The sequence below is a fragment of the Lactuca virosa genome, chromosome 1, assembly GCF_052849685.1.
Source record: "Lactuca virosa cultivar CGN04683 chromosome 1, Lactuca_virosa_CGN04683_v6, whole genome shotgun sequence".
NCBI classification, from domain to species: Eukaryota; Viridiplantae; Streptophyta; class Magnoliopsida; order Asterales; family Asteraceae; genus Lactuca; species Lactuca virosa.
Genome location: NC_136426.1, coordinates 108,617,926 through 108,690,014, shown reverse-complemented (window position 1 = coordinate 108,690,014; position 72,089 = coordinate 108,617,926). Strand labels below are relative to the sequence as shown.

General features: G+C 37.6%; 2 protein-coding genes across 4 annotated transcripts; both read right to left on the bottom strand.

The window, feature by feature from the left end:
* Positions 1 to 6,218: 6,218 nt before the first annotated feature.
* On the bottom strand, positions 6,219 to 8,283 carry LOC145156160 (myb-related protein 1-like). 3 transcript variants are annotated; one of them, XM_079075660.1, is made up of 8 exons: positions 8,138 to 8,283; positions 7,843 to 8,041; positions 7,674 to 7,750; positions 7,511 to 7,571; positions 7,337 to 7,421; positions 7,181 to 7,250; positions 6,922 to 7,105; positions 6,219 to 6,846 (listed from the first exon to the last, which is right to left on the bottom strand). In XM_079075660.1, exons 1-8 carry the CDS (start codon positions 8,141 to 8,143, stop codon positions 6,464 to 6,466), a joined length of 1,065 nt encoding a protein of 354 aa, XP_078931786.1. In that variant the 5' UTR covers positions 8,144 to 8,283; the 3' UTR covers positions 6,219 to 6,463. The 3 variants fall into 3 exon arrangements, with proteins under 3 accessions (XP_078931786.1, XP_078931784.1, XP_078931785.1); XM_079075658.1 differs by having other exon boundaries at positions 6,219 to 7,105; positions 8,138 to 8,282; XM_079075659.1 differs by having other exon boundaries at positions 6,219 to 7,105; positions 8,146 to 8,282.
* A 44,047-nt stretch (positions 8,284 to 52,330) lies between these two features.
* Positions 52,331 to 54,910, bottom strand: LOC145156190 (myb-related protein 1-like). Its single transcript, XM_079075665.1, has 7 exons — positions 54,542 to 54,910; positions 54,242 to 54,443; positions 54,083 to 54,159; positions 53,931 to 53,991; positions 53,757 to 53,841; positions 53,453 to 53,522; positions 52,331 to 53,358 (listed from the first exon to the last, which is right to left on the bottom strand). Exons 2-7 carry the CDS (start codon positions 54,441 to 54,443, stop codon positions 52,717 to 52,719), a joined length of 1,137 nt encoding a protein of 378 aa, XP_078931791.1. The 5' UTR covers positions 54,542 to 54,910; the 3' UTR covers positions 52,331 to 52,716.
* Positions 54,911 to 72,089: the final 17,179 nt, after the last annotated feature.

Sequence of the window (72,089 nt, the reverse complement as noted above, 5' to 3'; positions counted from 1 at the left end):
AAGAAGGTAAAGGGGAAGCCAAGTCAAGAGGAAGTAAGGGCATTAACCGACGACACTTACGCTGCTGACCGAAATCATTTAATGAGGACGATGCATCTGAGTTGAAAGTGGAACGCTTTCTGTGCTGCCCACTCATGACGGACCGGCAACCGTAGTACAAAATCCAAAATAACGAAACTGAAAATTATGAGTAGACAGAAGGAACAAAAGTTATTACGAAGGAGGAAGACAAACATGCGAGGGAAATCGGTGACGAAGGCAGGAAGGGATGAACGGAGGGTACGAAAGACGTCCAGCAACAGAAATCGAGGAGTAATAAGCAAACATATGTATTGATATTGGCCAAGAAATACTAATCGAAGAACATTAAAATCGTACGTACAGAGAGAAAGTGATGTACAAAAGTCCTTCAAAGTGGAAACTAATAAGAACTTGCAAAAGCAATAAAAGATATGCGGCACAATTAAAAAGAAAACGAAGCCTTAACCGGATCAAATTGCAGTGAATTTGGTTGGCTTATTTTGGGGGATTTTACTCGACAGTAGGATAAGGATTAAAGAGTAGATTTTTTTCTTGTAGGATAAGGATCAAATTGCAGTGAATTTGGTTGATTTATTTTTTGGTTGTTTCAGGAGGGTGGGGCCTGTTTGGAGAGGTGGCGGTGTGGGGAGTGGTATTTTGAGGAGTTGTGGTTGGAGGGGGGAGTGGTATTGGTGATTTTCGGTGGGGTGGTGGGTGTGTTGATGGTGGTTAGGTGATGACGGTGGGCTGATTGGAGGTTCCGTTGGTGGGTTAATGGCAGCGTAAAAAGTATTAGGGGAGGAGTGGTCGTCAAGGAACGAGTAAGAAGGTGGGTTTTCGGTGGTCATAGATTGGAAAGGGAAGGAGGTTTCATCGAAAGTCACATGTCTGGAGATAATTATTTTTTGAGTGTGAAGGTCCAGACAACGGAAACCACGATGTTGTGATGGGTATCTAAGAAATACACATGACGTGGAGCGAGGTTCAAGTTTGTGAGAAGTGGGTATTAAAGGGTAGCAGAGGCATCCGAAGACGCGAAGATGAGAGTAAGATGGATTTTTTTGAAAAAGTTTGGTGAATGGGATCTCATTGTTAATGGTTGTGGACGCGCAACCGAAGAGATCATAGAGAGAGCTGCTATCCATCAGAACCTGATTCCACCGGTTGTTGATGGTAACACGCACCTCCCGAGCGACTAAACAATTCAGAAATAGATGGGACCCCGTCTCTAACAAAATGTTGCGAAGGGGACATAAATGGGAACCGATACATACCCCAATTTTCTCAAGATTACTGCGAGTAGGCAGTCTTTCAAGAATAGATCTCCATACAAATATACTAACTTTACGAGGCATGATTTTGTTCCAAGGAGTATTGTCCTAAAGGCATACCATAAGATGGTCATCAACAATTTTCCTACACGACGCCACAGTAAAACATCCTTCTTTGTCTTCAATCCACTTCCAATTGTTATCCTGAAAATACAAAAAAAACGTTAAGGTCGACCTGATTCAGGTACAAGTTAAGATGGCGCATGACACCCCAAGCCCCCCTCTTCAAGCAATAGCCCCGTTATGTCCAATCCCACCATTAGGGCCATGTAATTACATAATGAAATCACGCCATATTCCTCGATTATCATTTCTAAACTGCCACCACCACTAAACTAGTAAGGCATAGTTGAACGCTCTAAGACTACTAATGCCTAAGCTACCATTGTCCCTCGAGTTAAGAACTTTCTTCCAGGAAACCCAAGTAATTTTATGTTTATTTGAAGAACCACCCCAAAAATACCTACACCTGACACTCTCAAGACGGTTAATAACACTACTTGGGGCTTTAAAAAGCGAGGACAAGTATGAACCCATCGTACCGAGAACCTCCTTACAAAGAACAAGCCTACCCCTAAAGGAAAGATTTCGAGCTTTCCAATTTGAGAGCTTATTGTTAAATTTATTGATTAAGGACACCTAATTTGATTTTCGGCTCATACCAGACCCAACCGGAGTACTAAGGTAGATGAAAGGAAACTCACCAACACTACAATTTAAACCTTTCTTTTTGAAAGATTAAGTTTGAGGCCAGAGGCAAGATAATAACACCTGAGAATCCTCAAAAGATTAGAAGCATTCTCTTTTGATCATTCTCTTAAAAAATAACATCATCCACATATTGAAAAAGAGAGATTGTGGGTCCACTGTTCGGAAGAGTTACCACTTTATATATATATATATATATATATATATATATATATATATATATATATATATTCCTTTTTCCATGGCCTCTGATATAACAATCTTTAAAGCTTTGACAACAATGGTAAATGTTGGCAAACACTCCATCGATGGTGGCATGTCGAGATGGAGGGCTTCAAATGACATTTGATTGCCTATGTGAGAGAAAGGAGAAATGAGAGAGAATGTGAGGGTTAGGCTATTTTATTATTATTATTTTTTTAATTTACCAATTTGACCCACCTCTAAAAATGGCATGTCATGCATGTCTTGTGATAAAACTGATAAGACAACATGACATGCCATGCACCACTCCCTCAAGCCTTATATAGGCCCCAAAACATATGTGGCCTAATTCAATTGTGCCATCATTAAAACCATATCATCGATTTGTGATAATGTTCTCAGGTACAAACAACTCTTGGTTTTTGTGGAACATTTTGTCTAGTAGTTGGTGAGTATAACTCTATACATGCTTACATAATGTAAAAGAATGAACCCATAAGACCATAAGTACATAATCTAAAAGAACGAAAGACACATAATAATGAAAAAGAATGAAGAGACACAGTTCACAATGATTTAATAATGAAAAAGAATGAAGAGACACAGTTCACAATGATTTTTTATAGCATACAAAAATTAATATGATGAATGACTATGGAAGAAAAGCTGATAAAATGATAAGGGAAAGGGCAAGTCCCGCGATAGGAAGAAAGTAAATGTGAGGAAAATTGAGAACGATTAATATTTTCAAGAAAATTTGAGATAAATCGGAACAATTAAGATTTTCCATTTTAAAAGCCAATAGAATTAATAGGTAAATAAATATAAAAGTAGCACTAGTTGGTAAATATTTTTCAAAAAAACAATATTTTGGTTAAAAGGTCGAAAAACTGTGATACGAGTGGTCATTCCAGAAGAAAAACAAATTGTGAATGATAAATAGAAAAAAAAATCTTTTGAAGTTAAGTTGAAAAAACGTCTAAGGGTTTTTATTGAGTTTGGGTTATTCTCTTCCACAAATATGTTAGGATTTTATATAGGGACCGTTCTGAGGATTGAAATATCTAGGCCGAGTCGCAAAAAAAGGTCCTTAGTTCTAACGTGTAAAGAACTAAAATACGTAATTTTTTATTTTTATTTTATTTATTTATTTTTAAGATTTGGGCTGAAATTGAATATAATAAAAAAATAAAAATAAAGAAATAGCCCCTTAAAGAAATAGGTCCTGTGTACAACCCACTTTTGCCCCTTTGCCCCCCTACCGCAGACCATGATTTTATGGCTTTTAACAAAAATTTTGGCAGGTCCTTTCGTTTGAGTAGAGACGTGTCACGTCTATATTATGTATACCATCGACACTTCGCTATTCGGTAGAAATATTGTTCAGTGTCAATCTCAACAGCTTTCGTGTGATTTCAGTTGTCTTTTGGTTTATTTTCACGTAGAAATATGATCGGTTTTATGAATCTTAACAAAATATCGTGCTTCAACCGTCAATCAGAAATCGGATTAGATCTTCTGTTCTAGTCATATATCCGGCCGCTTCTTTGTATCTACATGATATTCCACAGAATATCAATTTTGGCCGAACAATTTGCTTAGAGCAATCGGTGTGGGTACAAACGAGATGCAACGCGGGTGAGGTGGCACCCCTCAACGGCGTTACGACGAGAAGAACACCGCCCCCCAATCTCGTTGCACCTCATTGCGTGGGTTCTCGTTGCCGTCGAGACGAATTGTAACGCGCAAATAACCGTTGTTATTTAGACCGTTTGATAACGGTCAAATTCAAAAAAAAAAAAAAATTTACCTTTTTACCTATATATATATACATATACTTTATTTCAAATTTTTATATACCTTTCTCTCATTCTCTCTATATCTTATACACATTTTTCATTAAAATTTCAAAAAATGGAGCAAAAGCCAAACACCCCCCTCCATCATCAAACCCAAACACAACCTCGCCTCTCGGATTTGCGGGGTATGAAAATTATTTCAACCTTTTGTCGTCTCAAGGTTCACCACAAATCCCATACTAAGGTGCCGCTTTCAATCCTGCTTCACCGCCACTGCAATTTCCCAACTCACCTTACGTTCAACAAAATCAATTTGATCAAAACCCAAATTTACAACAAAATCTTTTCTCTACTTTTGGTTCGATGCAACAAACAACCAACCAACCATCGCCTACAACACAACCATCAGTTCAAGTGGAAGCGGGAAGTAGTAAGAAAGGGAAAGGGAAAGGAAAATCAAAAGGGAAATCAATAGCGGTAGAAACAGACAATGCAGACGTTCCACAATGGTGGACACCGGAGGAGGAATACGCTTTGACGGCGGCTTGGTGTGCTACTTCAAAAAACGAACTTCGCGGAAATGGAATGAAAAAAGGAGCTTATTGGGGGGCGGTGCTCGACAAGTTTCACGCTATTTTAAAGAAAAATCTGTATCGCAACAATGACATGTTGAGCAGCAATATGTGGGTTAATTAGGATTGGTGTGTGGTTTTAGTAGTAATTTGAATGATATTTTAGTTATTAATTTAGGTTTAAAATTATGTTTTTTTAATTGTAATCGGAATTTTAGATTTTAAATATTATGTCTTTTTTTTGTTTTTAAAATTATATGTTTTATAAAAAATATATTAGTTATTAAAAAAACGCAAAAAGAAAAAAAAACGAAAACCAAAAAAAAAAGTAAAAAAAAAACGAAATAGTAAAAGAAAAATACAAAAATAAAAATATTTATTTTCAAAAAGTTGGTGTTGCATCTTGTTGTCCATTTCCCCACTTGGTGTTATAACACCATTTGCTTATGTGGCATGTGAGGTGGCACAACTTGGTGTTGCACCTGCCCACGCCCAATGCTCTGAAAGTTTAGGGTGGAGGACTCTATGCTTATAATTAATTCCGTTTAATGCCATTTGAGTTATAAATTAGGTTTTTCATTTTAGAACATTTCAAAGGGATTTTATTATTGTAGGGCCGGTCTTCAGAAATTAAATATTCTAAAAGGCTCAAGACGAACAAAAAAAGGGCTTTTATCTTTATTATATTTTTTTATTTTAAAAAAAATATATAATAAAAAAATTGGGCACTGTACAACTGACTACTTTGCCCCCTCAACGCCCCATGATTATTGTCATTTCCAAGTTTCAACTACCCATGTAATGCATGCATGGGTTTATTATGGGCTTTCTCTTTCATCATGCTCCTCTAAGTGACAAATTGATTATTTTTTAGCCACTTAAATCTTGAGTAATGACTAGTTTTGAGGAATGAAATACCACACATGAGGTCTCAAACGTTAATACATATAAAACATTGCTAGTGTTTTGCATTTGACCTTGTCTTTGGGCTGATTGACGTGGGCCACTAGCAACCCTCGGAAGATGCATACAGGTAAATGGCTGTAAAAGAAACGAACGAACACGAACAAAAGTGTGTTCATGTTCGGTTGTTTAAGTTAGCCGGACAAATGAACGAACACGAACTGATAAACGAACGAATTTTCTCGTTCATGTTCGTTCGTTTAAAAATTTACATTGTTCATGTTCGTGAACAGGCTAAACGAACATAAACAAACGTAGATAAATAAACATAACTAACATACATAAACATAAACAAACATAGATAAATAAATATAACTAACATATATAAACATAAACGGACATATAATATAGTAATGTAATCAAACACAATTGAACATATATGAACATAAAAGGAACTTAAATGAATGAACATAAACGGGCGTTCACGAACGTAATAGAACGAACGGGGCCATTGTTCATGTTCATTCATTTATTAAATAAACGAACATAAACGAACTTCCCGCTGAACCGTTCATGAACAGTTCGCCGAACGTTCGGTTCGTTTACAGCCCTAGGTATAGGCCATTCGTCAAAATGATTATAATTCATGGTATAAAAGCAGTAGCAAGGGATCATAAGTGTTAAAAGCAAGTCTTGAATGATATTATTCAATATAAGAAGTGACATGTTCCCCTAGGTTTACCACATCAGTAAAACTGAATCATCATTATTCATTGATTGAAATATCTCATGTTTCTCCAACTATATATACTACAAAAATTCTGAAAATGCAATAAAAGATCTTGAATCACTGGTTCAAACTTCTTATCCAAGTCATTAATGATAAAAGATGATTCTGCTCTGCACTTAAAGTTAAACCTTTTTATTACCAACTAAGTCCGTTCAAATCGAACTGCTTGTGACTTGAAGCTGCATCATTCCCATCATGGGCATTAAGGTCAAGTTTTTGTCCAAAATAAGGCAACTGAAACTTTTGTGACATCTCAACCTTCTCCAGTTTCACCGAGTGTGTCTTCTTTTGATTGTTTTGATTCATTAAAATGGCTTCCTCGTCCCTATCCATAAATCTTTCCTCAGTGTAGCTTCTACTGGTGTTCCATTCATTGGTCTTGAGTCCTCCAACACTCATCGACAAATCAAACTTCTTGTTTCTATTCGTGTCTTCACACCATACATTTTCTGGCTCATTTTCAACCTTCTTTGACTTCAAAAGAGTCAACCCCATCATATCTTGTTCATTTTGTTGTCCTTCACAGTAAGTCAAGCAACTGTCAATCGAACAATCTGTTGGCTGGTTTGTCTGTATTGAGACATCTTTCATACCCGGAAATGTAGAACTTAAGCAGTGAGTGGATACTTTTGAGACCAATTCTGATAGTTGAACTTTTGCAGCCTCTAGTCCAACTGCACCTAAGTTTTGGCTTCCAAGGGTCTCTTGTGCTTTTTCAAGAACTGATTGTAAGTATTTCCCTTGTGCTTCTATTCGAAGCTGTAAGTGTCTCTGTACCTATTTCAGATTAAAAGATATATAAACAATCGAACCATAAACGCTTTTGTATATTTTTTGAATTGTCTTTTGTACCTCAAGTTGCTCATGTAGCCTTCTTTGAACTTCAATTTGCATCTGTATTGCTTCACTTATCTGCAAATTTCTGAATGGGTGTTTGTATCATTAGAATGAACATTTGAGGGGTATACTTGTCATTTGCATATGCACAACTGAATAAATGACTCTTACTTGTTTGTTTGAGGGAAAACACTTGAACTGCTCATGTGGCTTCCATTCGTTTCACCAATGTCATCTCCTGTTGGTGCAACCATATCTACAACGAAAATCCTTGTTATCATATGAATAATAATTTACTTTAAATTATTTCAAAACATTTTAAAAATGGATTATTGGATTTCTTACCAACTTTATTTGTGCCACCACTATTAGTTTGGCGATATAGATTCTTACTGAGTCTGTACTTCTGCCAACCCAAAAATCAAATTAGTTTGTCTGCATGTTTTCAGCCAAATATAGGAACTTTGAGGAGTATGTATACATGTCATTTACATATAGATATATGTACCTGGAGATGACTCTTTAAGTGGTATAGAGTAAGCCCTTGAATCCCCATTAGCTTCAAAACTGATTTTGGAGTAGCCTCTAACAAAATATAGGAAAAGATTCAATAAGCTTCTTTTTTCATTTCATTTCTTATTTTCTTTAAACAAAAATTTAAGGAATATTGTGCTTACTATCTGCTCCTCCAAGCTGGTTGACTGCTTCTATGAAGCGTTCATGGAGATCTGGTGTCCATTTGAGTCGAGGTTTAGCATCAGTTGATAAAACAAGTCCTGAATCGCCCCCACCTTGCAGAAACAAATGTCTATCTGGTGTAATTGACATTCTTGATGAAGACTGTATGTCCTTTCCTTGATGATGGTGATGATACATCTTTATATTGAAAAAAGTATTTTTGTAATCAGTTTTATAGTCGCAAGATATAATATACCAATATCATAAATCTAGCTAACATACTGAATTTGGTACCTGCATACTTTATTGTCTCCTGAAGTCTTGATCTTCTTACCCTTGAGATTATGAAACTTGATTCTTCTGTATTTTCAAATATGCGTCTTGATACTATAACTCTTATCTATATCTTATTATCCTCACATACTGGTGGTTTGCTCAGCCTGGCCTTATAAAGCAAATGGAGAATGGGTGGGGGTGGGGGTGGGATGGGGGATAGGGGTAGGAGGGGTGCATTCCAAGTGAAGCATAGAATCTTGGACAGATCTAATGAAGGAACACGAACAACAATAAAACCCAATCAAATCTTCGTGGCGACTTGTAAATACATTTCTGTTTTCTTCTGAATTCATTGGGTACTTTATTTTACGACCCCACTCTTTTTATTATTCTCAGACAGAAATATATAATTCCGTTGCACTATAGAACTCTAAACACCTTACAATGGGTACCAGAATAGATCCACAAGTATGGTAAAGTAAAAAGAATCTTATTCCATGAAATTTCTGACCAGGATTACAGGGTATTCACTATCTTTCTTGTCTTGCGACCTTATATCATCGTTCATTTCTCATTGCATTGGAATTAGATTGTTAATGATGATTACCTTTCATATTTCTGTATTTAGGACATAGATAATGACAACATAATAAAATATGAAGTTAAATTTAGAGGTAATGGAAAGCTTAGGTTGACTAAAGCATCTGCAACTTGCAATAGATACAAACAAGAAAAAAGTAGAAAAACTGAGAGATGCTTCAGCTTGGAGGGCAGGAGTGGAATAAGAACACATTCCTTTTTGTCCCCTTCAAGTTTGGTACTTATTCAGCCTAAACAGTATTTCAAATAGGCGTAAGTGGGCCCCTTAACCAAAATCAACTCATTCTTCGGTTGTTATAGGACAGCAGGCCTCCAAGAATTTGTACTCTGGTGGGACCCTTCGAAAAGAAAGAAAGATCAAATGATGGGTTGTACTTGCTAGTTGCCTCCATACTTCCATTTCATGAGAAAAAGCACATCTGGTATAAATCTTCTACACACATCTTCCTTAGAATTTGCTGTTCTATCTTTTAAATTTCTAAATTTTTTGCAATTGTATTGGTCTAACATGTGTGACATGTAAACTGAAAATGATATCTTCATGTTAGTGCTATCATAACTTTTTCAAATATCACTTTAATGCTGATATATTATGCATTTTAGAGGGTATCTGTAAGCTTTTAGGTAAAGTGACAACTGAAATAAATTCCTTAACAGTTTGCTGGCATGTGGATAGGAATAACAATATGTTCATGCACATTTGGGTCTCGTTTGGGGTCTTTTATTCATGTTGTTCTATCTAGGATAAGATTGCATCTCTAAAGATTATATTATAGGTGTATCATTTGCTTAGATTAGCAATTAAATCAACCATTTTAGTGTTCTGGAAAGTTTCTATTATAAATGGTTAAAAACTGGAGTTTCTGTCTATCATTGGCAGCATGATTAAAATTTAAGATTTTAAGGTCATATCATATACCTATTGGTATGCAAACTGTTTTAATATCGGATTCAGAATACATTAATTTATACACCAACAACATTTCTTATCTTTTGGCACAACTTTCATTTCATGTCATTCTCTCCAAGACCCAATGACCATATTTGTAGTAATGGTTCCTACAAATTACAAAGTACTTTAAAAAACTTCACTTTTCCATAATTTTGGATTTAAAGGGTTTACTTGCATATCTCTCTCTTTCTCTCTCTCTCTCTCTCTCTCTCTCTCTCTCTATATATATATATATATATATATATATATATATATATATATATAATACCATAAGCATGTCATCATGCTGACATGATTAAAGATAACATTAGTGAAATGTGTAAAATACTGTCTCAACAGAATTTTGCCAATGTTTATTTATTAGAACTGTAATTAGTTAAGAAGCTATTGTTTCTTTATTCCTATGTATATATTCTGTGCAACTTTGGAATCTTGAACATGGGTACTTGTTCTCTTTTTGTACTTGTATTTCCTTTTTTAAGGCTCTCATGGTAATAGTCTCTTTAAGTTGTCTTTTGAAAACAAGGTGAAGCTCGCGTAAAGGAACATATCAACGTATCATAGTTAAGTATCACATTCTCCTTGGACTTTATAAACTTGGAGACACCTGTAAAAACCTTATTGGTGGTGACTACATGCACGTGCCTGGCAGCGGATGGTAGAGAAAACAGAAATGACATTGGAATGTAATTCTCAATGGAAAAAGGGAAAAAAGAAGAATAGAAAGAGTGATTCCATTGGAATAGAATCTTGGAATCTTTTTTAATTAAAGCCAATAGGTCATATTCTCAAGTCAAGAATATTTGGGTCTTATTCCTTTCCACTCAAGGCCACAAAAAATGGGTTCCTACCCACTCCCTTCATACCCTTTTACTATTTTTGGTTACATTGTGCTCCATCCGTCCCATGGAAAATGCTACTGCTTCCATGCCACGATATCCGGTGAAAATCGCTAGTACAAGAAGTTACCCGTTTACCCCTACAAAGGGTATTTAAGTCTTTGAGACATGTCACAAACAAAGATGGACTTACATCAATCTAAGTGTATAAGTCATAAATGGTGATTAGTCCTTCAAAGTTCATATGTGTCAGATTGCGCTTTGTCTAGTTTCAAGAACCCAAGTCAGTTAGTTTGGCCTGAACAATTAATTCACCTTTTTTTACATATAAAATGATTTTAGAATCTTTTGAAAAGAAATATATGGCAAGATTTGTTTGTCTTGGGGGTTTAATGTTTATGAGCCAAAAAGAGTTTAGATGTGGAGTGGTGGGCTTTTGTTGCAAAGGAATCATGTACTGCCTTTCTACTAAAGGGATGAAGCAAATTGGATATAAGATAGGCCTAAATATGCAACTTGAATTGCAATAAGAAGCCATCAACTTTCCATAATTCTGGGTGATTATTTTCATATTTGAATATATTGTTATTCAAAGAAAAAAATGTATTTGGGTTATATTTTACATCTTACTGATCAAAAGGATAATAATTTAAAACAATGAGTGTGTAGAATTGTCACCAAATGTATTCAAAATTCTTACAACCTCTAAGATGATTTTCTATAATGAACATATGATCCTTGTTTTATGGTATCAATGGTGGGAAAATAATAGTAATTAAAATATATGGTTGTGATGATACACACTAACACAGTTGTTATGTCCTTTTCATCATACTGATTGTACAGTAATTTTATGGCCGTGTTATACTTTAAATTGTTATGCTTTTTGGAAACTTTTAATGCATTGGTGATGATTTGATGCTACAAAAGTTGAATTAACATGACTCTAGTGTTTGATCCTAATGCCTCTGTTATAAATCATATAAAATTAAAGCCTTTTAGGCTATCCGTTACACTATTTCATTCCCTTCTTCCATCTTTCACTCAATCTTCCAAAGTATATTATACCCATCTTTTTTCACCTGTCACCCACTTTTATATTTTTCAATACAATTAATAATTATTAAAAATTTATTTAGTTTAAACAAAAAGAAAATTACATAATACTAATAATAAAAACCGACTAAATCACAATTTTGTTTTGCTATTTTATCCATCAATGCTTTAGCCGCTCGAAGGGTGGTTCCTTTTAAGTGATCGGTGGGTGCGGTTAAAATTTTAAAATCTTCAATCTCCCATGCTTCCATTTGTGTACGGATTTTTTTCCTCGTGTGCGTAATTTTTTGCAAGGATATTTTCCTCTAGCGCTTTTTCCTTTATATAGAATTTTTATTTTTCAAATTCTATTCGTTGGTCATTAGTCGAAGTGAATTTGTCCAACTTCTTCACAAAGCGATCTATTTTTTGTCACTATTGTAGCTCGAAAAGTCGACGAAAAAAATCTTTTTCCATCTATCCCTCTTGATCAGATCATCAAGGTTCTTCTAGCTTAATCTTGTCATCCATGTCATTGAGTTCAAATTGGCAACACACATCCATCGATGTTGTATAATCATTCATTTGGATTTCTTGGTTCCTTTCGCCGCCCGTTTTGGGGATTTTCTAAAAACATCCTATGTAGAGTCATGGACAAATGTCGACTCATTATGTTCCAATGGCTATTGCTCGAGCGCCGCCTTCAGTGCATATATTTTGAGTTGAGTTGGTGGTGTGTGCGATTGACACCACATATCATTGTATTGTGAAAATGTTTCGTAACGTGAGACCAAGATTTACCACCATTTTGCACATTACTGTTTGTACTGTCCTCTGAGATGTAAACCCGTACACTTTTCAGTACACCTTCCTCTCCGATAGTCAATGGTTGAGGGTGAGCAGGACCCATACAAGAAGGAATGGAGTTTTGGTTTTCTAGAGCTATATTTTTGGAGATCTTATTGGGATGGGTAATGGGTTTTGGTTTTCTAAGAGCATCTCCAACCCACTCCCATTCTCCATTTTTTCCTCCATTTCTTCCCCCATTCTTCTCCAATCCTCCCCCATTTATTCCCCCATTTTGGGGGATATGAATAGTATTACACCAAATATGGTGTTATACTATTCATTTCTCCAAAAATGGGGGTGAACTTTGCGTTGTCGGTTTTAGTCCCTCTGTTATATATTTATACATTTCTAGTTCATTTTTACCTACTAATTATAATTTAAATATAATATTTAATGCTTATAATATTTTGTTATATATTAAATTATATTAATTAATTATAAATATATAGTTTGTTTTTTGTTCATCAAATTCATATAAAAATTTAAATACATATTGAAATTCTAAAAAATGATAACGTATTTTACAAAAACTTATAATTAAAATATATATTACAATCACGATAACATATGCTATTAAACATGTAGTTAACCTATATATTACAATAATAATCTAATAAAAACCAACAAGTGACAATAATATTATTTATTTATTTAATATTTATTTAAAAGTGTGTATGTGTAGTATTTTTATAAATGCATGTATAATATTTATTTATAAGTTTATTATAAATATAATCGTTTGTATTTAATATTAATGTAATGAAAAAATATAGATTATATATTTGTTAAAACTAAATTAGTAGAGGGATGTGTTTGACAATCTATGTAAGTTGGAATAATGGAATATACTAGGAATATACTTTTTGGGGGTAAAAATGGGGTAAAAAATGGAGTAGGGTTGGAGATAAAACACTATTTGCCCAATTTTTTACTCAATTTTTGGGGGAAAAAATGGAGGTGGGTTGGAGTTGGTCTAAACCACGACAATTTTATGGTTTTTGTTCTAAACAATCATATGCATGTGGTTTTCTATTGTAATTTTCATAGGATGTAACAAGTAATATATTCCAAAATAATAAATAAGTACAATGATATCTTGATTTAATAAAGTAAAGGTTCAACTGAGTTGTCAAAATGGTTAAGACTCAAGCGTACATTAGAGAATATATCAATATGAAATACATTAGTAGATAAATGACACATTTTATTTTATTAAGGTGTTACCAATAAGATATAGATTTATTATACTCAAAGCTATCAACTACTAGAATGGTGAATGCAATGTGTGCTTTGGGAATTTGATCCTCAAAGGACCTAGAGAGAATCCTCAAAAGGCCACAGTAGCAATCCTAGTAGGCAATAGCCTTACATATGAGATAGCATATAACAATTCTGAGTATGCATCCATTTTTCTTGTGCCAAAAAAAAGCTCGAAAACGATTGATGAAGATGCTTCCATTGCAAGAGTTTTGATGCCTAACATCCTCCCTAATAAATAAAAAACTTTTTGCCACTTGTCACACTCTCATTGATTTGACCACATGTCATTTTATAGTTATTTTCAATTAAATTTTTCCCACATTGCATTTTGTGGTTGTTTCATTTTTATTAAATGTATTAATTGCAATAAATATAATAATAAAGGCATTTCAATTTCATTAATTGATTTTCCTTTTAATTTCAAAATTTATTAATTAAAGTCCATTAGTTTTCTTTGTTTATTTATCTAAATTACTTGTTTAAATTTAAAAGAGAAAAAAACAATTTAATTTTAATAATTCAATATTTTTCTATTTTACTTATAAATTCAACTTCTCAAATGTTTATAATTTTATATATAATTTTTTTAAATGAACCCATGTAATACATAAGTTTTACACCTAGTTCAATGATATATGTGCGTCCCATATCAACATCTACATCATAAATGTTTTAATATCAAGGCATATTATTTAGGATTAATGCTCGATTCTCACAAGGGCATCATTAAGAACGTGAACATGGCATAACATGCATACCATATCATCAAGACCATCATAGAATATAATGTGAGTTATTTTTTCATCCACTAGTGTCAAACCATTTTACAAATAGATATAGTTTAAGCCATGTCACTAAAACAGGGTCCTTTTTTATTTTCATCACAACAAAAATGATGCTGTAGTGATATAAAATAAAGATTTGTTTGAGGAGTCTTTGCATGCAACATTTTCTTTATATTCTACAAGAATAGATTTTATGACTCAAATCTACAACCAGATAAGCTCGTTTCTAACCTCTTGACCTTTTGTTGTATATCGTACTCAAGAATTTCATATATAGTGATTGATATTTTTAGATATTCTTGATCAATGGTTGGCCTATAAGGTAATGTCAAATCTAGAATTTACAAGTGTTTGTAAATTGGAGACGCATCAAACTTTGAATCTAATTCCATACCATTGTGAGGCTTTTAGTCTCTGCCCTTGGTCCCTTTTGGTTGCATTTGTCATTCTGTTTTTGGATGTTAATATATTTGCATAAATAGAAGAAGAATACGACAATTGATAGAAAATAATAAAGGTAGCTATTTGATCTGTCATGTTCAGCAGATGTTTAACTTGTGTAGTTTTGAAGAACAGAATATCAGTCAAAATCTATAAAGAGTCTTATACTGTTTGTGTCTCTATTATGAATTATCAGTCATTTCAAAATATTCATATGATTTGTATTAATATACAAAATTGTGATATCTGGTTACTAGCTACCATCAAGTCATATTATAAAGTTTCCATTTCGAACACTCATACGATAAACTTTTGTTTCCATGAAAAAGGGTAAATATAATGTTCTATATTTTTTTACTTAAGAAGTGATCTAAATGTGTATAAATTAAGTTCTATTGGTTAAGGTTATCCAGACAATTTATAAATACACTAAGTTATAACCCATGTTCACCATGGTTGACAAAGTTATTGAAACTTTAAAAAGCATAATGTTAATCATATAGTTGTAAGCATTTATTTTAACCGACATGCTTATGCGTTTATTGCTCGTTATAGTTAAATATTGGTCATTTGACCGCAAAAAACAAAAATGAATAATTTTAAAAATGTATTTAGCTTATAAATCACTGTTAAATATGAAATATGATAGAATGATAGATTAAAGAATATAAAAATGAAATAATATTTGTATTTAATTAAATGCCTTTTAGCAAACTTTTAATTACAAATAGACAACTTAGGAAATTATAAGAAACATAAACTAAAACTGCCCAATGAACTAAGCCACAACATCAATTTTTAATCCATCTACATAAAGATTTCAAGGCTATCTGCATCACCTCAAACATGAGGTTGAGCATCGATATTCAAATAGAAACAAACATCCTCCTAGTGGTAGCCAATAATGGATTGAGAAATCAACATCAAATGAACGGTGGCATGAGAACAGTATCAAGGGCAAATTGGTGAAAATAGAAGCCAAAACATACTCTCACGTCAATCAAGCCTGCAATAGAGCATAGAAAACCAATATTTTAAGATAAGCCAAGAAAATAATACAAAAAAATAAATAAATTACAAACCGGAACTTGTTTGCCAAAGAGAGAAAACCCAAAATCAGTGTCAATACAACCGGTGTATAAGTAAAGAAGTAGATGGAAACCCGCCTGCGAATTCTATCAATCTTTCAAACCAAACATTCAATATTTAAAATTAATAAAGAGGAAAGAAGAATAGAAGATGCTTTTAGGATGTTTAGCTCGAAAAAATCATAATATTGTATTTTAGTTTTGCCCAAAATGATCTATAACACAAAAAATTATTAAAGAATCAAGGAAGAGGGGTCGTAGAAAAACCTTAGGGTCGTTGACAAAGAGAGAGGCAAATCTCCTACGAATTCTATCAATCTTTCAAACCAAACGTTCAATATTTAAAATTAATAAAGAAGAAAGAATAATAGAAGATACTTTTAGGATGTTTAGCTTGAAAAAAATCATATACTGTATTTTAGTTTTGCTCAAAATGATATATAACACAAAAAATTTATTAAAGAATTAAGAAAGTGGGGTGCGTAGAAAAACCTTAGGGCCGTTGACAAAGAAAAAGACATAATCTCTTGTCTCTATAGACTACATTTTTGTATGAGTCAAACAATTTTTTGTCTACCAGTGTTTAGTTTCTTACTGAGCTAGATGTCACAATAAGAAAAAAACATAAATATCATATTGTCAATCAAAATTAAAATTCATCGGCCTTTAATTTCTTCCAAAAATAAAGCTATTAGAGCAGACAATCAAGAAAGGTTCAAACCGACAAAGCATGATGCGAATTCATAGCATGAGATGACACGAAGCACTTTGATTAGATTTCAAAGCAGTGACACGTTTTAGAGACTCTACGTTTAAGAAACCTAAATTAAAATAATGAATTGAAAAAGCTAAAGAAGAATATTACTAACCTAAAATCGAGATTAACAACTTGAAAATGTGAGTCTTAAATTTGTCTAGGTCGACAATGAATACAAAGAAGAAAAATTGTAGGTTAAAATCAATAGTTAATGAAAACTATAATAAGAGATTGATCAATGATAATATGTTGATTTGGTAATAATACGAAAATTCCGGTAATTTGAAACTATTTCTTTGCATGATTTTGGAAAATGTCAATTGTTTCCATCTTTCTTCGTGAATGAAAAAAGATAGGATTTTCAAATTTGTTGTCGTCAATTCTTGATAAGGAATCTTTGATTTATATTTCAAATATCAATTCAAAATATTATTTAAGAAGATATCACAGGTTGTCAATGACCAAATTTCTTTGATTAAAATTTCTTAATGAGAATTAATATAAGACATGACACATGTAATTTTTAAAATGTATGTGAAAAAAAATATAAATTATGAGAAAATGACATGTGGACAAAACTTTACTCTTTTATTGGAAGAGATATGTATGAGTGAACATTCATAGATAATGATTGGCTATATTGAATTCTGTGTTGGGTTTAACACTCTGTACATTTGCTGACCGACAAGCCATTATATACATTTAACACATTTCACTAAGTTTAATCTACAGATCATCAGTAGCTAGTAAAAACACACCGATGATCAGCAGCTGATAAGACATCAAAGACATGTTCATATCATAAACATAAATATGCTGATGCTAATGACTTGGATGCCAATACTTATGAAGTTCAAACAACCAACTAGAATCCCCACGGAGGCAAGGACCACTTCTGATTCAACACACCGTCTAAAGAATTTGAAGATTATCAGACAACTAAGAAAGAAGTGTGTGAAGTATCAGTTGATGGTTTATAAATTGATTACTACACAAGAGTCACTCACTACTTGAAAAGAGGCCTTTATTGACATTCAAACTATGAAACGCACTAGTTTTATGACACCTAAAACATGTGTCATAAAATAAATGTCATGTTTTTGTAAAAATGAAGAGTTTACGACATACATATTTGTATGTCATGTTATAGTGTCATAATCGAAAAAATAAAAACATGGAGTACACCATCAAAATATGCATGTCATCTTCAAATGTCGTTTTTTATTTTAGAGTAAAATAAATGAAAAAGAAAAAATATAAATATAAAACCTAACCAAATTGATCATATCCTCGTGCTTATTCTCTCAACCCTTCACCTACCTCGTTTCCATCTCCATCACACCCTCACCATCCGACCATCTTCGTTACCTCTGGCGGCGACAGTCGCCGACTCCTTTTGACCTATTTGCCACCGCCTCTTTTTAGCATCCTCCATCTCACACCATCTCCCTTACACCTCACCCTTTATTCCACACTCCAACCGCACCTATGGAATCCAAAAACCTTTAACTACACGATCGAAAATGAGGGTGATGCATCTGGTAGTAGCGCCAGTTAAGAGAAACAAAGATGGCAGTGAAAGCATCGAATGTATGTAGACATCTCTCTCACTTTCTCTCTCTTTCTCTCTATCTCTCTCTCTCTCTCTCTCTCTATATATATATATATATATATATATATATATATATATATATATATATCTCAACGGATCACCATTTTAACCCACCATTCTTAATTTGTAGGCGAAGAAAGTGGACCACCATTGTAGCCTACCAAGATCGATTTGCAGGTGAAAAGACAATTCATATTAATATTTTCTTTAGTTTTTGTTCCAATTTTTATCTAATTCCATCGATTTTTCCATCAGCGTATGGGTTTCTGTTTGGTTTTGGACTTTCTCCTAAAGATAATTGAAAATTTATTCTTAATGGTGGCTGCTGTGGAATTGGAAATGAATTTTAAGGTTATAGTTTGAACATGTAATGGACTATGTTACTAAACGACCAAGTAGTGCAACCTAAGTATTTTTTATTTCTGAAGTCATTAATTCTACAAGTTCCTTATTCATACCTCTTTATATACTTATTTATGTATAGGTTGCTGCTGAAAAAGGGCATTTTCCATGGTGTTCAATTTCCAAGTAAGTTATTTCCAGTATCACACTATCATGTTGTTTGTAATGTTATATATTATGTACGGAACACATACCGATCTACTCTACTATTGAAGATACCTGGTTCCACAAACTACAACATGGTTTTCTACTTTGTGACCAAGGAATTAGTACACCGAACTCATGTTAAACATTTTAGTGATGGTGATGTTGAGTTTCGTAATAGTAGGATGAATCCCATACCATTAATACTCAAACCATCAACTTTTCATCCATTTCTTAAGTTTGATCATGTGACATCCCCAAATTCACGGCCAGAAAAGACCGGTTTCATTTATGCTTTTAAAATAATTTCAGAGTAAATCCATTGATTTAAAAGAGTTGCGGAATTTGCCCCAAAACAATACATGATAAAATAAGGTTTATCAAAGCATTTATTAAAGAAATGTATTTTCATTATATATAAAACTCGGGATGTCATGTTCCGATACAGACACAAAAGCATAAACAATAAAACATATACCTTACACAGTTATATACAACTACTGGTCTATAAACAAAAACATCTTCACAAGTTCTCCAACTTATGCTCTCGCGCCACTACCTATAATACAAAGAAACTTAGTGGGTCAGGCTTGGGAGCCTGGTGAGCATATAGGGTTTTCAACCCACAATAAATAATTATATTTAATTTCACCAACCAACAATAACCCGATTACCCATTCCCGTTATCCTCACTTTACGTCCCTAAAACAACAACTATCACAAGGGACCTAGTCTAGGATTTTTCATCGGGATGGACATTACTGCAAAGGGGTTTCCTCAACAATAGATGTCCTAAAGGCAACCATGAGGGGGATAGAGTACATCGGTGAACACATCGTTCACAACACCTACAGGTTATGAACCTGCCAGCGTTCCACTGGACAGTCTAGAAAGAGTCCGTGGTCCTCATCCATACTCCGCTAGATGACTAGATCAACAACAACATCGAGGCCTCTCATCATTTTTATTTCATCACACATCACTATGTACCCATGTTCTACCCAACATATTTGTAGATAAAATATACTTGTTTATATACAGCTTAAAAACCTGTATAACATATTCATTCAATACTCATACCACATAACAAATAGTATATAATCACATAGCACGTATTTCATATAGTATAATTCATATATGTGTATTATAGAAGGCAACTACACACTTACTCATATCATATGTCTAATACATTCATCAATACTTGTATTAAAATCTTGTATATGAAAGAGACTATGCACTCACTTGATAAGGCGATGCTCGGACAGCACTACGGCTCTTAAAGTGAAATTCTTCGGTGAAACTGTGATCTCTTCACACACCGAGCTTCTCGTGGGCAGAGCTTCGGCTCGAAACTCTTTTCTTCTCGGGATCTTCGGTGCTTCGGGACTCGCTTCGGGTCTCGGGATGATATCAGGGCTTCAGGGGTATAACTTGCACGTAAATCGAGGTAATATGGATGAGAGGAAAGAAATTGAGCAACAAAACTCGACTGGACTCGACTTCTATTTATAGGAGGCTGAAAATCTAGGCTCACGTCGTGAGCCACTAATGCTCACGTCGTGAGCTCGATGTCATGGCGTTTGTCATCAGGCCACTTTCCCTGGAAGATGTCTATCACCTGCTCACGTCGTGAGCCACTAATGCTCACGTTGTGAGCTCTGACACAGGGGTTGAAGTTCATGCCCCGAACTTCAGAAATTCATATCTTTCGCATACGAGCTTCGTTTTTGACGTTCTTTATATCCACGCGTAGGTCAGATTATGCTCTACAACTCTCGTTTAGACTCCGTCGGCTAATTTTGAATTTAACTTTTATTATATTATTTTTAGTAGGCCGGGACAGGAAAACTCCGTTAGGAATTCATAACTCCTTTATCTGACGTCCGTTTTTGTGTGTCTTTTTACCGTTGCATTACCATCGACGAGATCTTCGATTCTCATTTAGATTGTTTCGTCTAGAAATCACTCGATCTCATATTCGAACTTTGGGCTGCATACCGCTAAGTCGAAACTTCGAAAAATCATAACTTCCTCATACGAAGTCAGATTTAGACGTTCTTTTTATGCACGCTCTCGGTTTAATGTATTCTACGAATTTCATTTAGATCACTAAGGCTAAATATCGCTCTATATTAAATTCACTATTTACGTCACACAGTGTCGTACCGGTTCTGTCGCGAAACTTCGACAGGTCACAACTTCTTCGTTATAACTCGGATTTCGGCATTCTTTATATATTCGGAAACCTTGCCACGGCCACTACAACTTCATGTATAGATATCGGGCTTATATAATATTTTACTATATCGCTTATTTTTATTCTTAATCCATTTTAATCACACAATTAAGCAATAAACACATAATACTCAAATAATACATTCTTATTATTTCAAAACGAGTTACAAAGGTTAACCTAGACTGTTACATCATCATTAATTCCTAACTTGGAAACACGGGCGTTACAGATCATGATGATAGTGTTGACTTATTCTTTGACAACATGTTATATAGGTCCTAGATAGTATGACATAGTGTTGGAAGCACTCCTTGCTTACTTGGAAAAGCAATTAATAGTGACTATATTTGTGGTGCCAATTACTTAGAAGTAAATCTCCTTTCTTTCTTGTCTAATGAATGCATTAAGTCAAAAAGAGACACTAATAAGGGGTTGTTTGATCTATTTAGACAGTAACCATTCACATATTTTCCTTTTTTTGCTTCTCAACTCCTCTCATGGTAAAATTTGATGAATATTATGATTTTTTTGGGGGGATGGAAGAGTAAAATGGTCTTTTAGTATCATTCAGGAAGTTTCTTCAGTCCATAGATGCAACATGCCTTATTTACATAACACTTTATCCATACGAAAATCATAATCCATTCAGCCACTTTACCCATACACAACTTAATAAGAAAAAGGTAAAAACAAAGGACATCTAATGTCTTGTTCCCATTAAGTCTATTAAGCCAAAAAGAAACATAACTTTGATTGATTTATACATAGAGTAGCCATACATTTGATATTAGTATTATCCCTCTTTAGGTTAACATTTAATAATCGAAACATGTCTTATGTATACAAAACTTTATACATACACAAGTCATAACCCATTCAATCACTTTACCCATACATGGCTTAATGATAAAAATGAAAAAACAAAACGAAATCTAGCCCACTAAGTCTATTAAGTCAAAAAGAAACATACCTTAGATTGATTTAGACATAGAGTAGTCGTACATTTGATATTAGTATTACCCCTCTTTGGGTTAACATTGTTTCTTTATTAAAATATTTTATTATTATTATTTTTTCTTCGTTTTCAAAGCAAAAATGGGTTAAACAAGTCGGATCCAGATTAAAAAATATCCACTCTTAAAGGTCAAACTCGCTCGATCACTGATGAATTTATTTAGCAACACTTGGAATCTTTAATCCTTGTTTTTACACATCGAATTCTTCTAAATAAACTTCACTTTAATGTTGTTTGTAGTGTTATTTATTATGTAAGGAAGAAATAACAGTCTTACTCAATTGTTTGGTTCCTCGTAACAGGTAAAAAATTATGTTGTTTTAGTAATTTTAAGTTCCTAATATGACTCTTCTTTTTTGATTTTTAGTTGTTACTATCTTAGTTTTCGATCTCCGATTTCCTTTCATTCTGCAGCCTAGTTAGGATTTTGTTGAGTCTAGGTTATGTTGGCTTGTGTTGATGTTCTATGATTCGATTTACTATTGTATTCTTTTTTCTGGTTTCACTTGTTCTTCATGTAACCTATAGTACATGAAAACCATTACTCCATACATTTAATATCGTAGGAATTATTTATTTAAATATTTCTTTGTTTAGTTTCACTCTTATCCACCCTCAAATTGATCTAATTAAGATGAGCAATACTCTTAGATTCTATTTGGTTTGTACTCTTTAAAGGCTCTATATTTACTTGACATGCATGAATGTACATACATTCTCTTATGGGTTAAAAATAGATAGAGGAAGAGGGTAAAAAAGACACCCAACAAACACAAATAAAAATCGAAGATGAGTCTTTTGAGATTAAGGTATTGTTGTTTGCTCAAGCTAGAGATCTAACTAGCTTGAATAATATGGAGATGCAAGTAAGATCGGGTACTAGTGATGGTGATTGCTTATGTTGGGTATAATGGTGATGGTGAAGGGCATGGTGGGTAAGAGGCTTCTTGTTTAAGTAATAATAAAACAAACTATTGGGGTAATGATGTTTATGCTTGACCTACGTTGCCTTATCCATGGAGTTATGGAAGCAAGGGTGGTGGGACATCAGATGAACATTATCCTGGAGGGAGTGGTGGTAGACATGTTAAGCTTATTGTAAAGGATATTTTGTATATAAATGGATCTCTACTAACAGATGAAGTTTATGGAGCAGTAAATGGTGGAGGTTGATCTGTAGGAAGCATTGTCATACATTTTCTAAATTTGTAAGCACTCTCAACTTTTACCTATTTTATGTAGTTCAATGTCATTATTTGATCTTTTTTTGCTATGGTATAAATCTTACTTGTTTGATATGTACCCTTAATGGAGAGCTTGATTAGTTTTGCCCCTTATGGTCTAGTTATACATCTTTTCATTATTATCATATCAATACTTCATATCCGAATTGCATATTTTAGTGATTCTCACACTGGTTATATCTATATAGGAAGGGATTTGGTATTGAAATAGTAGGTTACATGTAACACCCGTTTCCCGAAGAAGGTTGTCAAAGACTTCAGGAATCAAAATAAGGTTCTTATAGAAAACCCTCTGCCACGACGTGGGGCATGGATGCCCATGATGTGGCCTGATACTTAATGAAACACGTGTTTTGGAGATGCCACGACGCGGCGTAAAGTGGTCATGTCGTGGCAGCTGCTGCAGCTCAAATACGGGAGTTTTAGAGTTTCTTTCATATATAAACACTTTAACTCTCTTTCTAGGTTATCTTCTTCAGCCTTCACCTCCCCATCTTAAAACCCTAGCCTCCACGCATGCTTGAGAGTCTATTTTCTTGATTTTGAGCCTTGTTCTTGGGTTTTTGGTAGAGCTTTACAAGAGGGAAGTTCACAAGGGAGAAAGGGAACAAGAAGCAAGTTTGGATCCAACATTCTCTTCATTTTTGTGAGTTGTTGAAGGTATAAAGTTCATACCTTGACACCTTTTCTTCTAGATTCAAATTCTAGGTCATATTTTGGTGGGTTTTGTCCCTTTCTTGTATGTTCTTGGTTATTGAAGAACTCCAGAACTTATGGTGGCTTTCCTAGGTCCTTGGACTTCTATTTATTGAGAAAAAGGACATACTTGGTGTATTTCGTGCCCCATGTTCAGGTTATAGCCTCATTAAGGACTTAATGGACTTTTGATGCTAGATCTAGCCTTAGAATGGAGCCCTAATGTATAAAGTTGGAAACTTTATCCATTAAGTCAGTGTGGAAGAGTAGATCAGGTGGTATGAGCTTTGATCCGAAAGGATTAAACTCTTAATGAGAGAAATGGCATTTATATAATGGCCACGACGTGGCAAAGGGTAGCCACGACATGGCAAAGTCTAAAGTTGCGGCACTGTATTGTTTTGGCATTACGACGACATTGCCAAGGAGGGACACACCATGGCCATGTCCTGCATGTTGAATGTTTGACCTTGTGTTCCCACGACGTGGCTAAGGAGGGCCACGACGTGGCGTTGACTTTAATCAAAATTGACTATTAACTTTTTGACCATTTTGACTTTGGGTCAAACTTGAAGGATTTGGGATGTTGACTAAGATTCTACTATATTTTGGTTCTAGTAGGTTCGTGGGAGCAATCAATAAAGAAAGGGAAGCGTATCGCAGTGTTTCTGGGTTCTTTGTTTTAGGTGAGCTTTCTTTACTATACCTGTGGGTCGAAGGCACCAATGTCGACCTACAAGTTTTGGTTATCATTTAGTAGAGGGATCCCCTAAGAGCTGTATGTAGTCACTTTGGATAGACTAAGGACTCTTGATCTAGGCTTTCTTTCATGTTCCTTTTTTGGTTGTGGCTTTAGAGTTGGATCATCTGTTTGGGTGTCTATCTCACCTCTAGATACATATGGCTATGCATTCCTTGGAGATGGGGTTATGTGTCCTTGTGTATAGGATGTTTTCGTGCAGTATTGAGTTGTTATATATATATATATATATATATATATATATATATATATATATATATATATATATATATATATATATATCCTTGTGTGGTATAATGCAACAGTAGTGGTATGTTGGTTAGAGTAACAGTAGGCTGGTTATCATCTAGTGGAATGCCCTAGGGGTTGTATGTAGCCACATAGGATAGCCTGACAACTTGTAACATCCAGATCCCGAGGTAATTAGTATATTAAGCATTTAAGGTCGCTACGATGTGGGGAAGGCGCCACAACGTGGCACTTCAAGAAAAATCATGGGCTCATTTAAGGCCAACACGACATGGTAGTATATGGTCACGTCGTGGAAGCTGGAAAATGAAAAAAAATCCTATTTTCGGGTGTCTCTCCTTATTTAAAGGAATGGGGAGGCTAGGTTTTGCTCACCCTCAACCTCCATCAGCCTCTTTGAGATTTTAAAAACCCTAACCCTCTTCTCCCTTGTTTTTTTGGTGCTTTTTGATGCCATTAAAAAAAGGAAGAAGAAGAAGTGAGCTTAGAATTTACAAGCAAGCCATCATCCTTTGCTTTAGCAATCTTCTGGACCCTTGTAAGTGTCAAAGTCCCGATTTTTATCATGATAGGTGCTTAGATCTTGAATTTTCTCCCTAAATCTTCATGTCCTTGATTATTGGGTGGTGAGATCTCATAAAATTTGCAACTTTATGAATCTCCATGCGTGGGAAATTTGGCCAAAACCCCATTTTGACCTAATAGAGTCCAAGACATGCATTGCACATACATGTCTAGAAAGTGAGCATTTTTATGTTGTTATTTGACGCTGGAAACGTTTCTGGAAATGGGGATCTAGTAGTCTTCAAGAGAAAGTGCTGAATAGGTTAATCCGAGTTATGTTTTTGCCCTATTTAAATCTAGAAACGAGATCTCTATCTCTTAGAGTGTCCAAAGGGATAAAGTTGGAAACTTTAGCCACTTGGACCGTATAATGGACCAGGTTTGGGCTTTGGAGCCCTTAGGATCCAATAAATCGACTTAATCCATTAAGCTTTTGGGAGCCCAATGCCCACGACGTGACCTAGGCTGCCACGACGTGGCTAAGGAAGGCCACAGCGTAGCGACCAACTGGAGATGACTTTGAAGTTAACCATTGACCGTTGACTTTGACAAAGTTTAACTATAGGTCATTTTGGATATTTTGGGTGATAGATTGAGTTAGGTCAATGTTTATTGTATAGGTAATTGGTAGAGTCAGCAGTTGGAGCTGTGATCTGTTCAGCTACATTTCAGAATGTGAGGTGAGTTTCTTCTCATTCTACTCGTGGGTCGAAGGCACCAATGTCGGCCCACTAGGTTACGTATCCTGGTATAGAGGATTATTCTATGATGATTATATGTTAGATTGGTAGATCTGTATGATTACATGTATTTTCTAGTTATATGTTTATCTATTACATATGTCGCCATAGTGTGGGTGGGTTAAGGCTGTATTGCTTTGTGCTGTTCGCCAACAAATCCGATGGCAATTTTATCGGGACATTGTGGGCCAGTGGAAATCCAATCGGGAGATTACGGGTGAGAGTGGCAATCCAACCAGGAGGTTGTGGGTAGGGTAATTGTAACTCTCGATTCCAGGTATGAAATTTATTCCAATTTGTTCTTGATTTCTCTTTGGACACGGCGTGTTGAAGCCTCAACACGGCGTGTCGATATGGCTTTGGCCGCGGAGTTTAATGGACCAACACGGCGTGTTGTGGTGTATCAACACGGCGTGTTGGCGGCAGGGAAGGAACCCTAATTTTAAAGGTATTGCACCATATTTAAAGAACTTAAGTCCTCTTGGCTGGCCTCCTTACCAGCCTCCATTGTCATTAAAAAACCTAATTCGTCCCTTAAGCTTTCTTGGTGGTGTTCTTGAGCCTTGAGTGGATTCTTGTGGTTATTTTGCTCATTTCTAAAGGAAGCTTGAAGATTCACGGTGCTTAGCTTGGAAGGAAAGTCACAAATTCAGAATCTATCCACTTGTTGCAGTCTCTTTTAGGTATCAAGTTCATACCTTGACTAGTAGATGTTTAGATCTCCTCTTTTGGTATTTTGTTGTGTTGTTGGCCCCCCTTTTTGGGTTGAAGAGTGTGATAAGTCATTTTGGGGTTTCTTATTCCAGATCTGAGTTGTATTGTACCCCTTAAGCTTAAAGGTGCAAGCTTTATGAGAAGAATTGGTCCCATGCATGCATTACGTTCCTTTTTAAACTTACGAGCTTCATTTAGGCATGTATAAACGTAAAGTTGGCAACTTTACATGGTTTTCTAGCTCAAGGAGGTCAGGTCTGTGTTTTGGGGCTTTGACTCATGAGTTAAGTGCTTATTGGTTAAGCCTTGTGCTATTAAGCCTTAGGGTTTAAGTTTTGGATTCTTTTTGGTAGTCCCTATAGGTAAAGTTGGAAACTTTACCCTTCTAAGTCTCAATTGGGTTCAAATTTGAACTTGGGAACTCTTGGAGTCGAAGGATACAACTTAATGTATTAAGCTGTTGGAACTCGAGGAAACACGACGTGTTGGTTGGGATTTTCCCGCCTGTGAGGATAAACGGGAAAACACGGCGTGGTCAAAGGGAACCACAACGTGTTGGGTCAACATGGGCAGTTGACCTTGACTTTTGACTTTTGTCTTTGGTCCAGTTTGACCTTTAATGGGGTGTTCAGGTACTTTGAGTTGTATGTAAGGAATTGTTATTGTTTAGGTGTCGGGTAGAGCTGATATTCGGACCCGGGACTTATTCAGCTATTTTTCAGATTTGGAGGTGGTTTCCTCATTGTGTTTAGCGGGTCGAAGGAACTAATGCCGATCCATGATTATGCCTTGTTAGTATGCTAGTTGTCTACGTGACTCTTGCATGTGTTATGTACTTGTATGTTTACATATATATATATATATATATATATATATATATATATATATATATATATATATCTTGTGATTATTATATGTGTATGTGTTTCCTTGATATGTGTTATATGTTATATGCATGATGGGCGGGGCCTAATCTGTTACCTAGCGGGGTTCGATGTCGGGCAGGGCCCGATGCCGGGCGGGGCCCGATGCCGGACGGGGTCCGATGATTGGCGGGGCCCATTACGTGCTATTATGTATGGTATGTGGTATTTTGGGGAACTCACTAAGCTTTGTGCTTATGATTTTCAGTTTATGTTTCAGGTACTTCCGGGTCCAAGGGGAAGAGATCGAGATGACTGCATCCCACACACCACATGGTTTCCGCTTTAGAGATATTACTCTGATTTGACATGATGTTTGATACACTTATTTTCTTTTGAGTTGTATGGAATTTGTTTTAGAATACTGTTTCATTAAATCAAAAACGAAATTTTTGGATCATATTTTTGGGACATTAAAAGTTGGTATCAGAGCCTTGGTTTGAGGGATTCACGCACACTCTCGGGTGTGGCTGAACTCAAACTGAGGATTTGGTAAGGTCTTCTAAAAAAGAAATGTTTTTCTAAAAGAATAGGGTCTTCTGAAATAAGAAAGGGTGTGGTGCATGCAATCAGCCGAGCTCAAGTATGTTTTCCCAAATTACCCATACATGTTAATTGTTATGCCTTGATCTTTGAATATGTGAATCACATGCTTGTTAGGGCTAAGGGTCTGCTCAGTTTTTGCATGATAGAATGCTAGAAGTGATGCCTTTGTATACCTTTTATATGAGCTTATAGAATTACATGCTAGTACTGATGAGTCAGTGATAGGATGACCTGATTAGGTTATGCTTGGGTTTGGTTACTCGATGCTCAAATGCTACTTGCTTTGTGCTTTTAGGAGTTCTAACTGGTTTCAACTAACTACTAAACGAATATGCTAAGTTATATATTATGAGAATTAAATAATTTTAGAAGTTTAGGTTTTAACTATATTGCGCAGCTCTTATTTGAGTGATATGTAATTGTATTCATGAGCTAGTTAGAGGGAGTTAGTAGGAGTTCCTTCTGCAACTGATGACGGAGAGTGGTATGGAGTTTTCCCTAGGAAACCTAGGATGAGATCTAGTGCTGAGAGCCTTATCTGTGAGGGGGGGGGGTATATGGATATAAAGTAACTTGGAAGACTCAAGGCAATCCTTGAGGAAAGTACAGATAGATGTGGAAGGTAGTATGGGCCCGTACTACTGTAAGCATAGGATCCGTACTCGATTCAGGGAGGGCTGCGATGAAGGCAGGGAGCTTGTGGAGTTGTGATTCCGCGATGTATATATTTTGATGCATGTTTTGATGGTTTATATGGTCTACTTTCAGTATGGTGGTATTGTGAGGCATACCTATTGGCAGTTCGGGTGTCGGTGAGGGTTCAGGCTTAGGTTCTGGAGTCGGGCAGCTTGATGACCAGACGAAGGAGTTCATCTAGTCTGAGATTACGCGCAGTATCCTTAAGCAGACTCTTGTGATCTTTCGCACGGTCAAGGAGCATATTTTGGAGATTCTTGATGAGAGGTTGAGCGCCTTTTGCGTATAGATGGTGGCTTTGGTTGGGACACATTCTTTGACCTTCAGGGAGTTCCGGGCATGTAGATCTTCGGATTATCACGGGGAGAGGGACTCGATTGCGAGCAGGAGTTGGGTGGCAGATGTTGCTAATGCCTTTCGTATCAGCCAATGTCCCGAAGGAGACAAGGTCAGGCTAGCTTCCTGCCTTTTGAAGGACAGGGCATGAGACTGGTGGGAGGAGGTAGGTCGTGCGGTGGGTGATGATGTTGTAGATGTGATGACTTGGGATGATTTCTTGACCAGGTCCTGAGCTGAGTTTGCACCAGTGATGGAGGTATAGCAGCTGGCGTGAGAGTTTCAGGATCTCCGTCAGACTACTTAGACGGTGGCTGAGATCACCGCGATATTCAGGGAGAGGGCGCTTCTGGTTCCTCAGTATGTGGTAGACGAGGAGATGAAGAAGGACTAATATCATGAGATGCTGAGGAGCGACATTTGGCAGTTTGTGAGTCGATCCAAATGCAAGACGCTGGAGGATATGATAGCGCGAGCTAGGGAGAGGGAGATTGACCTGGAGATGGAAAAAGAAGAGGAAGCCAGAGTATGTGCCGAGTGCTGAGGGTTCGGGCAAGAGGCCCATGGTATCTGATTCTAGACCGAGGGGCCATCAGGATCGTAGCCGCTGTGGCAAGTGCGGCAAGATGCACGAGGGGGCGTGCAGGGTGGGTGGTTTTGGCTGCTTCAAGTGCGTCCGGACTGGTCATATTAGCAGGGATTGTACTGGTACCACCACCACCACGACCCCGATATCTGATCTAATTTGCTTCCATTGTAAGAGGGGCCACAAGAAGGCCCATTTTCCATGTTTAGCTGCAGCAAGACCGGTGTCAGCACCCGCTCCTGCGACTCTTCGGTTTACTAACGGTCGCCAGGGCCGGGCAGATGCGCTGCGGCGAAGAGCAAGGCTTTCTAGCTGACGGTAGAGGAGACTCGTGCTGCTCCTGATGTGGTTACGACTATGCATCTTCTCCTTATCTCTTTATTTATATTGAATTGGTTGTTTATGTTTAAATGTTTTATTTTAGGATCTTTCTTCATGAACAGTATTTCTGCTTTAGTGTTGTTTGATTCGGGGGCTACCTGATCCTTTGTATCGCTTGCGCTTAGAAAGAGATTTGTTGGAGCTCTGGGGGAGCTGAATTCCCCTCTCTATGTTGAGATTGTTGATGATAGGACGGTTCGGGTTGCGAGGGTTCATCGGGGTTGTACCCTTCAGTTATTCAGTGAGTAGTATCCGGTTGATTTGGTTCCCACCCTTCTGCATGGGAACAAGGTTATCGTGGGCATGGACTGGTTGAGCCCTAATGGGTCGGTGATTGACTATCAGCAGGAGTTGGTTCGGTTTCGGATCCCAAGTGGGGGAGAGTTGGTGATTTATGGGGAGAGACCGCAGTGTGGGCCGATCTTGTGTTCTGCAGCGAGGGCCAGACGCTATCTTTAGCAGGGTTGCTTGGGTTTTGTCGTCTATGTCATGGATACCCGAGAAATAAGGAAGGCAACGGTGGATGATGTGTTGATTGTGCGGGATTTCCCAGATGTATTCCTTAAGGATTTGCCTGGGGCGCCTCCGGAGAGGCGGGTGGAGTTTAGGATTGATCTAGTTCCAGGTACGGCTCCGATAGCAAAGCACCATATCGGTTGGCTCCTCCCGAGATGCATAAATTGTCTACACAGCTGTAGGAGCTGTTAGAAAAGAGATTTATTCGGACGAGCAGTTCATCTTGAGGAGCACCGATTATGTTTGTGAAGAAGAAGGGTGGGTCTCATCGCATGTATATCGACTACCGGGAGTTGAATGAGATAACGGTGAAGAACCGTTATTCACTTCCGAGGATTGATGATCTTTTTGACCAGCTTCGGGGTGCATCTTGGTTCTCCAATATTGATTTACGATCGAGATATCATCAGATGAGGGCCAGGGATGAGGGTGTGCAGAAGACAACTTTTCAGACTCGATATGGTCATTATGAGTTCGTGGTGATGCCTTTTGGGCTCACCAATGCTCCAGTTGCATTCATGGATCTTATGAACCGCGTGTGCACACTTATGCTGGATCGGTCTGTGATAGTATTTATTGATGATATCTTGGTTTATTCCAAGACTCAGGAGCAGCATGAGGAGCACTTGAGGGAAGTGCTAGAGACAGTGAGGAGGGAGAGACTTTTCGTAAAGTTCTCCAAGTGCGAGTTCTGGTTGCGCGAGGTGCAATTTCTGGGGTACTTTGTCAACCAGAAGGGTATTCTGGTCGATCCGGCCATGGTCGAGGCCGTGATGCGGTGGGAGGTCCCGAGGTCTCCATCTGAGATTCGAAGTTTTCTTGTTTGGCGGGTTATTATTGGATATTTATCCAACATTTATCCAAGATTGTTGTTCCTTTGACCCGACCGACCAAGAAGTCAGTGACTTTTCGTTGGGGGCCTAAGCAGTAAACACTTTTGAGACTCTTAGGTAGCGGTTGTGTGAGGAACCGATTCTAACCCTGCCATAGGGTGTAGATGTTTATTGTGATGCTTCGATCACAAGTTTGGGGGCAGTGTTGATGCAGTGGGGCCGCGTGATCGCTTACGCTTCGAGGTAGCTGAAGTCTCATGAGGCGAACTATCCGATGCATGATTTGGAGTTGGGGCCGTGGTTTTCGCCCTCAAGATTTGGCGGCATTACCTGTATGAGGTTCGTTGTACTATCTACACGGACCACAAGACCCTGAGGTATTTGATGGATCAGCTAGATCTGAATATAAGGCAACGTCGATGGTTGCATGTGGTGAAGGATTATGATTGTGAGATCCTTTATCACCTGGGGACATCGAATGTGGTGGCCGATGGTCTCAGCCGCAAGTCGGCCGCGGCTCCGATCAGGGATATATATTTGAGGATGACCGTGACTACTCCGTTCTTGAAACGGATTCGTGAGGCACATGTTGAGGCTATGAAGGAAGAGCACTGAAAGAGCGAGCATATTGTGGGTCAGGTGGCTTATTTCGATTATGATAGTTGTGGGTTGTTGACTCTGCATCGACAGGTTTGGGTTCCGTATTGGGGCGGTGTACGCCAAATTCTGATGGAGGAAGCCCACAAGTCTAGGTTCTCCATCCATCTCGGGGCGATGAATATGTATAGGGATCGTTGTCTAGATTATTGGTGGCCATGCATGAAGCAGGATGTGGCCTGGTACATGGAGCGGTGCTTGACTTACAGGAAAGTCAAGGTCGGGCATCAACGACCTCACAAGTGAATATTATAGCATATGTAATCAATCGTATATCCGAAGCATATGGGACTTGATTCATAATGTCTTATACAAAGACCTAATATCTGTTCAATCTTCCATATATCGAATTTCCTATGTTGAAACATTTCAACACGATATTCATATATGTGCAAGACTAAGTTTTATAAAATCCTTCAATCTAAAATTTTAGATTTGAAATGAAGTATAAGTTCCCTCTCCCCTAAATCCTTTTTTAGCGAAACAATTCCCAAACTTTGCAATTTTGCAAATTTGAAAGCTTCGTTCCCTACAAATAGTATTGCCAACTTGCAACACTTAGCATAACAATTATGCTCCCACTAGTATAACAACTATGCTCCCACTAGCTATGACATGTATCCAGAAAACAATTGGACTTCCAGAAATCAATACTATTGACTTTCTTACTAAATTTCAGATTTTTGATACATGATGCTTCGATAAGTCTTCATCTAGACTTCTCAAGCTCATACACCTTCATTAGATATCATATGTGTTTGTTTAAACCTTTTCAGAACTTATAGCGATAAATCCTAAACATTCAAACTATTTCTTGCCATTTCTCACAATTCGAACTATGAAAAGGGATGCGATAATCATATTGCGAATTTGAGAATGCAATTATCACAACTACTAATCATAATAATATTTATCAAATCTTTAAAATCTGCTAGCCAAAGTGTTTCCTCATAATCATTTTCATGAATTAGAGCGAAACCTTTTGCCACCTAGATTTTATGGTGTATGCATTCCTATCCATGTGAATTTATCAATTCCAACCTACAATCATAAGATATGGTTGAGGACAAATCCAAAATCAATTTTAGGTTTTTTCCTTTCATGGACTGAACTTTTCTTATTCTTAATTTCTCGCCTTCTGGGAGCACAAGGGCCTACCAATGCTTCCAATTTGTCAAGCAGCTCACTCATATTGATCAATGTACTATCACTGACCTACGTGCTCTGCCTTTTGCAGTCAAATGAGAACTATAGAACTCATAAGCTTTTCCAACTCAACTGGAAGATTCACAAAAACAAGAATGTGTCAACTTAACACGACAGGTTACCAACCTCAGGTCGTGTGCTAGTGATAGCTAAAAGGTTTATTCTTGATTGACTCTTGAAACTTTTCAAGATCATTAAGACTCTCACTGACTTCTTGACATATAAGTTTCTCTATCATGGAACACTCCTTGACGAGCAAAAACACATATTCAAGAGTTAGTGTGAATTCTTGAAAAGAAAACACTTCATGGAATTGGTCTTAGTTCATACTTTGTTTTAACCAAAACATCATAACTTTTAATTCCAAATGTGCTAGAGTAAGAAAACATTATTACTCCACATTTCATGAGGTGTTATAAACCTACTTAGTATAGAATGAGTTTCAAGATATAATTTGTAGTTACTAGAGTATGACTCTAAAACTTGATTTGATACAAAGTATGACTCATTTCTTGATTAAACCATTTCACAAATATCCGATTCCTCTTCTTAGTCAAACAATTGCACTAAGACATTCTTTGAGGCTCAATTGTGATATAGTTCCATAACCATTAAGATGATCATAAAACATGATACTAAAGTGCTCTCCTTTCCTTTCAGATTGGAGAAACTTTTATCTTTATGCATAATAGATTCTTCATATTCATTCTGCTACTCTTTGAAACTTTTCAAAGGTGTTAGAATTATGCTTAATCTTATAAACACAATCATGTTTACTGACTATCAGTAAATCATGACGAATATACTTATCGTCCTTTGTGGTGGATCTAAATAGTCCACACCAATGTGTACTAGGTTCTTTAGTCCTTTACTTGACTTACATAAACATGTGATCAACAAATTAGTTATGATCTTCCAATGATCAGGATTCTCATACATCACAAAATTCGAATTGTATGACTCCAAGTTTCTTTCCAATTGAAACTTGGGTGATGAGAATTCCTTTTCCTTTGGTTGATTATGACATTTCCACAAACGACATAATTAAGAATCAAATCCATATTCAACATTGATAATAATAGAAATGTGACCACCAATTGTCATAAATGCCATTGTAAGGAAACATAAAGTAAACTAGATAAAAACAAAAATTCACTTTATTGATAATGAGCAGAAAAATTTTGTTCTTACAATACAAATATATGAAAGCTATGTTTCTAGATATTTCTTAAGCAATTTATCATAGATCCTAAGCAGCAGCTAAAAAATCCGATCATTGAACTATGTGACCGAAATCCATCTCTCACGATGAGATTTACCTTACTCTTCTTAAGCTTCTTTCTTTCTCTTAGATTCTGCAAAACATCAAAATGTGACTATCACATCATGTATTAATAATCTATGAATAGGAACATATTCAAATAATGGAGTTAGATAATGGATGTACCTTAAGTAGAGTCATACGACTCGACTTTACCATATATGAGATCTTTCAGGTAGTCAGGGCAGCTTCATAACCAATGCCTCTTCAATTGGCAATAGAAACATATGGACCTTTCACGAATAGCACATGGGACTATATCAGAATTAAATTTCTCTTTACCATATGGTCAAACGGTTTGACCTTGGCCGATCCATTTCTATTGGGAAGAGAAACCTTTTTTAGACTACCAATATTGCCATTGTCAAGGTCCATGTAAATTTTGGAGACAGATCCTTCAAACATTTTCTACTTGACTTGTGCTCTTAAGCATTTTTTCTTCAACACCAATCAACATATATGTTAGATCAATTAGGGTCACGTTGTGGTCCCTCATATAATAGTCTTTAATGAACTGACCATATGATTCAGGAAGAGAAACTAGAACCGATTCAATGGCCAGCTCCCTTGGGAAAACGACACCCAACATCCCCAATCTATCAATGTGCGATTTCATTCTTCAGCACATGCGCACATACAAACTTTCCATGCCAATAGGGCTTGAGTAGTTTCGTACTTTTCAACTTGAAGAAGACATGACTTAGGGAGAGTCATTGGAGGAGATGAAGGAAGAGTTAGAGAAACATGATTTCCAGATCCACCATTTCTTAAAGAAGGGGACATTCTTTCACCTTGATCAACATGTGGAAGATCATCTTCAGATAGAGAAGGAAAAACATTTTCAAAAGAACGAGGAAGACCATTGTTGTCTAAACTTGACATCTATAGAGGGAGAATAGAGAATTCAAGTTAGTTGATTTTAATCCTTAATTATTAACCCAAAAATTTAAATTAAGGCTAGGATCCATATTTTCGATTCAAATTCTGAAGAGGGATGTCGTAATCAAATTCGAATCTATTTTAGGTAGGTAAAGAATTTACCAATTTCAATCTTATGAAACTCATAGATCTTTTGAGATTCATTGAACTATTCAATGACATGTTTAATATCGATTATGCTCTCACTTTGTGACTGGCATGGCGAGGATCACAAACGAGATGTGAATAACCATGCAAATTAGCTTGGTACTCTCGATGTCATATATCATCTAAAATTAACGTGCCGGTTAACTACACATGCTCCATTAATTCAATGATAATTTACGAGACACCCATTGCCAATAATATTAGTCACATATTAGTGTGCCGGTTAACCACACACGCTCCACTAACGACAAATATGGTGTAATGTGCAATTTCATGGGTTGACATCAAATTCACATTTTTCCTAAAGTAACTAAGAGTGGGATTTTAGAAAATGGTTTAGTTACTTTATCATTATACTTTTAATGAGGATTAATTGTCCTATCGAACCTGTTCGGCTAATGACCCTCCACCATAAAAGAGAGCGGTGAGTAAGAATGGATACCCAATGGCGGTCATTTTACATGCTGCTTCCTTAAACTCCCCTTATAGTATGGCTTCGTGAATGAGGCGTACTAGCGGTTCGACTGACTTTTCTTATACATATAATATATATTAAACTCTTAATTATATATAAAGTATAAGGTCAATTTTAAACATTTTGAAATTCCAAGGGTTTAATCTTTTAATAAATTAAACTTTTAATTAAATTAAATTTAAACCATATATGGATTTATTAATTATCCTTTAATAAATCATTTAATTAAATTATCAACAAAATCCATAAGAATGTGATTTAGGGTTTACATTTTAAATTTCAAAAATTAAACCTTTTAGTTTAAATCTCAAACAACCCTAAAATTAACATTAATTATTAAGTCCAATAATCTAAATAATTATTTAGTAACAAATTATGGATATATTAATTATCCTTTAATTAAACAATTAATTAAATTATTAGTTATATCCATAAGGATAATTATAACAACATTATCCAATTCATAATTATCTCCTAACATTTAGGTCTTATTTAATTATCTAATATTACCAAAAAACAGATTATGGCAGATTTAATAAAAGATAATTACCAAATATTAACCAAATAAATCAAGTTAGGCAAGAAAATCCGAAATCAGGATCTGACACGCAAACACGCCGAGTTGGAGGACCAACACACCGTGTTGTAGTCCAACACATCGAGTTCAAAGAACAGCTCGAAGAGTTCGATGAACAGAATGACAATTCTGTTTTCTCATCCATGTTCAAGTTAATATTAGTATAAATTCAATAGAAAACTAAACCTAGGCTCTGATACTACTGATGGGTTTTGAGCAAAACATACAATCCTATGTGTGCATGCAACCCTAATTGAAGATCTACGTGTTCTCTAATTAAACATACAATAATGAACAACAAAGTATATACCCTAGATCTATGGATAATAATTGAAAATAACGTAAGAAGGGTTATGATTCATACCTTTAAGATTATTATTGTAAACAATCTTGAATCCTTGCTTCAAAGACCTTTGGTAGGAAGCGCCACAAGTGTCGCGCCTCTAATGGTTCACAAACAAACTCAAGTAACCAAGGAAACTATAGAGAGAGAGAGAGATAGAGAGAGAGTAATAGAAGAGAAATTTCGTCCCTTAGGCTCTTAGAGGAGTCATAGCCGAAATTTAACCTTAAGGAGGGTTTAGATAGATGTTAGGAAGGTATTGGATAAGGCATGTATCTCCAAGATAACACTAATCCCTTAACTTCCTCCCTAAAGCATCCAAGGCACCCTTAGAGCCCAAGAAAACCCTAGAGATGCTCTAGATTTTGTTCCCTTAACTTCCACCATAAAGCATCCAATGCTAGTTGTATGCGTGACTATTGCATGTGTTATGTACTTGTATGTTCACCGGGCGGGGCCCGATGACCATTTTGTATGTTATATATATATATATATATATATATATATATATATATATATATATATATATATATGTTGTGATTGTTGTATGTGTATGTGTTTCCTTGATATGTGTTATATGTTATATGCATGCTGGGTGGGGCCCGATCTGTTACCGAGCGGGGCCCGATGTCGGACAGGGTCTGATGTCGGGTGGGGCCCATTATATGATATTATGTATGGTATGTGGTAGTTTGGGGAACTCACTAAGGTTTGTGCTTACGATTTTCAGTTTACGTTTCAGGTACTTCCGTTTCTAAGAGGAAGAGCTCGGGATGACTGCATCGCACACACCAAATGGTTTCCGCTTTAGAGATATTACTCTGATTTGACGTGATGTTTGATACACTTATTTTCTTTTGAGTTGTATGGAATATATTTTAGAATACTGTTTTATTAAATCAAAAACGAATTTTTGGATCATATTTTTGGGACGTTACAGTAATCCAGTCGGCAGACTGTGGGCACAACATGCATTACGTTCATTTCTTCGATTTTGTGTGGTATTTTGGGGGAACTCACTAAGCTTTTGCTTCAAGTTTAAGTTTTATGTTTTAAGTACTTCAGATGATCGGGTCAAGGAGAAGGCTTGATCGTGCACATCCTTCAGTTTTTATGAGATTTGATTTTGGGATACTATGTTTTGTGATTTTGACTTTTGGAAACTAAGTTTTGTAAACATTTATGGTTTGTGGGTTGGTTTTGAAAAAAATGGAAGTTTGACCTTGATTTTTGGGATGTTACAAGTTTGTATCTGAGACCTGATTTGAGAGAATTTAATGAGCATTTGTGTGAATCCAGACTTAAACTAAGGATCTGTAAAAGTTTTCAAAATGGTTTTTAACATGATTTTCAAAAGTAATCAAGGAAGGGTGAGATGTGTACGATCAGCCGGAGCAATAAAGTATACCACAAGTTACCCACACTGTTATTTGTTTATGATGTTTATGATAGAACTGCATGCTAGTGGTAAGCTAGGGATCTTCAAGAATTGCATGATGGAATTGTCTGATGTATGATGCCTGATAGCCTAGGAGAACTTCTTGTATGTTAGATGAAATTGACATCATTACTGCAATTCCTTAGTGTGTACATCATAGTTGTACATAACTAAGATTCCATGGCCTGAGAATGTTTCATTTAGCTTTATTTTCTGTACCGTGCTTGGTTGTGGGCTTAAGGTAGCACCAAGTATTCGACTATCTATGGAATTCGGTGTTATGTATAATTAGCATGCGTGAGCGGCCGCTGGGTTGGTGGAAGTTTCATGAGTGAGTGTGGGTGTAGCAGGCCAGTTGGGGGATGGTTAGCCACTCTCAGGAGAGTATGTATAGGATGTAAGCGTATCCTAGTTGGGGGTTTGTTTCAGGTAGTTTTTGATGAATCACTGAGACAAATACGGGTAGGTACGGAAGGTAGTATCGGCTCGTACTACTAGGGATGTCAAAAGGTCCTATGGGACCCCATACCCGTGGGACCCCGATCCCGTATGGGGGGATATTTGGTTAAAAAAATTAGGGACAGGGGCGGGGGTGGGGGCAAGGTTTACCCCAATTTTAATTTCGGAGGTGGGGGCGGGGATGGGCAGTTTCGTCCCGAACCCCCAATGGGGGCCCCGTTAATATATTATTTACATTAATATATTAATTATATAAATATAATAAATAATAACAATGATTTTGATCTTCCAAAATTCAACAAAATAATATGTTTTTAAGTTGTTAGTATAATGTTTTTAAGATGTTATACTAATTTTTTTAACTTTTAAATTATGATATAAATAACTATTTTTTACCAAAAAAATAGCTTCTTTTAGCCTTAAAAAAACTTCTTTTAGCCCCAAAAATAGTTTCTTTAGCCCAAATGGGGGCGGGGAAATGGGGGAGGGGGGGGGGGAATCCTGGGATTCGGGGGCGGGGACGGGGGACTGGAGGAGTATTGGTGGTGGGGGCGGGGGATGCAATCCCTGTCCTGTTTGCGCCCACTGACATCCCTACGTACTACTGAAAGCACATGACCCGTACGCGTAACAAGGAATTCACAAACCGCAAGGGTTTTGTCTCTTGGTGATGGTTTCTTTAGCCCAAAAAAAAGATAGCCCGAATGGGGTTGGGAAACGGGGTGGAGACGGGGGTAATCCTGTGATTCGGGGGCGAGGTTGGGAGGCTATACATTTCAGGGGCGGGGGCAAGGACGGGGCAATAGAGGAATTTCAGGGGTGGGGGCGGGGGATGCAATCCCTGCCCTGTTTTCTCCTACTGACATCCCTATGTACTACTGAAAGAACATGACCCATACGCGTCACAAGGAAGTCACAAACCCTAAGGGTTTTGTCTCATTGTGATGGTTGTATTAGCATGAATTGTGGTATTTCTGATATATTTTTTCAGGTTCATTTTCAGTATGGTGTTCATGAGGGGTTCAGGATCAGGAGCTGGTGGCCAGGATATGTCGGGTGGACTAATGATCAGATACAAGAGATGATTACCACTGAGGTGGAAAATGCTTTTCGAGGTGCGATTCCGGAGATGTTTGGGTCTATCAAAACCGTGATGATTGAGTTATTTGATGAGCGCTATGCGGCCCTCACTGAGACTGTTACTGCTATAACCACTGCAGACGTCAATGTTGCGGGAGGACGAGGAGGAGGTTCATTCTAGTACTAGGACTTTAGCAACACGAAGCCCCCGGAGTTTTACGGTGTCAAGGACACGATTGTGGCTATGAGATGGATTTTGGATGTGGAGGGTTGTTTCTTCACCTGCTCCTATCCAGAGGGCTGGAAGGTTAGGTGCGCTTTGAACCTCCTTCGAGTGAGCGCGAAGGACTGGTGCAACATGGTGACCGGTTCCTATACTCCTGAGCAGAGGACTACTATTACCTGGGAGCAGTTCTCGGAGAAGTTTCGCACGAGGTATGTGCCCATGGTGGAGAGGGAGAGATTGGATCAGGAGTACCTGGATTTGAGACAGACGACAGAGTCAGTAACGGAGATCACCAAGATGTTTATTGAGAGGGCTCTATTCTGTCCCGATTTTGCTGCTTCGAAGCAGGATCAAATGACATGATACATGACCATGCTCAAGTGTAACACCCGTTTTCCTGGATGAATCGAATAAGGGTTTCAAGGAGTCAAAAGGTTAGATTTTGTATAAAAGGAGCCTCACGACGTCAGGCATAAGAGGCTCATGACATGAGATGGGTTGAGATGAACTGTTATGTGGGACTCGTCTCACGACGTGAGTACTGCTGCAGCCCAAGCCCATGATCTTTTAGGATTTCCTTCGTATTTAAGCATCTCTAACCCGATTTTAGGGTTTCTTATCAATCCTAAGCCCTCTTTCATCTCAGAAAAACCCTAGTATTCATCCTTGCTTGATCTTTGGTCATTTGGAGCCTTTCTTGGTTTGGAAGAATAAGAAAAGAAGAAGAATAAGGTGATCTTTTGTGGAGGCTTGCAAGGAATCATCATCATCATCACCTTACATTGTTTCTAGATCATTATAAATATTAAAGTTTCCATCTTTATTGTTATATGAGGCTAGATCTAAGTTTTGTTCTACTTTTCTCCTTGGTTGAACAAGTTTGATGGATGGAAACCATAAAGTTGGCAACTTTATGAGTTATAAGGGTCTTAAGAGTGTTATGGAGTTCAGATCTAGAGAATGGTTGACTTTTGTAACCTTACATGAAAGTTGGATGTCTTTTCTTCAACTTTTGGCATAAATGAGATCTAGACATGTATTAGACATATATTTCTTAAAATCATGGACTTTCTAGTGTATTAAAAAGTTATAAGACCTTCTAGAAAGTTGGAGTGCAAGGCTTAATGGATTAAGGACTTAAAAGTTGGACAGTTTACTTTAGACTGTTCTCACGACGTGAGACATAGGGGTCTCACAACATGAGGATTTGTTGACTGCATTTCTGGTGAGTTCCTTGGAGCTTACGACGTGAGAGGAGACTGCTCACGACGTGAGGTCAGCTCCATTGACTTTTTTTACTGAGTTGGCCAGAGTGAGTTGGGATGAGGTGGAATCGAACCAAGTGAGATCTCACCACGTGACCAAGGACTGGTCACGATGTGAGGGTGGATAACTGACATTATGGGTTGTTGAATTTGATCTTGACCGTTGACTTGTGGCTTGGTTTGACTTTTGGTCAAAAATTCCAGTTTTTAGAAGGTAGACTTAGGGTTTACCTTGTGTGGATTGATAGGAGGAGTCGAGCACCTGTCTTTTGGTAGGAGAGCAGTTAGTTGAGGTCAACTTTGTGATTTGGGTGAGTCTCCTCACTGTACCTATGGGTTGAAGGCACAAATGCGACCCACTAGGATATGTTATCCTAGTTGTCTTTGTGACTCTTGCTTGGTATGTTGGGCTAGGCCCATTTGTATGTTGTGATAGGCTCATGAATCAGGAAGTGTTAGGCCCATTGTATATTATGTAGGGTGTTAGTTGTCTTTGTGACTCTTGAATTTATATGCTAGGCTAGGCCTATTATGGTGGGTTGGGCCCAATGTGCGGGTTAGGCCGAATGATATGTATGGTATGTGGTATTTTTGGGAACTCACTAAGCTTTGTGCTTACGGTTTTATGGTTATGGTTTTAGGTACTTCCAGTTTCGAAAAGGAAGGGCCCGACTTGATCGCAGCGCATCCACCCATGTTTCTGCAACTTATTGATTTTGGGATTGTACTCTGATAACCGTGTTTATTCTGATATACTTTTGAATGATTGGAAAAGGGAAATTGGTGTTTCTGGTTAAACTAAAAATGAAATTTTCCCCTTCAATTTTTTGGAAGTTACATCAAGACTAATATTTGACAGTTTGTGTCTACCCAACATTACAATACCCACTCCGAGCTTCAAGATGGCACCCAACTACTTCTACCCTTCGGATCACGGATGGACGCCAGAGCAAGGCGGATCCCCCGAGGGCTAGAGGTCGTGCTTTCCAGCTCACAGTAGAGGAGGCCAGGGCGGTGCCAGACGTCATTACTGGTATGTGTCCATTTATTATTCCTTCGAGATATTTATTTGTATGCTTATGATTGTATTTTTGTTGGGTACCTTCTTAGTGAATTCCTTGCCTGCTCTTGTGCTTTTTGACTCGGGTGCGAGTCGGTCCTTTGTGTATCAATCCTTCAGTAGGAGTTTTTGTATGACTCTTAGAGAGTTAGAGTGTCCACTTTGGGTTGCAATCGGTAACGAACACGGGGTTTTTGCATTGAGTGTTTTTCAGGAATGTACTTTAGAGATTATTAGCATGTATTACCCGATCGATTTGATCCCTATTCCTATGGGGGATGTGTGTCTGATAGTGGCGGTGGACTAGTTGAGTAGGTTTGGTGCGATGATTGACTGTGAGGGTCAGCGGGTGGTAGTTCGAACCCGAAGTGGGGGAAAACTAATTATTTATGGAGAGGGTACCAGGATTGGGTCAACCTTTTGTTCTGCTGCGAGGGCTCGACAATATCTTCAACATGAGTGTATGGGTTATCTTGCGTATGTGGTTGATACTCAGGTTGAGAAGGGGGTTTCAGTTCCGAATGTACCTATAGTCAGATAATTTTCAGATATGTTCTGGGAGGAATTACCTGGTGTACCTCCTGCGAGGCAGGTTGAGTTGAGGATTGATTTGATTCCTAGAGCTTCCTCGATTGCTAAGGCACGATATCGTCTAGCACCGCTAGAGATGCAAGAGTTTTCCTCTAAGCTTCTGGAGCTGATGGGCAAACAATGTATCTGGCCGAGCAGTTCTCCTTAGGGAGTGTCGATTTTGTTTGTAAAGAAGAAGGATGGTTTACATTGTATGTGTATTGATTATCGAGAGTTGTATTGACGGTGAAGAACCATTACCCACTTCCACTGATTAATGATCTCTTCGCTCAGCTGCAGGGCACATCTTGGTTCTCCAAGATCAATTTGAGGTCAGGGTATCATCATATGAGAGCTAGAGAGAGGTCACAGAAAGGACCGCGTTCCGAACGCTTTATGGTCATTACGAGTTCGTGGTGATGCCGTTTGGGCTCACCAATATGCTTAAAGAATTAATGGATTTGATGAATCGAGTTTGAAGGACAATGCTCAATCGATCTGTATTGTTTTCATCGATGATATCTTAGTTTATTCCAAGACTAGGGTGCAGCATGAGGAGCACCTTCGAGAGCTGCTGGGAGTTTTGATGAGGGAGAGGCTTTATGCGAAGTTCTCGAAGTGTAAGTTTTTGTTACGGGAGGTCCAATTCTTGGGACACCTCGTTAACCAGAACGAGATTCTGGTCGATCCGGCCAAGGTTAAGGATGTTATGCAGTGGGAGGTCCCAAAGTCTCCTTTGGAAATTATGAGTTTTTTGGGCTTAGAAAGGTATTATCGAAGGTTCATTCAGGATTTCTCCAAGGTTGTTGTACCTCTCACTCGTTTGACGAGGAAGGGCGTAGATTTCCACTGGGGACCTGAGCAGCAGGCTGCGTTTAAGACACTGATACAAAAATTATGTGAGGCCCCGGTGTTGACCCTCCTAAAATGTTTGGAGGACTTTTTCGTTTATTGTGATGCTTCTATCACTCGGTTGGGGCAATATTTATGTAACGAGGGAGGGTTATTGTGTATGCTTCTAGAACTTAAATCCGCATGAGGTTCGGTATCCAACACATCACCCGGAGTTGGGAGCAGTGGTGTTTTCCCTCAAGATTTGGCGACATTATCTTTATGGGATCCGTTGTAACATCTACACGAATCACAAGAGTTTGAGGTATCTCATGGATCTGTCGAATCTGAATATGAGGCAATGTAGATGGATTGAAGTGGTTAAGGATTATGACTGTAAGATTATGTACAACCTGTGGAAAGCGAATGTGGTCTTTGATGCCTTGAGTTGCAGGTCGACTAGTTCTTCTGTTGGGAGCTTATGTATGAGGATTTCGATCGAGTCACCACTTTTGGATTTGATTAGGGAGGCTCATGCCAAGGGAGTCAAGAAAGAGAATTGGAAGCAGGAGTGAATCAGGGGTGAGATTGATAGGTTTTCTTCCGATAACCTCATATTGTTGACACGGTGCGGTCAGGATTGGGTACCAGACTCTGGCGGGATCAGAAAGACTGTGTTAGAAGAGGTGCATAAGTCCATATTTCCGATACACCCTGGAGCCACCAAGATGTATCGGATTGTGAGACTTAGTTACTAGTGGTCGTGCATGAAGAGGGAGATAGTATGGTATGTTGAGAGGTGTTTGACCTATCAGATGGTCAAGGTCGAGCACCAGAGGCCACACGACAAGCTTCATCCTTTGGAGGTTTCCATGTGGAAATGGGTACAAATCACCATGGTTTCATCACCAAGTGACCTCGGACGGCTAAGGAATTTGATACGATATGGGTTATAGTACACTATCATACCAAGAGTGCCCATTTTCTAGCTATTCGGGAGAACTCTTCAGCTGAGAAATTTTCCGATGTGTATGTGTACGAGATTGTCGCTTGACATGGTGTTCCAGTTTCCATTGTATCTGATCGATATGTTTGGTTTACTTCTCGGTTTTAGTAGAGGTTCCATGAGGAACTAGGTACAAGGTTGCACTTTAGCACGACTTATCATCCGCAGAATGACGGCCAGAGCAAACAGACCATCCAAACGCTCGAGGATATGTTGAGGGCCTGTGTTATCGATTTCGGTGGGAGTTACGATTCCTACCTTCCTCTGGCTGAGTTTTCTTACGACAACATCTATCACTCTATTATCGGTGCACCACCATTTGAGCTTCTTTATGGGAGGAAGTGTTGTATCCAGTCTGTTGGACAGAGGTCGATCACATGGTCATGGGAAAGACCGAGGCAGTGCTTCAGACGATAAAGCTTATTGAACAAATTAGACAGATGTTGCAGATAACTCAGAGTCGGAAGAGAGTTATGCTGACAAACATCGATCCAAGTTGGAGTTTTAGGTCAGTAACATGGTTCTACTAAAGGTATCACCCTGGAAGGGTGTAATACACTTTAGGAAAAGGGGCAAGTTAAGGCCCCGATATATTATGCCATTCCGGGTATTAGCCAGGGTAGGCATGGTAGCCTACCGGTTGGATCTGTCGGAGAAGCTCAGATAGATTCACAACACCTTTCATGTTTCTCAGCTATGGAAGTGGGTAGCTGATAATTTAACAGTGGTCCCTTTATATGATATTCACGTTGATGATCGCCAAAACTATGTTGAGAGGCCGGTGACAACTTCGGATAAGAAGGTGAAGACCTTGCGCCACAAGGTTGTCCCATTGGTCAATGTCTAGTGGCAGCATCGAACTTCGCGGACGAACTCTGATTTAAGTGGAGGAGAATCGTAACATCCGGATCATGAGGTAATTCAATACTTTAAGCATTTAAGGTCGCCACGACATGGGGGAAGGCGCCACGACATGGCGCTTCAAGAAAAATCACAAGCTCAATTAAGGCCACCATGGCATGGCAGTATATGGCCACAGTGTGGCAGCTGGCAAATTACAAAACCCTATTTCCGGGTTTTGCTCCCTATTTAAAGGAATGATGCGGCTAGGGTTTGATCACCCTTGGCCTCCATCAGCCTCTTTGAGATTTTGAAAACCATATTCCTCTCCTTTCTTGTTTGAACCTTGTTTTGGTGCTTTTTGAAGCCATTAAAGGAAGAAGAAGAAGTGAGCTTAGAATCTGCAAGCAAGCTGTCATCCTTCATTGTAATAATCTTCTGGACCCTTGTAAGTGTCCAAGACTCAATTTTTATCATGATAGGTGGTTAGATCTTGAATTTTGTCTCTAAATCTTCATGTCCTTGATTATTGGGTGGTGAGATCTCATAAAGTTTACAACTTTATGAATCACCATGCCATTTTGGGCCCTTGATGGTTTAGATATGGAGTAATATTGAGTTTTAGCATCATAAATGGGAGATTTGGCCAAAACCCATCATTTTGACCTAATAGAGTCCAAGACATGCATTGGACATGCATGTCTAGAAAGTAAGGATTTTTATGTTGTTATTTGATGCTAGAAACGTTTCTGGAAATGGAGATTTAGTAGTCTTAAAAAAAGTGCTTAATGTGTTAAGACAAGTTATGTTTTTTCCCTATTTAGATTTAGAAATGAGATTTATATCTGTTAGAGGGTCTAAAGGGATAAAGTTGGAAACTTTATCCATTTGGACCTTAGAATGGACCAGATCTGGGCTTTGGAGCCCTTAGGATCAATGAAATCGACTTAATACCTTAAGTTGTTAGGAACCTAGTGCCCACGACTTAGCCTAGGCTGCCACAACATGGCGACTGGGCTAAGGTCGTATGTTTTGGCGATTTGTGGCCACGACGTGGCGACCAGCTGGAGTTCACTTTGACATTGACCATTGAACATTGACTTTAACCAAGTTTGACTTTAGGTCATTTTGGGTATTGTGGGTGGTAGATTGATTTAGTTCACTGTTTATTGGATAGGTAATCGGTAGAGTCAGCAGTTGGAGATGTGATCTGTTCAGCTACATTTCGGGCTGTGAGGTGAGTTTCTTCTCACTGTACTCATGGGTCGAAGGCACCAATGCCGGCCCACTAGCTTACATATCCTGGTATATAGGATTACGCCATGATTATTATATGTTAGATTGGTAGATCTGTATGATTACATGTATTTGCTAGTTATATGTTTATCTATTACATACGTCGACATAGTGTGGGTGTGTTGAGGCTATACTGCTTTGTGTTGTCAGCCAACAAACCAAGTGGCAATCCAATCGGGAGATTGTAGGCCAGTGGAAATCCAATCGGGAGATTGTGGGTGAGAGTGCCAATCCTCGGGAGTTTGTGGGCCAGGGTAATCCAGTCGGGAGACTGTGGGCCCAACATGCATTATTTTCATTTGTTTGGTTGTGTGTGGTAATTTGGGGGAACTCACTAAGCTTTTGCTTACAGTTTAATTTTTATGTTTATGGTACTTCAGATGATCAAGACCAGACGAAGGCTTGATCATGCACATCCTTCAATTTTTATGAGATTTTATTTTTGGATACTCTGATTTGTGATTTTGACTTTTGGAAATTAAGTTTTGTAAACATTAATGGTTTGTGGGTTGGTTTTAAAAAAATGAAAATTTTACCTTGATTTTTTGGATGTTACAGAACTCTTGATCTAGGCTTTCCTGTCTATTCATTGTTTGGTTGTAGCTCTAGAGTAGGATCATCTGTTCGGGTGGCTATCTCACCTCTATTTTCTTATGGTTATGCATTCCATGGAGAGTTTTCGATAGCTGAGCAATGTGTTGTGAAGGGTCTAGTAGGTGGTATTGAGTTGTATGATTGGTAGTTGCATGTATTTTTGTGCCTACTTGATCTATTGTTTGTTTATATGTCGACATATTATGGCGGTTGAGGTTGAGGTGGTCCTGCTATGTGTTGTAGGCCAAGAGACCAGGTGCGGGCCGGTTGTAAGCCATAGGCACAGAGGCTCGGGATGAGAGTTTGGGCATGAGGTGCCAGACTACATACCCGGGGTAATCTAGTTCGATCACTGTGGACTCAGTATGCATGCTTGTATATGTTCTGCTGTGTGCGGTATTTTGGGGAAACTCACTAAGCTTTGTGCTTACCCAGTTGTTTATGTTTTCAGGTTCTATCGGTGATCGTGGGAAGGCAAATGTCCGACTGTAGACACTCATTAGCAACATTGAGGATTCCGCGTTTATTATATTACTCTGATTTTCGACAAATGTAATTTGTAATAAATAGTTTTCTTAAAGTGAATTTATAATTGTGAAGTTTTACCTTAATAAAAATGGAATTTTTTGGTTGTGAAAATGGAACGTTACATTATATGCACGAAATAACAATTTACTTTCATTTATTTGAAAATACAATGCTCTAATAAAAAAGGAATTACATGAAAGTATCATTCTATGTCTATTTGTCAAATTGATGGATGGTATATATGCTGTCAACTTTTTTACAATTTTTTTCTATATATCACACGCTTTTATATGTTATTCCCTCCTTATAGGGACGACAAAGTTAAGTACACGGATTTTGATTTTGATGGATTTCGTGAAGAATTGTCCTCTTTGGTTGCAGCCTTTCCGGTGATATTTTGCATCGAAAATCGATATTTTGTTAACCTTAAAATGTTTGTCAGTATTTAGTATTTAACATATGTGGTCTAAAATATTTTTGATAACTTGTTTGACATATAACGTTATTGTATGAAATAGATTATTTTTCTATATATGTATTTTATTTTGTATTATGAGAAATTAATTGTCATTTAGTTTGCAAATCAGTAAATATATCAAAATATATGATTTTTTAAAATACTAAAAATTAAGACATGCAAATTGTGTGTCGTAAATGCACGTCGAAAATGTGTGTCATAACTTTATGACAAACAAATGCACGCCTTCTTCATTTATGACTCGGACTTTAATGACACACATTTGCATGTCATCTGTACATTTTTATGACACGCAATGCATGTCATTAAAGACCTATTTTCTAGTATTGACTTGAGGAGCTATCACACAATCAATGGTTATTATACTTCTAGGAGCTGAAAAATGAAAGGATCCGTATCGTAGAAAAATTGGTTATTTGCACTAGCTAATCATTTGACATTCAACGATAAGATCTAGCTACTGATCATAGAAAATGTTGATGAATATTTGGACAAATTGGAGTTCATCAACAACTGACATTTTACTTTGTACAAGCAAATGCATCCGTCTTACCATAGGGGAGACAATGCATTTATTTCACTTTATGTTTTGAGGAGGTTTCTCATCTACTTTTCTTGTGCATCAGCAAACTTATATGTTGATTCCTGCTCTAACTCTCACTCTACTACTTTATTTGTCATGAACATTAGAACACCATTAATTTGATGTTTTGTTTTATGATGATTATTCGATTGGTTAACTATGTGTAACGTCGCAAAAATCAAGGGTAAAAAATTTCATTTTTATATAACCCAAACATAGTTACCATTTATTCCAAACATTGTTAATTAAAACATTTTTCAGAGTTCATCCCAAAATCATTCGTTGCGGAAAACATGGGTGCGTGCAATGCGATCAAGCTGAGCCCTTCCTTTCCAGAACCATGATACCTGAAACCATAAACAAAACTGTAAGCACAAAGCTTAGTGAGTTCCCAGAGCATACCCCACAAATAATCCACATAACACATATCATATTAGCTATAAAAGCTATCTCTACCACATAAGCCATACCAATTGCATAAGCATGCATATACATATATGAAGATGCCATGGAAACCCTCCAAGGTCTTATTCACATACTCACATAAATCATATCAACTACACAAGCCATACATATAAACATATAGGGAAGCCATGGAAACCCTCCATGGTCTTACATCGGGTGCCACTGGAACCCCCACGTGGTCTTAGCCCACTGCCATGGGAACCCCCGCATGGTCTTAACTAGGAAAGCCATGGGAACCCCCACATGGTCTTATATCCAACTGACATGGGAATCCCCACATGGTCTTAGCCTGGAACGCCATGGGAACCCCCACATGGTTTTATATCCCACTGCCTCGGGAACCCCCCGAGGTCTTCCCTACAAGCAACACAGAGTCAACTAGCACAGCGCATATCACAGAATATCTAGCATACCATATATCACATAATAGATATCATACCATATAACTAATTGCCATGGGAACCCCCACATGGTCTTAGTCTACTGCCTCGGGAACGCCCCCTCCCCCGAGGTCTTCTATGCAAACGTCATACTAACAAAACACCTAATCACTCACATATCATAAAATGGGTCGGCCTTGGTGCCTTAGACCCATTGGTATGGTGAGGAGACTCACCTCACACTGACGAAATCCCGCAGACGAAACTCCATTTGTTAGACTAACAGAGTAAGACCCAGTAAGTCCCGACGCACTACTCCAACTCAACTGCCTGCAATCATCATGCGATTAACCTGTCATGACCTTGAAATACCATAAATACCCTTCGGGTCAACCCTAGTCAACCCTGATCAAAGTCAAAGCCCACAGTCAAGGTCAACAGTCCATGTTGACCTCAACTCGTCGAGTATAACCAGCCACTCGCCGAGTTCCTTGCCTAACTCGCCGACTCGCCGAGTCACAAGAGTGACTCGCCGCGTCCCCTCCAAACGCTCAACCGAAAACCCTGGACAGAAACCCCATGGCCGTAAACCCTTATCCGTACACCCTCGGCCGCAAACCCTTAGCCGTAAACCCGACTCGCCGAGTCACTAGGCGACTCGACGAGTTCCTTTAATCCATTTTGTTTCCGGTCCTTCACAGTGGAATCTGGAGTCCCAAACTTCAGATCCAGCCTTCTCTATCACAAATGCCACGTAAAGTTGCAAACTTTACGTGCATGCAAGGCCTCATAATGCTAGAAGGTCAATACTATGCTCTCAACAAGGTTTGTGTTCATTGGAAGGGTCAAACTACATCAAGGGAGCAACTTTATGACTTTGGGGACCTAAAAAGGTCCAGATCTGAAACTATATCCCAATGATACGTCCAGATCTAAAATTAGACTCCACTTGCCCCAAAATGGACATGAACTAGAAAGATGAGAGATATAAGAATCTATAGATCAAGGTAACGACTTTTTACCTTAAAATGGTGCCCAATGCAGTGTAGATGCTGGATCTACTGCTTCCCCTCTTGTTCCTTCTTCTAGATCTCTTCTTCAACCCTCCAATCTTGCTAAACCAAGCTCTCACTCTCACTCAAGGGAGTTCACGGCCGCAAACGTCCTTCTCTGGGATAATATGGTGCCAAAGGAGGCTACTAGGGCGGATAATGACGTTTATATATAGGGAAAACCCCGAAACTAGGGTTTTCTTTAAACAGCTCGGACTCGCCGAGTCGACCCTTCGACTCGCCGAGTCAGTCCCAACCCGCGTCTATGATATCACGACCGTACTCGACGAGTTGGACTCCAAACTCGCTGAGTCCATGCGCAAACACCCCACAAAAGCAATTTCCAATCAATACTTGAAATAGGTGTTACACTATGCTTATTCTATTTCTTGATTCCATTAGTTGCTCCAAAAAAGATTAGATCGGTGGCTAACCACCCTTGAAATGATTAGTTGGTTGGTTTGTTAAGATTAAGTTTGTGATCTGTTGGCGTAACGATGCTTATCTTTGTATGCGTTTGTTCAACATGAAAAATACCCAATATGTCATGGAAAGATATGGTGTCAAATCATTTCGATTTTGAAGCTAAAATGATCTATTTAATAGCTGTTTTCATCATTACAAACAATTATATTAGTACAATACTTGTACTTTTTACAAAATGGAAAATGCATGCATTTCCAACTCTCATTTTTCCGGGTTGTTGAGTTCCCATGGAAAATCTAATGGGGAAAAATCCCCGATTATCCACTGGGATCCCTGTTTCCCACTGGATACGGGGATGGGGATGCATTTATATTCCCAGGCAGGGATAGGGGCGAGGATTCGGGTCAGCTCCATTGCCATCTCTACTTGGCTTACTCATCGGTTGAGATACTGCTTGCCATTTGTTGTGATTTTATCACTTATCAGGTACTCAGGATCAGCAAGATACTGGCATTAATGAGAAAAATGATTCTGCATTCAAAATTAAACCCTGTTATCACCAACTTAGTCCATTCAGATCGAACTGTTTGTGACTTGAAGCTGCATCGTTCTCATCATGGGCATTAAGGTCAAGTTTCTGTTCAAAATAAGGCAACTGAAACTTTTGAGACATCTCCATGTTCTCTAGCCTCACCGAATCTGTCTTTGTTTTTGTGATTTGATCCATGAAAATGGCTTCCTCGTCCCCATCCATGAATTTTTCGTCGGTGTATCTTCTACTGGTGTTCCATTCATTGTTTTTGAGTCCTCCAACACTCATCGACAGATCAAAATTTTTATTTCTTTTCGTTTTTTCACACCATGCATTTTCTGGCTCATTGTCAACCTTTTTTGACTTTGAAGGGGTCAACCCCATCATCTCTTGTTCATTTTGTTGTCCTTCATAGTAAGTCAAGCAACTGTCGTTTGAATAATCTGTTGGATGATTTCTCTGCATTGACAAATCTTTAATTCCCGAAAATGCAGAATTTAGGCACTGAGTGGATACTTTGGAGACCAATTCAGATAGCTGAACTTTTGTAGCCTCTAGTCCTGCTGTACCTAAGTTTTGCCTTCCAAGAGTCTCTTGTGCTTTTTCAAGAACCGCTTGTAAGTATTTCCCTTGTGCTTCTATTCGTAGCTGTAAATGTCTCTGTACCTATTTTGTATTAAGAGAATAGGTTCATACTTTGAAAAGAATAAAAAACAAACCAACCATAAACGGTTGTACATTTTTTAATCTGATTTTGTACCTCAAGTTGCTCATGTAGCCTTTTTTGAACTTCAATTTGCATTTGTATTGCTTCACTTATCTGCAAGTTTCTGAACGGATATTTATATCATTAGAATAAGTATTTGAGGGGTAAACCGTTGTCCGGAAAAAAAAGAATTTGGGAAAGTGATTTGTACACAACACTTTTTATTAATACACCAAAATTTATGCTTTACACGGTTTGTAGAGTATGCATAAAGAGCATATCATTGTTGTTTATGGATAAACAGTGTTGTGTCCAAATCACTTCCCTTTCCATGTACATATGAATAAATGTCTCTTACTTGTATGTTTGAGGGCAAACACTTGAACTGCTCATGTGGGGTCCATTTGTTTCACCAATGGCATCTCCTACTGGCGTGACCATATCTACAACCAAAATTTTCTTTTATGATTAAATGTGCGTTTATTAACAAATTGTCACAAAACATCTTAAAATTCATTCTTAGATTTCTTACCAACTTTATTTGTGCCACCACTATTAGTTTGCCGATATAGATTTTTACTGAGCCTGTACTTCTGCCAATCAAAAAAGCTAATTACTTTAAATTTTTGCAAAGCATGTTAATATGACTGGAATAAAAGGAAGTGTTCTTGGCATGTGTTGTACCTGGAGATGACTCTTTAAGTGGTATAAAGTAAGCCCTTGAATTCCCATTAGCTTTAAAACTGATTTTGGAGTAGCCTCTAACAAAATATAGGAAAAGACTCAATAAGCTTCTTTTTTCATTTCATTTCTTATTTTTTTTAAACAAAATATTGTGCTTACTATCTGCTCCTCCAAGCTGGTTGACTGCTTCTATGAAGCGTTCATGGAGGTCTGGTGTCCATTTGAGTCTAGGTTTAGCATCTGTTGATAAAACAAGTCCCGAATCGCCCCCACCTTGCAGAAACAGATGCCTTTCTGGTGTAATTGACATTCTTGATGTAGAATGGATGTTCTTTCTTTGATGATGATGATGATTATACATCTTTATACCCAAAAAAGAAATATTATTGTAATCAGTTTCATAGTAGCAACATATAAAATGCCCAATATCATACAACTAACGTACTCAATTTTTGATACCTGGATACTATATTGTCTATTTAGTTTTGATCTTGATCTTGACCTTCTCACCCTTCCAGTTATGAAACTTGATTCTCCTGTATTCTCAAATATGCGTTTTGATACTATATCTTAATATGATATTATCCTATCTGAGGTCTGCTCTCATCCCGACCTTATAAGCAAATGGAGAATGGGTGGGGGTGGGATGGGTGCTTTCCAAGCGAAGCATAGAATCTTGGATAGATTTAATGAGGGAACAACACTAAACTCCCATCCAATCTCCGTGGCTACATGTAAGTTCACTCGCTTAATCGCTTTCATCCTGTATTCTTCATTGAGTACTTTGTTTTGCAACCCCACTTTTTAATATTATGCTAAGACAAAATATTTAATTCCTTTGCACTACAGAACTATAAACACCTTACAATGGGCACCGGAATAGATCCATAAGTGTGGTAAAGTAAAAAAGAACCTTATTCCATGATTTTTCTCACCACTATCTTTGTTGTCTTGGGACCTAATTGAAAGACATTTATATCATCGTTCATTTATCATTGCATTGGTATTAATCACGATTATCTTTCATGTCTCCGTATACAGGATATAGATAACGATGTAAAATAAATCCAAAGTTAAATTTAGAAGAAATGGAAGAAGATTCTGTTGACTAAAGCATCTGCAACTTGGAATAGGTACATACATGAAAAAAGTAGAAAAACTGAGAGATGCTTCTGCATGGAGGGCAGGAATGGAATAAGAACACATTCCTTTTTGTCCCTTTTAAGTCTGGTACTTATTCAGCCTACACAGTATTTCAGATAGACATAAGTGGGCCCTTCAACCAAAATCTTCCAATTCTTTGGTTGTTAAAGGACAGCCGGCCTCCAAGAGTTTGAACTCTTGCGGGACCCATTGAAAAAAATGAAATAGCAAATGATGGGTTGTACTTGCCTCCTGCATTTCATGAGAAGAAGCACATCCAGTATGAATCTTCTTCACACATCTTCCTTATAATTTATATTTTTTGTTTTATATTTTAATTTTTAGCACTATTGATCTAACATGGGTAACATAGAGGGTTGAGTTCAAACCGAGAACCACATCTTTTGTGATAATGTAGGAACCAATCTCGTTCATTAGATAAAAACAATGAAAGGGATCAAAATTACGGTGGCATAATAGTAGATAATTGGTAAACGGACCGACATAGACAAATCGGTTATAACAGAAATAAGCGGCAAATCAGTCAATAAAAACAAGCATGTAACAGAATTTGAATGTTCCTTAGTTTATTCTAATGAGTTATTTTTCTAATTTGTTTTATATGTTTGAAAACTTTATTTTTAGAGGTATTGACCACAATGACTCAATAACCTCCTTTTTATAAAAGGTTTTAGATATGATCAACCCCTCCACTTTATATATTCAGAAACTAATCATCGTCTTTGAAATTGAGCTAATCGAAATTTGGAAGAGGTCAAATGTGGTTATAGGTGCGTACGTAAACCTAAAAAAAAAATACATTTTAACCGTCCATCCCCAAAATCATTTTTGAAGTCTCTCAACATCCTACATCTTCACAAATTGGAGACTGGAAATCTTGAAGAATGGTAGCACAAGTAATTAAGCTATATAGTTTTTCATCGTAGATGTAATGCGAACATCATAGTGTGGTTTATTCACTAGAAATATTGCTTTCGAAGCCAAAGCATGAGTTCGAAGCTCATAAGACGATTTTCAAACTAGGTCATCGGGTTCAACAACTGGTTTAGTAGGTTTTTAAAGCTCTTTTTGGCGTTGGTTTTCTAATAATGGTGTGCGATGTATAAACAAACACATAGTATACATTTTTTTCCCGATTAGTTGTTTTAGTGTTTCAAAAAATTTCGACTCGTTCGAAAATGGTTTTCGAAGATTTGAACCATTTTGTGAATCTTGTTTTCGAAAAACCTTAGTCGAAAACTAGTTTTAAAAAATAGGTTTCAAAAATATCAAAGATATGCACTTTTTTGTGAATTTAGCACAACTTATCCTTTTGTTGTGGAAAAAGCTAATGAATATTTTGTATTTGCATCAACAACTAATATACGATGCTTATATGGCCATAGAATGTGAAAATATTCTCGAAATCCATATAAAGACCAAGTTGACTGCGGTGCAAGAACAACTGTTTAGGAAATCATGTTTCGACTCTTGGCTTGACCTACCTAGCACATCTAAGGACCATCTTTTGTTGCATAATGTCTTCAAGTGTGAGGTTCTTTCCGGTTTACTAGTGAATCAGATTTACTTAGGGTATACAGACATGAACCAATATTCGGGCCCATAGATTTTTGTTTGATAACGATAATGAAATTAGGTCATTTTCCCATGTAGGATAATACACGTCTCTAACTTTAGACGATGGAAAAAAATTACAACAACATGATAAGCATGGATCTTAGGTTCCTTTATGAGGCAAAAAAAATTTGTAAAATTTTCTCACAAGGATGTGGTGAAGTTTTATCTCCTTTTATTTCGTGTAATATGAGTTTATGGGGAAATATGTGCAAGAACCTATGAAAGAGTACATGATGGTGTTGCTAGATGATTTCGACACATGGAACACTTATAATCCTAAACTTATTTAGATAATCCTAAACTTATAATCCTAAATAATCCTAAACTTATTTAATATGAATTTCTAATAATACTTACTAGTTTATTATGACATGTATCCATCGGTAGTCATATATGATAGCATACTTATACTCAAATAAAGAACACTTTTTAATATGTAGAGCATCATATTGCATGTAAGAACCCGAAACTTAGAGAGATTTGACTTTTAGTTAAATATACACCAAAAGGGCAAAACAGTCATTTATGAGAATTTTGTAAGTTTATGAAGTTGTGACTTCAGGAAAATAGCCAAGATAAGTTTAAGTCACTTCGATGGGATTAGATGAGTGAGTTCAAGAGAAGAAATGTATAAGAATTTGCATTTTAGCAAAACAGGTAAAATGGAAAATTTTATGCCTTTTGGGTTGAGTTTGTGACTTAAAGACCCATATTAAGTCCGTACGAAGTGACTTAGTGGAGTTATGGAACTCATCCCCACCTTCGTGGGGATATAAAGATCGTACAAAACGGGTTTAAGATGAAGAAGTTATGTACGCTAGAAGATTGGGAGAAAATGTCCCAAAGTTGGAATGGAATCAACTAAGGGGGATGCTGTCATGCAGCCACCACAACGTGGTGAAGAGGTTGCGACGGAGCGGTGAAGTTAGATGGTGATTCAGAGAGTCTCGACGTAAGTGGAAGGCAATGTGATTTGCACCACGGCGTGGTATATGGGTACTGCAGCTCGGTTAGAAGTTGACCGCAACCAACTTACGTGCTCCACGGTGTGGTAAATAGATTACCGCAACGCAGTTACGACATCAAAACACAGGTTTTAACCTTTTATGAACTCATTTCGATCATATCTCATGGGATTTCAGTGAGAGCTAAGAGGTGGCGATTTTGATGCCAACATCATGCCAAGAGAAGCTAGAGATGGAGCCTAACAAGGATTATCATCCTCTCTCCATTAAGTTAAAGATTTCTCTATTTTGTTGAAAGTGTGAGATTGACTAGATTGGTTGAATCGATTAACCTATAGCTTGATTATGATGTTATTAAATGTTTTTTGAAGCTTTAAGCACGCTTGGGAAGTGATTTCCATGGCGAAATCAACCCAATGAGAGTTAGGGTTTTAAACCCTAACTAGTGAGTTTAATGAATTGATGGAATAAATTAGAGTGTAATGAATTAGGTAGTATGGGATCCATGATTCATTGATTGGAATAAATTTAGAAGTATAAAATAAGTAGGTAGAATTATGATCCATTGAGAATTCGTTTTGACATAGAAAGTGATTAAGCTTTTAATAGGCTAACACAAGTTTTAAGAAACTTGATATGTTGTATGAATAGGCCTTGATCGAAAAAGATGGATCAAGATGCATCAATTGAAGAAAGGAGCCTAAGGGTAGAATACATGTTATAACTTTCTTTCTCTCTCTCTTTCTCTTTCTCTCTCTCTCTCTCTCTCTATCTCTCTTTCTAAATTATAATTATGTATTTTATAATCTTATGTATGCATGTTTATGATTACATGTTAGAAGGAAAAAGACTATGGTTATACGTTTAAATTCATGTGGCTGGGCATGTATATATACCTAGAGTCTGTATGAGATTATACATTTAAAACATGTATATGAGCATGTAAGTATATTTAGAGTATGTATGTGTGGTGGAAAGATAGAGTATGTAGGTGGAGTTGAAGATAAAGTATGTATGCGAAGATGATAATGGTATTGTGTAGAATACCTATGTGTATGCAATGGACATAAAGATTAAGTACTTAATGAGTTAATTACTAGTTGAGTAGTGGGAGATCTATCCATGCGATAAAAAGATAGAATGTCCACGGGACAAGTGTTATGTAAGACTATGGTGAGACCATAACATGTATAAATGAGATTTTGAGAAGAGTAGAAAGATGATTTCCATTGGGAATAAGATTATGATTCCTTTGGGAATGTAGATATAAGATTCATGAAAGAATGGGATTGTGGTGGTTAGAAGAGGTAAAGGAAGGGTTTCATGAGTGGAACAATATAAAAGAGTTCTTTGAAATAACTTAGATGTGATCCATGATGGATTAAGAGTAAGGAATCTGTGAGGGATTCAAGAGAATAAAAAATGTTTAAGGATCCACGAGGGATCAAAAGAGAAGGGAGCAAGTCCGGATGAGTGTACCCATGTAACGTTAGTGGGATGGTGTTTCCCTTAGATGGTAGATGAGACTATCGTATGAGATTGTACCGTTGGGTCTAGTTGAGAATATAATGCTAGGCGTGAGAATTTGAGAATAAAGAGGTAAGTGTAAGAAGATTATGAGAAGGCATGCTAAGAGTAAGAGGTATGAGAAAAGCATGTATAGGGTTTGAGAAGACCAAAGAGATGAGACGAGATAAGAGTAAGGCACAAGAAAAAAGATGAAGTGAGAAGATTATGAGAGAGTTAAAGATAGAAAATAATAGAGTATGAGAAGGGTGCGAGATGAGATGATAAGATATGAGGATAAAGTATGAGCAGAATACGAGACGAGCCTGAGAAGAGGCTAAGAAAGTGCATGAGATGAGAAGGCAAGATAATAATAGTTGAGTAAGATAAAAAAAGAAGTGATTAGATTTACAGATTATGAGAATAAAGATAAAAGAATGTTAGCATATGTAAAGAACGAAAGATAAGAAGAAGAAGATGATTTACATGAAAACAAATAGAATATATGTGACAACCCGGAAAATATGTCATCAACCGATGTTAGGATTTAACAATATAAACAAAAATGTAATAAAGCAACCATGTAACCATTCGACATATATAAGTAGATATATTCGATTTTGTCCTTAATTACGTCAACATTTAGGCTCAAAAATTAGTACATGAAAAATCGTGTCACCTTGAGAGGAGATTTACATTTTTAGAAAATACGTGTTACCGTGATTCCAAAAATATAAACTTCGTAAAAATCCGACTTAGTATGAAAGAGTTATGATTTTTATAGTAAATAAAAATCTACCACCCATAAGAAATTAAGAAGTCGAAAACTATGTGGAGAATGGTTGACCTTTAGAAAAAGTCACAAGAAGGAGAAACGTAGTACTACTCAAAGTAGGAATTTTGAGGCAAAGAATGCCTAAAACGGAACCCACATGAGAGAGTTATGATTTTTATAAAATCGTAACGGTTATAATATATAATCGAAAAACAAAAGTTAAAACTAGCCGAAACGACCAAAAGAAAAGTTGTAGGGTACGTCGAGACCTACATGAATATATAAGAGTCGTTGAAAATGGAGTTCGTATGCGAGAGTTATGAAAGTTCAAAGTTCAATTTTTACTGTCACGCGCACCCTCACGTAGTGCGCCGCAGAGGACGACACGTGGCAGCACCTTGTGGCTCTCGCGCAATTGTGCGGCGTGTACCCCAAAATTTGCTATAAATAGCAGGCTTTGGCAGTCTCATTCCCCACACTTCAAACACTCTCTTAAACTCTCTCGATATGCGTGGCACTGCCCCCAAGCTTCTCTTGAAGTTTCGGACTCCCAATTCTCATTCCTCACACTTCAAACACTCTCTTAAACTCTCTCGGTTTGCATGATTTTCTAGTATATTATTCAATGTATGTCTATGGTCTGAGATCGAACATCACTACATCGCACAACCTTGCGTTTCTGCCACTCGGACGGGGGTGTGAGAATATAACTCACCAGACCATACGTCTGGTGTATGTAGATTTTCATGTTTTGCAAGTTCATGTGTTAGCCGGTGTATGAGAGGAAGTAGGAGCAAAAGGACTTGGATTAGAAGTAGTTTTTACTTTAGTGTACCTTGTTGCTTTAATTTGTATTTATGACTTTATTATAAACTCGAATATTGCCTGAGAAGTAAGTTTTTTTGAGTTAATAGAATTCCACATTTGTTTAGTAAACTCTGATAATCCCTAGATAATTAGATGAGAAAAGTTTGGATCCTTACATTGGAGCTATCATATATGATCCACTTCTATAGTATACCATCAATAAATTATATTAAACATTCAAGGTGTTATGACATGATTGTGTAATTATTTAAAATGCAATTATAATAAATTTATATAAGTTTGACATTCTTCATTTGCCTTTAATAATAAATTTGGAAATGGGACATTTTTCCCTTATCATCGACTATTGTGATTGTTCCTAGGGGTATCATACCTCTAAATGAATAGACTAGTCACACGACCTTTCTCCGATAATTGTCAGTAAATCATCTCATTCCTACCGGTAAGATTTATATACTCAAGTGCTATTTTTTTGTTATATTATAGAATTCTAACAATTAATTGTATGAGCTTTGCAGCCGCATATTGTGGCACTAACAACATAGGTGGAGATGTCTAGTGGATTGTCGACCTATCTTACTTTGATGAGGATCAACAGTATCATGCACCATCGTTGCTGAGGGATAGGCACATAAAGGGTCATGTTGGAAATATTTCACAATCTCTCGGCTAACAGCCTCCACCTACAACATATGAAGACTACAATGGAATATGTTGAATAATAAATTGAGAAGATATGACCGGATTTCCCACACCGCAATAAGAGAAAGATACATCATTGAACAAGATGAATTGAAGAAGGTATGGCTAAAAAACAAATAAGCAATAAATCAAATGGAAAATTGTTAGTTCGAATATATTCTGACACTTAAAACAATTATCCTTGCTATTTTGAAAATAATCCCTTCTTTTCCGAACTACTTTACAAATAAAGCAGTTCAAAAATTTTGAGCCTCTTTATTTTCGAAAACCATGGTCAAATGTTGATATTTATTTAAACGATGCTTACTATGTAAGATATACTTGCTTTAGTTGGCAATTTATTTAAACGATGCTTACTATGTAAGATATCTTTTATTTTTATCTAAAAATGCAAAAGGGAAATCTTCACTAAAGTCTCATTATTTTATGTTAATTTACGAATAAGTCACAAACTAAAATTTGTTTACGAAAAAAACATGAATTATCGGTAAAAATATGTAACTACTCGAACTTTTCCATTCCATCACTAAGGTTAGTTTTGTTGTGTCTTTTCATTAAGCTACCTTTATGTTCGGTTAAAATTAACTTTTAGGGGCCAAATGTGAAAAAAAATGATACTTGACCATATGGAGGATTCATGGGGTCGTTTTCTTGAACTTTAGAGGCCTAAATTGAAAGTTATCACATATTTAAGGTAGCCCAACCCTAACATCCTGGAACAAACTCTATTTTGCATCCTCCATCCTACTTTGAAGTGACTTCTAAACGGTTTCCTTCCTTGGAGTGTGTGGGTATATCAAGTAAAGTAGAAGTGAATATTTGGTGTATTTGAGGTGGATTCTTGGTGGTAACCTTGAAGATCTTCTCTTCGAGAGATTCTCTAGGATTCGTATCTGAATTTCCAAAAGGTATAATCATCTCCTATCATCTATCTTCATGTTTTGATCATTGGTAATCATGTGGGTGTTACCCATGACTAGTGTGTGCGTGTGTTCTTGAGCTTTTAATGATGTTTGTGCCTCTGTGTGCCATCATCAACCTCCTTAACGAACTTATAATTCTCATATACTTCATACCGGTCGAAATCACCCGTAAATAGGGTATAGTCTAGTCTAGAAGAATTGGAGTCGAAAAGTCTCGAAATTGTGATTCCCGATAAAGCATGGCGCGCCTGACGAACAATGAGTGCGTTTTTGTTATTTTTGGTGACGTTACTGATCTGGGTCTTTCCAATCTATTGTAGGGTTCTTCTTAGTTGTAGTCTGGCCGATTTCATTTGTTCCAAACTCCTTTCATTTGTATTAGAGGTGAGTCTCCCTTGTGGATATCCAGTACAAATATGGAGATATACATGTTTTGATATAAATCCATTGGCCTAGGATTACTTGTATGTTGTCATCGTCTAAATATGTGTGAAGTAGGGGTTGTATGAATCATGTGTGCTCAAAGATAATAGGAGAGTATGTATGCTTGACACAATGATTATGTTTATATATGCATGAAAAGAGTGTTAGGGTAATGCTATTGGTGAGATGTGAATTTGATGATCTATATGTGAGTTCCATGTTTACTATGAATCTGATTTGACTTGATAATAATGTTATTAAGGTTTTAATATGCTTAATGTTGATAGGTGATATTTTATATAATTTCTGGTGAGATTTGATATGTGGTATGCATAATGGTGAGACTTGGAAAATAAAAAATGCTAATGTATTGTGAGATAATAAAAATGAATAAATACATATAGTGGGGGTAAAAGAGGGGTAGTAGCCTAGGTCTATGTACATAACCTATCCGGACATATCGGTGAGACAAGAGTTGCAACCATCGGGGGAGTTAACTGGTTTTCTGGGTGACCATTTGGACACATGGTCCTAGTGTGTGGGGGCTGGAGTGATGTTAGTGATCTTGGATGCCATATATAAACATCACGTTTGAGTGGGAGGTATGTTCGTGGAAATATCATTTGTACCACTCTCGAACGACAAAGGCATTGGGCGACATCGAAGTAGAAAAAGCGGGGATCCAGATACATTGTTTCGAGTGAGAGTCACACCTCACTTAGTGCATTGGGTCTTCGGGTCACATTAGTAGTGAACAGGGTCTTTTGGGGAGGTTAAAGTTGTTTTAGAACCTATACACGATAAATACACTAAATAATGGTGAGACTAATGTTTAATTATTATATAAAGTTATGTGTATACATGGAACATGTAATATGGAAATGTGTGTGAATGAATGGATTGTCTGAAATGTGTATGTTTCTATATTCTTTTACTTGAGATTGAATCACTGTACCAATGTTAACACTTGATCTGTTGTGTCTTTCACATGTTTGTTTGTGAATGGTATATGTGGTTAAAGTGGAGGGACGCTTGGTGAGTTGGGATGCACTTTTGGATAGTTACTTTCTTTAGCATGATACCATTTTGGAACATTGTTGGAGTTTTCATTCCGCTACTTTGAGAACTAATTTTTGTTGAATTTTAGATTTGGGTTTGATATGGTTGTTTGAAATAAGTGTCTTTGGTGATTTTTTTTTCTTAATAAACAAGATAAGACTTCCGCTAACATTTTTTTATTAAAGACGTGTTTAAAATAAAATAAAAGTAAAAATTTTTGGGTGAAAAATCATGATGTTACAAGTTGGTATCAGAGTCATCTTGTGAGTGAACTGGATACTGAGGCCAATATTGGGACTCATAGTGTAGATCGGCTCACTTAAGTGCTTTATGTTCCATAAGGGGAGGGGAGGGTGTGTTTCGGTTGTATTAGGATAGTTACATACTTACCTTTTAAACTTTACTTTCCAAAATGTTGATATAAATCTAAGCTCTCCATTATATAGAAAATTGTGAACTCCGAAGATAATGTTGGTACTGGTGTTGTGGGCGAAAACCATGGCACCCCCTCCATGAGGACGACGTTGTTCGTGTTTCAAAAGCCACCAGCCATGAGCCCAACCTACATTGAGTGTATCGGATAAGACATTGCAGAGTTGGCATAACAGCCCCTCGATTGTCGCAGTCATAGATGGCCTTCGAGAGCAGCTCCATGAGCGTGTTGCAGAGTTATGGAGGCATGATCGAGAGATGGCACATATGAAGCGTACCATGTGAGTTGATGGGTTACTACCAGCTAAGGATAAGGAGGATGAGGATCCACTCAAGGATGGAGCCGAGAGCCGTTCGGTATCGACGAAGTTGAGCAAGGGCTCTATCAAGGAGCGAGGCCGACCCCATGGTACTTCGTACGAGGTCTTCATGAAAAGAAAGCCCCCTGCTTACCATGTACATGTGTCGCCGTCTGAGTGCCTTTGTTGGTTAAGGGAATTAGATCTTTCGTGTGGGTGACTACACCAACTTCCAAAAATTTCACCATGTTGGGTTGCAATTAGAGGGGGAGGCCCATGAGTGGTGGGATTTACTGGAATAGGTTATCACTGATTGATCATGACGAGACCTGACTTGGGATATATATTCTTTTGGAAGGTGCACAAGCATTTCTGTAGCCCTGGGTTGATCTATAAGGTCGGGCACGAGTTCTTGTCACTTGAGAGGGGATCTATGATTGTTGATAAGTATAATGTCACCTATTCTAAGAAAATGCAGTTTGTCGGGTATTACTGCACCATTAAGGCAAAACGGGCCGATCAATATGTTGAGGGATTTCCATTTGAGTATCGGGCGATGGTTAGGCAGCAAAAGTCACTTACGGTTGCCATGAATGAGGCTCTCAGGGTTGAGGATGATCTAGTTGTTTAGGGTCGTACTTATGTTCGGTATGGCGAGAAGAGGAAGTGAGAAGGTGAATCTAGTCACTCCAAGAAGAAGAAGAATCCCATTGCAAAGAAGACTGACAAAACAAACTTCTATGGGACGTGTCGTTCAGCCCACAAGGGTCCATGCAACAGTAGTTCCATGAGCTGAAGATGATGTGGCAGTTTGTGCCCCAATGTAGCTAAGTGTAAGAGTACTGATCCTCTCTGCTTAATTATAAGCAGGTGAGGCAAATGAGTAAGCAATTTTCAAATCTACGGGTTATAGATGGAGGTTTAGGGGTGAAAACTAGAGCACCAAAGCGTCAGCTCGTATTTTCCAGATGATAACCGAGGAGGCCTGGCGACTGATGTGATGCTGAGGTTATTCTAGAATCTTTCTTAGTTAATGGTTGTCCTGCTATGGATTTAGTTGATGTTGGAGCCGATATATGTTTTGAATCTCCTAAATTTTGTGTGCGATTTGTATTTCCACGTAGTCTACATAGTTCTTTTCTAGACATAGAGGTATCGGTAGGGAGTTCTGTTCGGGTATGGGAGAATTTAGATGGGTGTTCGACCGTCATCTGTGATCACACTTTTCCTCTGAATTTGATTCTGATCGAGATCAAGTCCTTTGATGTCATTATTTGTATGAATTGACTATCTTTCAATCGGGCTGATATTCTCTGTGCTGAAAAGTGCATTCCTATTCTTCCTTATGAGGGTGGTTATGTTATCGTTCATGGTCAGAAATCTCAGGGATGTATTCCAATCATCTCTGTGATGAAGGCATGCAAATACCTGGAAAGGGGTTGTGAGGTCTTCTTGGGTCAAGCAGTGGAGAGCTCAAGGAAGACGGTGGAGCTTACTAATCTGGAGGTGGTCAGGGAGTATAGTGATGTTTTCCATGATGAGTTTCTCTATTTACCGCCACCACGTGAGGTAGAGTTACAGATCGATCTCGTTCATGGCATGTCTCTGATTGCCAAAGTGGTGTATCGGTTAACCCCTTCAAAAATGAAAAAAAAATGTTATCTCAGCTTCAAGAGTTGTTAGAACGGGGTTTTATTCGACTGATTTTTCACTTTGGGGAGCGTCGGTTCTCTTTGTGAAGAAAAAGGATGACACTATGCTCATGTGTATCAACTATCAGGAGTTGAACAAGGTCACTATAAAGAACAAGTACCCACTCATGTGGATTATTGACATCTTCGATCAGTTGCAGGGAGCTAGTCATTTCTCGACGATTGATTTACATTCCGATTACCATCAGGTGCTAGTCAGTGAACGAGATGTCCATAAAACCACTTTAAAGACGCACTATGGACATTATGAGTTCTTAGTGAGGTCATTCTGGTCGACGAATACACCAGCGATCTTCATGGATCTAATGAATCGTGTATTTCGTCCATTCTTTGACAAATCAGTCATATTTTTTATTGATGACATTTTGGTATATTTTTGGAGAGCTAAGGACCGTCGGTGGTACTTGCGGGAGGTGTTAGATACATTACAGAGGGAGAAAATTACGTAAAATTTTCCAAGTGTGAGTTCTTGTTGAAAGAGATGTCGTTTCTGGGGCACAAAGTTCGGTCTGAGGGGATTAAAGTGGATCCAGTTAAGATCGTGGCGGTTAGGGAGTGGCCTAAGCCTAAGACTCCTACTAAAATTCATAGTTTCTTGGGGTTGGCCGGGTATTATCCGAGATTCATCAAAGATTTCTCCAAGGTAGCGGGACCGTTAACCAAGTTGACTAGGAAGACAAAACCTTTTGTCTGGACCGAGAAACGGGAGGAAGTATTTCAAACTCTAAAGAAAGCTTTTCATGAAGCACCTGTTCTCCCTCTTCCTGAGAGGAACAAGGACTTTGTGGTTTATAGTGACGCATCATACTTTGGCTTGGGGCGAGTACTAATGCGGAGGGGGAAAGTAATTGCATATGCTTCCCGTCAACTAAATAGTGTTGGGTGAACTACTCGGTACATGATTTGGAGTTAGAAGCAGTTGTCTTTGCGTAGAAGCTATGGCGACATTATTTGTATGGGACGAAGTGAACTTTGTATACTAACCATAAGAGCTTTCTGCTCATTCGAAATCAAAAAGAGTTAAACATGAGGAAACAATGTTGGGTTAAGTTGCTTGTAGACTCGATTGCGAGATTAGTTACCACCCAGGGAAAGCAAATATGGTGGCTAATGCTTTAAGTCATAAGGAGGCAAGGGTATCCTATCACGTGAAGTTCAAGGGTGTGGTTGTGACTCCAGGTATTTTCTAGCAGATTCGGGATGCTCAGGTTGAGGGTCTGAGGGAGGACCACGTGAAGGGGGTAAATAATGGTTAAGCAGCATTCCTGATTAGTCGAGGATGGTTGAGGACTTAGGACCTTTCACGAGCGATTATGGGTCCCTAAGGTAGGTGGTGTTCCTGACACATTGTTGCAAGACACGCACAAAATTTTGTTCATCTAGGAAGGACTAAAATGTATCATGACCTGAAAGCCGATTACTGGTGGTCGAGTATAAAGAGGGAGATAGCAACATATGTGTCAGAGTGTGTGACTTGTGCTCAAGTCAAGGAAGACATGCAGCAGCCACAAGGGGGAATTACTGCAGCCAAAGAATCACAAGTGGAAGTGAGAAAAAATCATGATGAATTTTGTCACGGAATAGCCTAAGACTGCGTGAGGCAATAAGACGATTTGGTTTATTGTGGATCGGCTGACAAAAAGCGCCCACTTTTTGGAAACCAAGGAGAATGAAAAGCTTTAAAATTTGGCGAAGTTATATATCAGAGAGATTTTCACGAGGCATGGAGTACCCTTGTCCATTATTTCTTATCGAGATAGTCAGTTTGCTTCGAGGTTTTAGTAGAAACTTCAACAAGAGTTAGGTACCAGGGTGCATCTGAGCAAAACTTATCATCCTCAAATCAATGGGAAAAGAGAGAGGACAATAAAGACTCTCGAGGGTATGTTACGATTATGTGTCATTAAGTATGGGGGTTGTTGGATATATACTTATTGTTAGTGGAGTTCGCTTATAATAATACTTACCATGTTAGCATCGATATGGCAGCGTATGAGATGCTCTATGGTAGGAGGTATCGTACTCCAACTTTCTAGTTGGATCCTGGAGAAAATCATTTTTCTAGCTCAGAGATGGTGCATACCACCGAGGAAAATGTGAGAATAGATCGACATCATTTGAGAGTGGCTCACGAGAGACAGAAGAAGTGTTTAGATAAGAAGCACCCACCAAAAACCTTCGAGGTGGGCGATAAAGTCATGCTGAAAGTGTCACCTTGGAAGGGAATTATTTGCGTCAGCAAGTGAGGCAAATTATGACCATGTTACATTGGCCCACTTCTGATTCTGAAGCGAGTTGATGATCAGGCTTACCGACAGGAGTTGCCACCCGAGTTGGAACGGATTCACGATGTTTTATACATCTGTTATGTATGGATGTGCTTAGCGTAGGAGTTAAGCATACAAACTTTGGATGAGTTGCGAGTCAACGAGTCAAAACGCTTGGTGGAAGAGCCCAAAGTAATCTTGGATCGTGAGACCAAACAACTACGCAAGAAACGGGTGAAACCGGTGAAGGTCTTGTGGAAGAAAAATCATGGAGGCAGTATGAATTGGGAGATCGAGGATGACATGAGGGCCCGTTAACCTTGCCTCCTCATTTCGGATTCGGATCCCAGGACGGAATCCCCTTAAAGGGGGGGGGGGGATCGTAACGATCCGAAATTTTCCATTTCATCACCGATGTTATTTCTCTTATGTTTATTCATTAAGTTACCTTTATATTGGGTAAAAGTTAACTTTTATGGGCCAAATCTGAAAGAAAAATATACTTGATCATATGGAGGGGTCATGGGGTCGTTTTCTTGAACTTTGGGGGCCTAAATAGAACGTTATCACCTATTTAAGGTACCCTAACCCAAAAAACCTGGGAACAAACCCTATTTTGCAGCCTCCATCCTTCTTTGAAGTGAGTTATTGGATTGGTTTCCTTCCGTGGAGTGTATGGATTTTTGGTGGTAATCTTGAATATATTCTCTTCTACGGATTCTCTTGGAGCCAACTCTGAATTTCTTGAAGGTATAAAAATTCATATAATCTATCTTCATGTTCTAATCATTGGTGGTATATTGAATTTTGAATGTCAAAGTGATGTTCAATGTCGTTGGTTCCAAGTTGATATCGCTTTTGGATGACGACGAGTATTTGTTGATAACAAAGGCTGGGTAATCGCGATTTGAATGTGAAGATATGATGATCGATGATTTTGATTTCGAAGGGGTGAAGTCATTTGATTAATTTTGAAGGTATTTGATTTGGATTTGAAGTCGATTGGTCGATTGGTGAGTACTGGAAAAGTAATCGACTGGGAAAAGTGAAGGCTGTGAAATCGTTTTGGGAAATTCGATTGATAATGGTTGGATTGATGATTTTGAGTTTGATATCGATTATTGATTTTGTGTCGAGTAGCGATGGTTGATACTTGGCAAACGAACTGGGAAAAATCGATTGAAGATTTTGGAGTTGTATTCGTTGTTAATATCGATGGTAGTTGTATTTGGTTTCGAAAGTTTTGATGTCTAAATTGGAGTCGGCTGTGGAATGTTTGGAGTCAAACATAGATTGTTGATCTTGGGTCGATGTGCGAAAGCTTTATAATGGGTGTGTTTGATCAAGTAACGAAGCTTTGGTGTTAGTTTTTGATGTCGATTGATTGGGAACATACTGGCTGAGAGGCTGATTTCGAAGACCTGGATCAATTGTCGATGACTTTGGGTCTGATTTCGAAGGCTTTGGATCGTCGATATCAAGTAGTTGTTAATGAAAAACGAAGAATGATTTTGATGTCGATGGTTTTGGGTCACTGTAATGAGAAGTGAAGTTGAATGATTAAGATGTTACTGTTCATGATTAAGCGTTCGACATGCTTCGTTTTCGATAGTTCTTTGCTTAAGAAAAAGCTTCGTTATCAATGGTGTGTATTTTGTTGCCTGATTAACGAATTGGGGAAGAAATCAACCAAGTTTTGAAATTGGTCCTTAAACTTTCGAAGATTTGACAGCTTTTACCCACCTTTGAAATTTGGAGTAATTTTCGACAATTTGGAAGAAATGGAATATTTCGAAATTGGTCTTTAATGTTTCGAAAGATTGACAGTTTGCACCCACTTTTGAAATAAGGACTAAATTTTCGAAAGTTTGAAGAAAAGAGGCAGAATTTTCAAAATTAGTACCTGCAGTTTCGAAATTTTGGCAGATCATACCAAATTTCGAAAATGGGCTAATTTTCTGAGAAATTGAAGAATGTACATTTCAAGTCCCTGCAGTTGGTGCGAACTTACACTTTATGCCCAGTTTCGCAAATGAGGGAATGTTTCGCATCTTTAGCTGTTTTTGGCGCAACGGGTCCCTGCAGAATTCTGTTATTGACGATTTTTACCCGAATTTTGGAAAATCTTGCAATTTTCACCCAAAAAGTCAAAATTTTTCACAAATTGGAAATTTTTTGAGGCTTTTTCGTGATTGTTTTTCCGTGCAAGTTTTTCGGGAGTTTCATTTTTGGTACACATCAAGGGGGAGTATTGTGAAGTTCATTCCTCGGGCGCTTCTCACCCTTAATGGGTTTTATAATCATTTTTTGATTATAAAAAGGGGGAGAATGATGGGTATTCAAAGCGAGTTTTTCGGGTATTCATTTGCGGATTTGAAGACAGGTTTTACTTCGAGGGGGAATTTGGTCTTGATCGCGCGAGCTCATTGGATATTGAAGCCGAACATCCAATCCTAACTTTGAGGGGGAGAATGTTAGGGTGCAAAGTCACGCTTGGATGTATTTGTGCTTTACTCACTTGTATTGTGTAATGAGTTGTCTTTCCTATAAATAGGAAGTGAGTGACACTCATTTATGTAATGAACACTTTGAGAGCATTAGTTTAGAGAGAGAAATTGCAAGACCCATTTGTACTCTTTCTATCAATACTAATGAGAGCTAAACCCAAATTTATTTACTTCATGTGTTCTTGAGTTTACATGATGATTCACTAGATCTTTTCTAATTTCGCACATTCCATCATAATCAACACCACTACAGGGTGTCACCAATGACTAGTGTGTGGGTGTGTTCTTGAGATTTTAATGATGTTTGTGCCACCTTGTGCCATCATCAACCTCGTTAACGCACCTAACATTCATATACTTCCTACTGGTCGAAATCACCCACAAATGGGGTTGAATCTCGTCTAGAAGGCTTAGAGTCGAAAAGTCTCAAAGTTGTGTGTAACATCCCGGGCTTTCAGGTATTTTGCAAATCCTTCCTTTGGTTTTTAAATATGTCATTTTTGGGTCCTTGGAGTATAAAGATGTATCCTTAAGAAGCCCTAGTGGCAAAATGGTAATTTTTGGGAGAATGAGTAGTATGTTGGGCGTACATGTGAGTGCGCTAAGCGTACTAGGGCACGCCCTAGTACGTTGAGCGTACACATATGTACGTTGGGCGCACTAATGTCCGGGTCAAACCCTAATTTTTAGGGTTTGAAGAGTATTTAAGCACCATTATGGATCATTTTGCCTCAATCTTTCAGCCTCCAAGTCCTTGAGCCGTTCATATCAAACCCTAACCCTATAATGAGTGTTTTGATCTTAAAATGTGTTATTTGTGTGCTTATA

Excerpts from the sequence above, each read along its gene's own strand:
- LOC145156160 (XM_079075658.1), bottom strand. Across the intron at positions 7,572-7,673 it reads ACTTAAAGAGTCATCTCCAG|AAGTACAGACTCAGTAAGAA; the intron begins GTACATATATCT and ends TTGGGTTGGCAG. Across the intron at positions 7,422-7,510 it reads TGGTGGCACAAATAAAGTTG|ATATGGTTGCACCAACAGGA; the intron begins GTAAGAAATCCA and ends TTTTCGTTGTAG.
- LOC145156190 (XM_079075665.1), bottom strand. The coding sequence starts at position 54,443 with ATGTATAATCATCATCATCATCAAAGAAAGAACATCCATTCTACATCA. Across the intron at positions 54,160-54,241 it reads CCAGCTTGGAGGAGCAGATA|AGGCTACTCCAAAATCAGTT; the intron begins GTAAGCACAATA and ends ATATTTTGTTAG. Across the intron at positions 53,992-54,082 it reads ACTTAAAGAGTCATCTCCAG|AAGTACAGGCTCAGTAAAAA; the intron begins GTACAACACATG and ends TTTGATTGGCAG.